A 67,975-nucleotide genomic window follows, 5' to 3' on the forward strand; every position below is an offset into this window, starting at 1 on the left:
GAGAAAGATAGGAAGAGAGAGAGAAAGAACCAGACATCACTCTGGTACATGTGCTACTAGGAATTGAACTTGGGACCTCATGCTGGAGAGTCCAATACCTTATCCACTGCGCTGCCTCTTGGACCACGAGCAGATGTTATTTATTTATTTATTTTTAGGCCAGAGCACTGCTCAGCTCTGGCTGATCATAGTCTCGGGATTGAACCTGGAAACTTGAAGCCTCAGGCATGAAAGACTTTTGCATAACCATTATGCTGTCTCCCCAACCTGCAGATGTCTTTTTCAAAAATTATCTTTATTTATTTACTGGACAGAGACAGCTAGACACTGAGAGGGAGGGGGTGGTAGAGAGGGAGAGAGGCAGAAAGACACACGCAGGCAGGCCTTCTTAACCACTCACAACGCTTTCTCCCTGCAGGTGGGGACCAGGGGCTTGAATCTGGGTCTGTGTGCTTAGCCAACGACAAATGCACCACCTCCCAGCCCCGAACAGCCGTCATTCTGGAGCCCCACTGTCTCGGCCTGGATGTGAGCACGTCCACTCTGCCTGGAGTCTCCCAGCACTGGGAGCGGTGAGGCCAGCACAGAGGAGGCGTCGGGGTGGAGTTGGGGACAGTGTCACTTGAACCCCCAGATCCAGCCAGGCCGGAAGAAAGACTTCATCTACCAGCGAGCTGGGTCAAGCCACTTCCTACTGGATTAGCCGTGTTCCGGTCTCCTTTATGGTACCTATAAGGATATGGGTGCCTGCCTCTCCCCGCACACACGCCCATGTGGCTCACCCTCTTGTGCCACCATGCAAGTCTTTGGGGAGCTAGCCTTCAGGGAATCAACAAACTTGCGTGGACAGACGACGGGCAGCCCAGCAGGTGGCGCTGCGAGACCCCGAGTTTGATCTGCTGGAGTGATGCTCTGGTTCTCTCATTACTAAGTAACCCTGCACAAAAAGCAAGGACAAGGTGCGTATTCTAGGCCCCGTGAGCCACAGAGGGTCTCTGCTCCTCTTCCTGTCTCTCTTTTCTGTATACCAGTCTTAAGAATCTCATACCTGCTGGGAAAGTAGCCCACAGTGGAACACAGACCTTGACACAAGAGACCTCACCACCAATAAGCAGAGCTGGACAAATGGATGGGTAAGTGAAGGAAAAGAAGAAAGTTTTGTTTTATTTGAAACCCTTTCTCGTTTGCTGCCCCGCACAGAGGGCAGCCGGCCAGCCTCAGCCCAGGGCAGAGCGTGTGCCCCCGGCTGTGACAGTCTTGCTCACTGGGATCTTTGGGTTCCTAATCCTGAAGCAATGCCCTTGAAGTGCGGGTGTGCCAGGGAAGGGGTTGTCTGGAGATGACTGCCTGCTGTGCTGAGCACAGAGCCTACCCTTACCATCATTACTATTTCTGGGCGCCAAAAATGGTTTCAAGGGGGCTGGGAGGCAGCTCCATGGGTCCATGTCTTTTTTAATTTTTTAAATATTTATTTTCCCTTTTGTTGCCCTTGTTGTTTTTTTATTGTTGCTGTTATTGATGTCATCCTTGTTGGCTAGGACAGAGAGAAATGGAGAGAGGAGGGGAAGACAGAGAGGGGGAGAGACAGACAGACACCTGCAGACCTGCTTCACCGCCTGGGAAGCGAATCCCCTGCAGCTGGGGAGCCGGGGGCTCGAACTGGGATCCTTGTGCCGGTCCTTGCGCTTCATGCCATGTGCACTTAACCCGCTGTGCTACCGCCCGACTCCCCGGGTTCATGTCTTATTCTGCTTGGAGGCCCTGGGTTGGCACCCTGGCATCTCATGGGTGCTCCAACAGCAAGAGTGCCTTCCTCTCCCTCTCAAAAGGAGACAGTGGGACACTGAGCTGTCCTGCCTGAGGGGCTTAGGACTCATCCTCTGCCGCCCCCCCCAATGCTTCACTTGTGACTTAGCCCACATGCCACAACTCCTCCTCAGTCACCTTGCACCCTTGGGGAAGCCTCACTCTGACCACCCTCTCTTTCTTACCAGCGGGCACACCCTGCACCCTGGGCTGTTAAACCTGGAGCTTGTCTCCCTGAGGGTCCCTGCCCAGGGAGCCTCCCCGGGGGTTCAAGGCAGCCCACCCCACTCCTGCCATCCGCCACAAAGGGCTCACACACACCGAGTTTTCTTGGATCCTGTCTGGGAGGCATGCCCACCTCTCGCCCTGTGCTGTGGGCTGTGCTCTCAGACCGCCTCCCCCCACCCCAGCCCAGCCTCAACCCACCCACCACTGTCCGCCCTCCAGGACAGGGCCCACGCAGAGTCACAGCAACAGGCAGGAAGCACCACCACGGATCAGTTTTATACGGCACTCACTGGACACAGGGACGGACAAGGACGGACACATGACACACGCACTGGGGCTCGGGCACGCTCCCCGCCCGGGAACACACGCTTGCATAGGACAGGGGTGATCAAGACAGCTTTTGGCAAAACACTGACTGCCCTCCCGGCTCCGGGGGGTGGGCGCTCTAACTGAGCTTCTACGGCTGAGGGGGACCCCCGTTTCAATGGCAGTATGTACAGGAGTGGCCCCCGGGTCTGTGGGCACAGTCCTGTGCGGGCACCCCACAACGCCGTCACGGCTGGGCAGACTTGGACGAGCGGATGGGGGACACAGGGGCGGGTTTGTGGGCAGGGGGACAGGGGTGTCTGGAGGGGCTGGATGGCTCCCTGGGAGCCTCAGGGCCCAGGGATAAGGCTGGCAGGGCAAAGATGGGCCTCCTGCTGGCCAGGGGCTTCCAGGGTGGCGACGGCTGGGGCAGCCTGCAGTCCTTCCTGGGCCTCGGGGTTCCTCTGAGCTTGTGGGGTCGCTGCTCCCGCACCCCTTCTCTCCCCACCCGCCTCTGGGCCTCAGCCCGAGTCTCTCAGTAACTGTGATGGCAGGGCCCAGGAGGGGACACGAGAGGCCTTTCTACAGCCTCCTGGGCCCGTCAGGCTTCAAGTTCAAGGTGTCACCCTGTTTCCTGGGGGATGTGAAGGCAGCTTGAGTCTGTTCTGTTTCTCTTGTGTGTTTTTCTTTCTTTTTTCTTTTTTTTTTGTCTTTTGTTTTGTTTTCATTTATATAGATATATAGATATATATTCTTTAAAAAAAAAAGAAGCGATAGTCCTTTGGTCCCTAAACGCTAAGGAATGATATGGTTTTGAAGGAAGGAAGCCGGGGCTTTTTCCCTGTGGACTCTCCCAGAACCCCAGGCCCTCTGCTGGTCCCCCCCGGGCCCACGGCCACTCCTCTGTGTCACGGCCACTCAGGCCCGCCGGCGGGAAACAATCCTTCAAGGGCCGAGCCCAGGAGTCAGGCTCGGGTCCGAGGCCTCATCCGCACGGCCGCTCTGTGAAGGCGCTTCGGCATGTCTGTGCTCCGTCCGCTCCTCCCCACCTGCAGCTCTGGGGTCGGGTGGCCGGGTGGTCGGGGGAGGCACAGGGCCAGGTCAGGAAGGTGGTCCCGGGGTCCACCCTGGCCCCACCCCCACTGGAGTGTGGGGGCAGCTCAGGGGAAGCAGGGGCGATGGGACCAGCGGATGCTTTTGTGGAACCTGGGCACGTATGCCCAGGATTTCACTGCTCTGTAAGGCCGGGCACACTACCTCTGGCAGCATGGCACCCTCTCTGTGGCATCAGGCAAGGCAGGAGACCTCCCCAGCGAGCCATCTTTTGGCTCCACTGGAACTGCTAATGCAGGAGACCTCTCCAGGTGGGGGGTGGGTTCTCAGGGGCACGTCCCCTGCTCCCAGACCCTCTCCCCCGGGGCCTGGCTCCTGCTCATCTGCGTCTCTTCTTGCACCCAGGTCACTGGCTACACCCCCTGCTCCTTCTTGGCCTCAGTCCTGCAGCTCCTGGCCAGAGCGCCGGCAGCAGCTCCGCTGTCTCTCCCTCTCTCTCCTTCTCTCTGTCTCTGTCTCCCCTTCTTAGTCTCTCCCTAAGGCCGGGCTGCCTCTACCACCCAAAGCCTGCTGGGAGCTGAACGGGCCTCCTCCCCCAACCCTGCCCCGGGCCTCACCCCTGCAGCTGGGCGGGCTCAGTAGGGCCGGCTGGCGTCCTTGGGCCGCTTCAGCTGCACCTTGAGCCTCTTCATGCCGATCTGGAAGCCGTTCATGGCCTGGATGGCAGTCTGGGCACTGGCTGGGTTGTCAAAGCTAACGAACCCTGGGGGGCGGGCAGGGGCAGCTGGGCGCTCTGAGGGGTCCCCGGACTCCCGTCCCACCCGGTCCCCCGCGGCACTTGGCCTGCATTCCTGGCGGGACAGGCAGGGTTCAAGCGCGTGGCCTTTCCCAGGCAGTGCGGGGTCTCCTGCAGCCACCCTTCCTCGCTGGGGCCTCAACTGCAGCTCGGGGCGGGGAGTTCAGACCCGCCGGCCACCAAGCTGGCTTCTGCTACGGCAGCACGGCTGTGTGTGTGTGTGTGTGTGTGTGTGTGTGTGTGTGTGTGGTGGGGGGGGTCTCTGGCTGGTGGGTACAGGGCCGGGGCTCACCGAAACACTTGCTCTGGTTGGTAGCTCGGTCCACAAAGACTTTGGCAGAGACCACGGCTCCAAAGGGCAGGAAGGTCTGGACGAGCTCGGCGTCGCCAAACTCCTGAGGCAGGTGATAGATGAAGAGGTTACAGCCTTCGGGGCCTGCGGGGACAGGGCGGGCAGGTCAGGGGGGCCGACTGCGGCCACGGCCCCTCCCGCCCAGCCTCACCTTCTCGCTGCTGCTGGGGCAGGCCGGAGGGCTGCTGGGCGAAGGCGGTGCTCACCGGCGAGGGCGCGAAGGCCGACGGGTAGGCTGCGGAGAGATTGCCGCTGGCTGCCAGGCCATCTCGGACAGACTCCCGGCACCCGGACAGAGCTCCCCAATGGTCTCTGCGCCCCCCCCAAACCTGTGTAGTGCTGAGTGGTTCCTGCAAAGGCCTGCGGCAGGGGGTCGGCCACGCTGGGGGTCTGGGCTGCGGACAGAGGGGGCCTCGGTGATGGCGGGCCCCGTGAGAGGGAGGGGGCCGGGGCAGGCGGGCCTGGACCCAGCGAGGAGGTGGGAGGAGGAGGATGGGGGGCACCTGGGTAAGGGGACAGCCCGTTGCTGTAGAGCGTGTCCGAGCCTGGCTGCCCGTTGCTCTGGGGGGTCAGGGGGCCGAATCCATTGACCCCGAGGGGCGTCTGCAGGCCGGGGAGCGCGCCCGGGCCTCCGGGGGAGCCGGCTGCTGGGGGGGGGGGGCGAAGAAACTGGGGTCAGACACCGCAGCCCTGCCGCCCAGTCCCCCGCCCCAGGCCCCACCATGTACCCCGCCCCCAGGACTCACCCTGAGCCCCGCCCCCAGGCCCCCCGTGCCCCGACCCCAGGCCCCACCCTGAGCCCCGCCCCCAGGCCCCACCCCGTGCCCCGCCCCTAGGCACACCTTGTGCCCCGCCCCCAGGCCCCACCCCGTACCCCGCCCCCAGGCCCCACCCCGTGCCCCGCCCCTAGGCACACCTTGTGCCCCGCCCCCAGGCCCCACCCCGTGCCCCGCCCCCAGGCCCCACCCCGTGCCCCGCCCCTAGGCACACCTTGTGCCCCGCCCCCAGGCCCCACCCCGTGCCCCGCCCCCAGGCCCCACCCCGTGCCCCGCCCCAGGCCCCATCCCGTGCCCCGCCCCCAGGCCCCACCCCTTCCCCGCCCCAGGCCCCACCCCGTGCCCCGCCCCAGGCCCCACCCCGTGCCCCGCCCCAGCCCCCACTCCGTGCCCCGCCCCCAGGCCCCACCCCGTGCCCCGCCCCAGGCCCCACCCCGTGCCCCGCCCCAGACTCCACCCCGTGCCCCGCCCCAGGCCCCACCCCGTGCCCCGCCCCAGGCTCCACCCCTGCCCCGCCCCAGGCCCCACCCCGTGCCCCGCCCCAGGCTCCACCCCGTGCCCCGCCCCAGGCCCCACCCCGTGCCCCGCCCCCACTCAGTGCCCCGCCTCCCCAACCCCACCCTGTGCCCCGCCCCCGTCCCACCCTGTGTCCCCAGGGTCCACCCCTGCCCCGCCCCCAGGCTCCACCCCTTGCCCCGCCCCAGGCCCCACCCTGTGTCCCCAGGCCCCACCCTGTGTCCCCAGGCCCCACCCTGTGTCCCCAGGCTCCACCCCTGCCCCGCCCCCACGCTCCCACCCCCCACCTGCGGGCAGCAGCGGCGCCGCCACCAAGCTGAAGGCCGCCACGTGCTGCATCTGTGCGGCCACCGCCGCGACCGGGCCGAGCCCCGGGCCCTGTGCCGCCGCCAGCAAGGCCGCCTGGTGCTGCAGAATCTGGGGAGGGCGGGGGGCAGGTCGGCGACCCGGGGCGGACCCCCAGGCCTCCGCCCCACTCCCTGTCCCGGACCTCCGCCCCAGGGACCCGGCCTGCACCCGCACCCGCACGCACCGCCGTGGTGTAGGCCCCGCAGGCCCCGAGCGGCAGCGTGGCGGTGGCGGGGAAGGCACCCAGCTGCCCGGCCATCTGCTGCATCCGACGCAGCGCCCGCTCGCGGTCGGTGTCGGCCAGCTTGACCACCAGGCTGGACGAGGCGCCCTGGGGAGACCGTGGAGGGTGGAGGGTGGAGGGTGGAGGGTGGAGGGTGGAGGTCGGTCCGCGGAGCCACGCAGCCCCCTACCCGCCCTCCGCCCTCCGCCCTGTCCTCACCGCCATGGTGCGGCTGCCGTGCAGAGCCTGGATGGCCGCCTGAGCCTCGCCCTGGCTCCCGAACTTCACGAAGGCACAACCTAAGGGGTGGTGGGGCAGGGGCGTGCGGAGGGGTCGTCAGGACCAGGGCGCCAGAGAGCCCGTCCCCAGGGTCACACAAGGCCCCAAGGAGTCGGTCCCCAGAGAGCTGGTCTGCAGGAAGGCTTGAGAGATCCGCGAGGGTCAGGTCCCCAGGGAGTGGGTCCCCACAGCCTCTCCCCCAGGGAGACACAAGGCCCAGGGGTCCTGACCCCAGAATCGGATCCCCAGTGGCCTTATCCACAGAGTCGGGTCCCCAGAGTCAGGTCCCCAGTGTGCTTATCCCCAAAGTCGGGTCCCCAGAGTCAGGTCCCCAGTGGGCTTATCCCCAGAGTCAGGTCCCCAGTGTGCTTATCCCCAGAGTTGGGGTCCCCAGAGTCGGGTCCCCAGGGGGTTGGCGTCACCTTTGCTGGCGCCGTCGGGGCTACGCAGCACGGTGCATTCCTCGATGTGGCCGAAGGGCTGGAACAGACGCCTCACATCCTCCTCCACCTGCTGCTTACCCAGCATGCCCACGAACAGCTTCCGGTCCTCTGCCGACAAGGCCGCCGTCAGGGGGTGTCCCCGAGGGTCGCACCCCAGGGTGGTGGAGGTGGGGGGGCTGGGGCGCCCCACAGGCCAGCCGCGGCTCAGCCTGGGTCCCACAGGCAGAACTGGGGTGCCGGAGAGCCGGGAGAGCTCAGCCAGCCGATGGGAGTGGGGTGCCGCACCATTGCTCTGCCCCCGGCCCCTGGCCCCCTGAGGCCCTGACCCCCGTTTGGGAGTGCTGTCCTAGTCAGGCTGGAGCTTGCCAGGAGGCCTTTAGTGACCAGCCTCACAGCAGCGGCTGCAGTCACCGGCCCTTGCTGCTCATTCCTGAGCGCCCTGGCTGCGGAGACAGCTCGGCGTCAGAGCACAGGCCTTGCATGGCAGGTCCCTGAGCTGGTGACCCACATGGCACATTCCCTCAGGCAGACTCTCCCGTTGGCAAGAAGAGGGTTCTGTTAGAGTAGGCTGTGCATGGCGTGAGCGAGGGTGGGCCCTGGGAAGCCGGGAGCGTGGGGGCGGGCGGTGGCTCTCAGGCTCCCCCAGGAGAAGGAAGGGGGAGTCCAGACACTTTGGGTGAGACACAGGGCCCTGGCACGGCACGCCACAGCGGACATGGCTGCAGCCCATCGGTTGCCTGGAACCCTCGGCCCACCAGGCCCAGCATCACGACAGCCAGAGCTGCCGGCTCCGCCCTGCTCAAAGAAGGTACCCCACTTGTTCAGGAGAGGAGCCCTGGAGGCAGAGGCCAGGCCTCTGATTAGACGGGCCCACCTGCCACCCCTCGTGCCTGCCCCATGGCTCTGGCAAGCAGAGCGGCTTTCCCCTAGTGGCCTGGCGACAGGGGCAGCGTCAGAAGCCAAGACAACTGAGCTGAGCGTGAGTGAAGAAGGGACCAGGGCTGGCGGCCGCCCAGACAGCTCCTGCAGCAGGAAGGCTTCCACGCGCAGGCACACAGGCACGCACGCACGCACGCACGCATCTTAGAAGAAGAAGCAAACCCAGCAGCGATGCAGAGTCAGAAAACCAGCCAAAGGAAATCGCGAGTGTTTCTCTGCACTCGCAGAGGCGGGCGGGAAGTGGGGGACGGGGAGTCCCACGCGTGGAAGCAGTGGAAAGGTCAGAGCACGAAGCAGCGAGTCCTGCTGAGGCCAGACGCCGGGCGTCAGCTGTGAGACTGTGCAAGAGGACACGAAGGCTGGAAACTGCAAATTGACAGACAACGGCACCAGGGCTGGGTGGTGGCGCACCTGACTGAGCGCACGCATCACAGCACACAAAGACCCGGGTTCAAGCCCCTGGTCCCCACCTACAGGGGGAAGCTTCGTGAGTGGTGGAGCAGGGCTGCAGGTGTCTCTCTGTCTCTCTCCCTCTCTATCTCCCTCTCCACTCTCGATTTCTCTCTGTCTCTATCCAGTAATAAATAAAAGATTTTTTTAAAAAATAAGTGGTCCGGGAGGTGGCACAGCGGGTAAAGCATTGGACTCTCAACCACGAGGTTGTGAGTTCAATCCCCAGCAGCACATGTACCAGAGTGATGTCTGGTTCTTTCTCTCTCTCTTTTCTCATGAATGAATAAACTCTTTAAAAAAATAAAGTAGGGAGTCAGGCGGTAGCGCAGCGGGTTAAGTGCAGGTGGCTCAGAGTGCAAGGACCATCATAAGAATCTGGGTTCGAGGGAGTCGGGCTGTAGCGCAGCGGGTTAAGCGCAGGTGGCGCAAAGCTCAAGGACTGGCATAAGGATCCCGGTTCGAACCCCGGCTCCCCACCTGCAGGGGAGTCGCTTCACGGGCGGTGAAGCAGGTCTGCAGGTGTCTATCTTTCTCTCTCCTCCTCTCTGTCTTCCCCTCCTCTCTCCATTTCTCTCTGTCCTATCCAACAACGACAACAACAATAATAACTACAACAATAAAACAACAAGGGCAACAAAAAGGAATAAATAAATAAAATAAATAAAGAATCTGGGTTCGAGGCCCTGCTCCCCACCTGCAGGGGGGTCACTTCACAGGCGGTGAAGCAGGTCTGCAAGTGTCTATCTTTCTCTCCCTCACTCTGTCTTCACCTCCTCTCTCCATTTCTCTCTGTCCTGTCCAACAATGACGACATCAGTAACAACAACAATAAAACAAATAGGGCAACAAAAGGGAATAAAATTTATTTAAAAAATAAAGTAAATAATAAATATATATTTTAATTTTTTCTTCTTTTTAAATATTAATTTATTCCCTTTCATTGCCCTTGTTTTATTGTTGTAGTTACTGTTGCTGTTATTGATGTTTTTGTTGTTGGATAGGACAGAGAGAAATCAAGAGAGAAAGGGAAGACAGAGAGGGGAGAGAAAGACAGACACCTGCAGACCTGCTATACCGCTTGTGTAGCGACTCCCCTGCAGGTGGGGAGCCGGGGGCTCAAACCAGGATCCTTACGCCGGTCCTTGTGCTTTGTGCCACGTGCGCTTAACCCACTGTGCTCCCGAAAAAATAAATCTTATAAAAGAAGACATTGAGCCCCCGGCTCCCCACCTGCAGGGGAGTCGCTTCACAAGCGGTGAAGCAGGTCTGCAGGTGTCTGTCTTTCTCCCCCTTTCTGTCTTCCCTTCCTCTCTGCATTTCTCTCTGTCCTATCCAACAACAATAAAACAAGGGCAACAAGAGGGAATAAATAAATATTTAAAAAAGTCAATGGCATTGAGCTGTAATCCAAATGTCACCAGTTTGAGTCTCAAGTCTCCTTGTGTATGTGTGTGTCCACCCCTCTGGCTACTTTTCCAGCCAGAGAGAGAGAGAAAGCTTAGCACCACAGTTCCTCCCACACTCTCAGCACCTTCCATGTGGGGCTAGGGATGGAATCTGGGTCCTGAATAGGGGCTGGGTAGTGGTGACACACTTGGTTAAGTGCTAACATTTTAGTGTGCAGAGAACCAGGTTCAAGCTCCTAGTCCCTGCCTGTGTGCGTGCGTGCGTGTGTGTGTGTGTGGGGGGGGGTTGCACGTGTGGTGAAGCAGGGCTGCAGGTGTCTCTCTGTCATTCTCTCTCTCCCCTCTCAATTCATCTGTCTCTATTCAATAAAAAATAAATAAAAGATTAAAAAAAGGAAGTCGAGGGCATTGAGACACCAACCTAAAGAGTGGCCACAGGAGTTAGGGCAGGCCCTGTCGAGAGCCCTGTGCTGAGATTCACATGCATTCTCAGGAGAACCCGACTGGCTCGGGAGTCTCGGGAAGAGCACAGCTGAGGCCTCGGCCTTCCCAGTCGGACTCTGTGCAGAGCAACACCAGCCAGGAGTGTGGCCTGGCAGGCGTGTAGAACGGAGAGTCTGGAGATACTAGCCAGGTATCTGCAACAGTCTGGATTTCCGCATGTAAAAGGATGAAGTTGGACCCCTACCCTACACCATGCCCGGTGTCTGATAATGTGGCCTGGCAGGTGGTGCGGTGGCAGAGGGCTTGGGCTGGCAACATGAGGTCCAGAGTTCAGTCCCCAGTACTGCATGTACCTGAGTGATACTCTGGTTCTCTCTCGTGAAATAAAGATAATCTAAAAGTCTTTACAAAATGAACTGAACTTGGTTCAAAGACCTCAATTTAAACTTAAACCTGTTAGAAGAAAACATGGCGGGGATGGGAGAGAGTTTCCTGGCCTTGTTTTTTGAAAATCATACACACACACACCCCGGGCAGCGAAAGCGTAGACAGGTTGTCAGACTACAGGGAAACTGAGGGCCTGGAGCTGAGTGCCGGACTCTACTCCTGGTGTCCTTCTCTCTTTCCCCTCTCTTTTTCTCTCTTCCTCTCTCCCTCTCTGTCTCTCTCTGAAATTCAATGAGAAGAGTCCACTGGAAGTGGTGGGATGATGCAGGCATGAAGTCTCAGTTTGAGAAAGGAAAAAGTGATTTCTGTGCATTGTGGCCCGAGAGGCTGTGCAGCAGCGGAATTCTGGATTTGGGTCGGGGAGGTAGCACAGTGGTTCTGCAAAGAACTTTCATGCCTGAGGCTCCAAAGTCCTAAATTCAATCTCCAGCACCAACATAAAGCAGAGCTGAACAGGGCTCTGGTCTTTCTATCTGTATATTTCTCTCCATATTTCTCTTGTTTTACACACACACACACACACACACACACACACACACACACACACACACACAAAATTCTGGACTGGCAAGCAGGAGGTCCCAAGTTTGATTCCTGGTCCCACATGTACCAGAGTGATGCTCTGGTTCTCTCTTTCTTTCCTCTCTCTGTGTCTCTTGTTAAATAAAATAGATCTTTTTAAAAAATTATGTCCAGTGAAGAACATGCTCAGAGTGAAAAGACTACTGAAATGAGAGAAAATAAGGAGTTAACTCCACAATACATCAAGAGTCCCTCTAACTTGGCAGCAAAATGATCTTGAATAGAGCAAGTCATCTGAACAAGTGGCCACCCCTCTGAAGAAGGCGTCTGGTGGCGGCAGGCAGGTCACAGGCTAAGGGCTGCACCAAGCCCAGCCAGAGGGTGTCAGCTCAGAACCACTACAATGCCGGCAGTGAGGACAGAAGACACACAGAAACCAATGTGCAGCCGTGTGAGTGAGGGCAGCCCCAAGGAGAGCAGCCCCCAGGAGAGCAGCCCTGAGGAGAGTGGCGGCCCTGAGGAGAGCAGCCCTGAGGAGAGTGGTGGCCCTGAGGAGAGCAGCCCCCGAGGAGAGTAGCCCCTGAGGAGAGCAGCCCCCGAGGAGAGTAGCCCCTGAGGAGAGCAGCCCCCGAGGAGAGCAGCCCTGAGGAGAGCAGCCCCCCAGGAGAGCAGACCCCGAGAAGAGCAGCCCCTGAGGAGAGCAGCCCCTGAGGAGAGAAGCCCCCCAGGAGAGCAGCCCTGAGGAGAGCAGCCCCCAGGAGAGCAGCCCCCGAGGAGAGCAGCCCCGAGGAGAGCAGCCCCGAGGAGAGCAGCCCCCAGGAGAGCAGCCCCCAGGAGAGCAGCCCTGACAAGAGCAGCACCCAGGAGAGCAGCCCTGAGAAGAGCAGCCCCCAGGAGAGCAGCCCTGAGGAGAGCAGCACCCAGGAAAGCAGCCCCGAGGAGAGCAGCCTCCAGGAGAGCAGCCCTGAGGAGAGCAGCCCCGAGGAGAGCAGCCCTGAGGAGAGCAGCCCCTGAGGAGAGCAGCCCCCAGGAGAGCAGCCCTGAGGAGAGCAGCCCCCAGGAGAGCAGCCCCGAGGAGAGCAGCACCCAGGAGAGCAGCCCCGAGGAGAGCAGCCTCCAGGAGAGCAGCCCCCAGGAGAGCAGCCCCCGAGGAGAGCAGCACCCAGGAGAGCAGCCCTGAGAAGAGCAGCCCCCAGGAGAGCAGCCCCGAGGAGAGCAGCACCCAGGAGAGCAGCCCCCGAGGAGAGCAGCCCCCGAGGAGAGTAGCCCCCAGGAGAGCAGCCCCCAGGAGAGCAGCCCCCGAGGAGAGTAGCCCCCAGGAGAGCAGCCCCCAGGAGAGCAGCCCTGAGGAGAGCAGCCCCCGAGGAGAGCAGCCCCCGAGGAGAGTAGCCCCCGAGGAGAGTAGCCCCCAGGAGAGCAGCCCCCAGGAGAGCAGCCCTGAGGAGAGCAGCCCCCGAGGAGAGCAGCCCCTGAGGAGAGCAGCCCCCAGGAGAGCAGCCCTGAGGAGAGCAGCCTCCAGGAGAGCAGCCCTGAGGAGAGCAGCCCCCAGGAGAGCAGCCCCCAGGAGAGCAGCCCCCAGGAGAGCAGCCCCCAGGAGAGCAGCCCCCAGGAGAGCAGCCCCCGAGGAGAGCAGCCCTGAGGAGAGCAGCCCCCAGGAGAGCAGGCTGGGCGCTGGCAGGAGACCCAGAGGGGATTAGCCTCTGGCCGCCAGGCCGCTTGGGTTCCTGTCCCGCAGAGGGTCAAGCAGGGCCTTGGAGACAGGCTCGCACATTCCTCAGCCACAAGAGGCAGAAGGGGGAGCCAGCCAGTGCGCCAGCTGGCACAAGACTCTGTGGCCACCAGCCAAAGGAGGAGGGGCCCAGCATGGGTGACCCAACGGTGCCGAGTGACCTGACCGGGCACACAAGGGCGGAGGCGCAGGGACCAGGCGGTGGCACGCCTGGTGTTCACATTACAGTGCACAAGGACCTGGGTTCAAGCTCCCGGTCCCCACCTGCAGGGGGGAGACTTCACAAGAGGTGAAGCAGGGCTGCAGGTGTCTGTCTCCTCTGTCTCCCCTCCCCTCTCAGTATCTCTGTCTCTACCCAATAATAAATAAATGATAAAAAAATTATGGGAGTCGGGCGGCAGCGCAGCGGGTTAAGCGCACGTGGCGCAAAGCACAAGGACCGGCGTAAGGATCCCGGTTGGAGTCCCCAGCTCCCCACCTGCAGGGGAGTCGCTTCCCAGGCGGTGAAACAGGTCTGCAGGTGTCTGTCTTTCTCTCCCCCTCTCTGTCTTCCCCTCCTCTCTCCATTTCTCTCTGTCCTACCCAACAGCAAGAACTGCAATAACAACCACAACAACGATAAAACAAGGACAACAAAAGGGAATAAACACATATTTTTTAAAATCTTTAAAAAATTTTCAAAAAGCAATTCTTAGTGCAGGGGAGACAGCATGATGGTTCTGCAAAAGACTTTCATGCCTGAGGCTTGGAGGTCCCAGGTCCAGTCCCTATCAGCCAGATGATCAGTGTTATGGAGAAAGAAGGAAAGAAGGAAAGGAAAGGAAAGGAAAGGAAAGGAAAGGAAAGGAAAGGAAAGGAAAGGAAAGGAAAGGAAAGGAAAGGAAAGGAAAGGAAAGGAAAGGAAAGGAAAGGAAAGGAAAGGAAAGGAAAGGAGAGGGGGCCAGGCAGTGGTGTGCCTGGCTAACACACACATGACCACGCACAAAGACCCAGGTTCAAGTCCCCACTCCCCACCTGCAGGGGGAAGCCTCACAAGTGGTAAATCAGGTCTGCAAGTGTCTTTGTGTTTCTCCCTCCCTCTCTCTCTCCCTCTTCCCTCGCAATCTCTCTCTGTCCTGTAAAAGGGAAAAAAAAGTTGGGGGATGGCCACCAGGAAGGGTAAATTTGTGATGCAAGCCCTGAGCCCCAGCAGCAACCCTGGTAATTAAACCCACACATCACAGTGCACAAGAACCCAGGTTCAAGCCCCTGGTCCCCACCTGCAGGGGAAAAGATTCACAAATGGTGAAGCAGGGCTGCAGCTGTCTCTCTGTTTCCCCCCCCCATCTCCCCATCATCTCTGAATTTCTCTGTCTCTATCCAACAATAAACAAACAAAAAGATTTAAAAACATTTTTTAAAGTAACCCTGGTGGCAAAAAACAAAAAAGGAAATTCACATCCAGACATCCACAACTGTTTCATTTGTTTCTGTTGTCACTGGGATGCACCCTTCTAGGCCGCTTTCTTGGGTGGGGTAGACACACATGTGTTGGGGAGGGGATCACAAGTGCTGAGGGAAAGCCTGTTGGACTCCAGGTCATTTTAATATAGAAAAGGCTGTTTTTACTATGTTCACACATGATGTCACTTTGTAGCATTAGATGACTTTTCCCTCCTCCATCTTCTTGACCTTCTTCTTCTCCTCCTTTTCTTCCTCCTCTCTCTCCTCTTCCTCCTCCTCCTTTTCCCTTCTCCTCTTCTTTCTCCTCCTATTCCTCCTCCTCCTTCTTCTCTATCTCCTCCTCCTTTTGATTCGATTATTGCTCAGATCTGGTTCACGGTGATGCCTGGGATGGAGCCTGTGTCTTCTGGCGCCTCAGGCATGAGAGTTTGTTGCTTAACCACTGTGCTATCTCCCTGGCCCTAGAGTAATCTGCTTGGGAAATCTGAGGGTAGTGTGGTGGAGAAAATATTGAACTATCAGTCATGAGGTCCCCAGTTCAACCCCAAAAAACATATGTGCCAGCAGGATGCTTCGTTTATCACCCTTTTCATAAATAAATAAAATCCTTTTTTTTTTTTTTTTTTTTTTAGCACAAGACAAAGAGGGAGTGTGAGGCGAACCAGAGCATTCACTCCGGCACATGGGACACCCAGGATCAAACTCAAGACCTCATGCTCACTATGCTGCCTTCTGGGTACCCTAATAAATAAATCGAAGGAAGGGAAAAGAAGAGGGGAGGGGATGAGGAGAGGAGAGAGCGCTGCTTGGAGCAGAGAGGTGGCCTGGAGCAGGGCGTGTGCCTTCCTCTGTGGCCCTGTTTGGCCCCAGCATGGCAGGTGACACCACTCAGAGTGGTGTGTGTGGCCAGCTGGAGCTCGGCAGTGTCCAGAGCTCCTGGGTGCTAAGTAGGAAGTCCCTGTGGACCTTTGGGTCTGAGAAGCAAGCCCAGGAGCTTTGGTTAAGCTCACACTGCTGGGTCTGCAGCTGGGGAGACAGCTCAGCCAGTGGAGCACAGGGCTGGCATGTCTGAGGCTCCCGGTTCAATTGCCAGAAACTCAAATGGTGACTTGGCTTCCTTCTGCCTAGTGTGAAACATTCGCTACCTGTTATGAAATAAATCTAAAACAAAGCAAACCTGAATCAGGAGGCCCAGGAGGTGGTGCAGTGGCTAGAACACTGGACTAAAAAGCATGGGGTCCTGAGGTTCATCTCCTCACTCATCAATCCTGAGCTAAAGAGCCTGAATCAGTTGCACACATATGCGAACCTTTTGTAAGACTGTAAACCGAACCCACGTGGGTCCCCTATAGTGTCTCCATGGGTGAAACTGCTTCATAGAAAACAAAACCTGAGGAGTCGGGCGGCGGCGCAGCGGGTGAAGCGCAGGCGGCGCAAAGCACAAGGACCGGCGTAAGGATCCCGGTTTGAGCCCCCGGCTCCCCACCTGCAGGGGAGTCGCTTCCCAGGTGGTGAAGCAGGTCTGCAGGTGTCTGTCTTTCTCTCCCCCTCTCTGTCTTCCCCTCCTCTCTCCATTTCTCTCTGTCCTAGCCAACAACGACATCAATAATAATAACTACAACAATAAAACAAGGGCAACAAAAGGTACATATATATATATATATATATATATATATATATAAACAAAACCTAAAACCTAAAAGCTCTGGGTGGATGCCCTGGCATGTCTGCAGCACGGCCTCGTGCCCTAGCGCCCTATGGGAGTACTGCAGCACTGAGGGCAGCTATGGGACTGTGACATCTCTGTCTTCGAAATCAAAAGAAAGAAAGCCAGCCTGAGTGTGACTGTGCCTGGCTGAGACTTTGGCATTGCGAATAATGAGGATAACGGTTCTGAAAGTGTCATTTTCTCCTCAGACTGTTCTGTGTTCATCTGCTTGGAGTCCAGAAATCTAATTCCAAGAGTGAGAAATGACAGCCCATCCTCACAGGCTGCCGGCTGCCGGTGTTGGCCAGCTAGGAAGGTACACGGACGGTGTGACCAGGACGGGTTGTCCAACATGGTGCCACTCGTCCCTCTCAGAAGCAAGAGTGGGCAGAGATGCTCGCTGGGCAGGATATGCGCCCTGCCATGCAGAGGGCCAGGCTCAAACCCTGGCCGGCATCCTGTGGGTCTCTCTCTCTCTCTCTTTCTCTCACTCTGACTTGTTCGTTTTTCTCAGCTCCCAGAGAGCCAGCACCTGCCAGCACCCCAATGAAAGAGATTGATTGGGGGCCGGGCTGTAGCGCAGCGGGTTAAGCGCACGTGGCACAAAGCGCAAGGACGGGCATAAGGATCTCGGTTCGAGCCCCCGGCTCCCCACCTTCAGGGGAGTAACTTCACAGGTGGTGGCATCTATGTGGTGCTGGGCCTGTCAAGCAGTGCCTGCGAAAGTCAGGGCCAATATGGGGGACACGCAGACGGAACGTCAGAGACGGGACTGGGAAGAGCGGGGACACTGAGCCTGCAGGGGGCTCTGGTCTGCACCCGCTCGAGGCTCCGGAGCCCCTGTGCCCTGTGCTTAGTGCTGGTGTGTCAGACTGCTCAGGCCACCCCCCCATGAGGGCATCAGTATGCTGGTGCTGTGCACGGTGCGCCTATGTGGTGCTGGGCCTTGAACTCCGGTCCATGTGCCTAGTGAAGCATGTGCTCTGCTAGGCAGGCTACCTCCTGGATCCTAATGAGACTTTAAAAAGAGATTTATTGGGTGCCGAGTGGTAGTGCAGCAGGTTAAGTGCAGGTGATTCGAAGTGCAAGGACAGGCAGAAAGATCCCGGTTCGAGCCCCCGGCTCCCCACCTGCAGGAGAGTCGCTTCCCAGGCGGTGAAGCAGGTCTGCAGGTGTCTGTCTTTCTCTCCCCCTCTCTGTCTTCCCCTCCTCTCTCCATTTCTTTCTGTCCTCTCCGGCAACAACAACAGCAATGACAACAATAAAAATGACAGCAACAACAAGCGCAACAAGGGCAACAAAATGGAAAAATGGCCTCCAGGAGCAGAGGATTCATGGTGCAGGCACTGAACCCCAGCAATAACCCTGGAGGCAAAAATAATAATAACAAATTAATTTTAAAAAAGGGATTTATTACCAATGAGAGAAAGAGAAGAGAGGATAAATAGAAGAGAGAAAGGAAGGGGGGGTTCCACTCAGCAAATGGAGTGCTGGGGATTGAATTCAGGACCTCAGTCTCCAAGCCCTGCCTTTCACTGCCCTGCCACCTCCCGGGCCTCAGTGGTGGTCTTGACCCCTAACAGTTTCTCCAAGAAGCAGAAATTCAAGGAGTGGGGGTGAGGCTTGATGTGCAGCCAGGGGCCTCCTGAAGACCGGTCTAGGAGCACCACACTGGGCGAGGCCGCGTGAGGAGGCCGCAGGGGATGGGGACAGTCTCCTGAGGACAAAGCGGGCTGATGACAGCTGGGCTCCAAACAGAAGCGGAGCCCTCGGTTCAGACTCAGAGAGGAAGTGGGGAGGGTGTCTGGGAGGAAGGAACCCACAGCAGAAACACAAGCCTGTTTGTTTTGTTTTGCCGTGTGTGTGTGTGTGTGTGTGTGTGTGTGTGTGCATCTCTGTGAGTGATGTGTCTGTGTTTCTCCGTGTGTGTCTGTGTATCTGTGTGTGTGTCTCTGTGTGTGTCCGTGTGTGTATCTCTGTGTGTGAGTCTATGTGAGTGTGTGTGTGAGTGTGTGTCTCTGTGTGAGTCTATGTGAGTGTGTGTGTGTGTGTATGCATCTCTGTGAGTGATGTGTCTGTGTTTCTCCATGTGTGTCTGTGTATCTCTGTGTGTGTGTCTCTCTGTATGTGTCCGTGTGTGAGTCTATGTGAGTGTGTGTCTCTGTGTGAGTCTATGTGAGTGTGTGTGTGTGCATCTCTGTGAGTGATGTGTCTGTGTTTCTCCATGTGTGTCTGTGTATCTCTGTGTGTGTGTCTCTCTGTATGTGTCCGTGTGTGAGTCTATGTGAGTGTGTGTCTCTGTGTGAGTCTATGTGAGTGTGTGTGTGTGCATCTCTGTGAGTGATGTGTCTGTGTTTCTCCGTGTGTGTCTGTGTATTTGTGTGTGTGTGTGTGTCTCTGTGTGTGTCCGTGTGTGTAACTCTGTGTGTGAGTCTATGTGAGTGTGTGTGTGAGTGTGTGTCTCTGTGTGAGTCTATGTGAGTGTGTGTGTGTATGCATCTCTGTGAGTGATGTGTCTGTGTTTCTCTGTGTGTGTGTGTCTGTTTATCCGTGTGTGTGCCTCTCTGTGTGTGTCTGTGTGTGAGTCTATGTGAGTGTGTGTGTGAGTGTGTGTCTCTGTGTGAGTCTATGTGAGTGTGTGTGTGTGTGAGTCTATGTGAGTGTGTGTGTGTGTGAGTCTATGTGAGTGATGTGTCTGTGTTTCTCCATGTGTGTCTGTGTATCTGTGTGTGTGTCTCTGTGTGTGTCCGTGTGTGTATCTCTGTGTGTGAGTCTATGTGAGTGTGTGTGTGAGTGTGTGTCTCTGTGTGAGTCTATGTGAGTGTGTGTGTGTGTGTGTGTGTGTGTGTGTGTGTGGTGGAGGTGTGAGCCTCAAGCTGTGTGTGTGTGAGAGAGTGTGTGTGTGGTGGAGGTGTGAGCCTCAAGCTGTGTGTGTGTGAGAGAGTGTGTGTGTGTGTGGTGGAGGTGTGAGCCTCAAGCTGGAGAGCAGAGCGAGATGAGAGGGAGCCTGCGGTCCGTCCCCCTCCACCCCTGCTTCTCCCCTGGCCATGACTGGTCTGGGATGAGGCACGGAGAGGGCCGGCAGACATGGGGAGGGATGCAGGCAGGTGACCCAGAGCAACCTAAGGCCACAGAAAGAGCTCAGCCTGGGGGTCTCTGCCAGAAGCCACCCCCCACCTGGCTCTGCCCTGCTGTCCTCGGGGCCCCCGTCACTTCCATGCCAGGAAACAGGATGGCGAAACGAGAACCTTGAGGGCCTTTCCACCCCACCCCACCCCACCCTGTCCTTCAGCCTGAAGAAACTGATACCCACAGTGACAGGGTGTACGCCCCCCTGCCCAGAAGAACAGCCCAGTGTCTCGGTCCTCAGAGGATGGAGAGGAGCACTCCAGCCTGGCGCCTTGAGCATGGTGGCATCAGCTGTAGCCACCTGACTGCCTTTTTCAGGGGCTGGGTGTGAGCAGGGGTGACAGAGAGTGTGGGGCAGAGCCCCTGAGCCCCCACCCCTCCATCCCCCACTGCAGGAGGATCTGGCTGGGAGGGGCTTGGGGTCTGGGCGAGTGGGGGGGGGGGTTACCTCCTCGGCCCTCACTGGCAGCCGGCTTCACCTGGATCGGACGATTCATCTGCAAGACACGGGGCCAGCACAGCGTCAGCTCAGGGACAGCACACCCGGGCCTGGGGCTGAGCCCCGGCTACCTCTTCTCACCCGGGGCCATTGGCCACAGGCTGTTCTTGTCCAGTCCTCTGCCCAGGAGTACAGGAGGGATTGCAGGACTGGCGGGAAGCCCAGTGGGCAGGGCTAGAGGGAGGTGAGGTTGGGCAGCTCTGTCAGCTGTGGCTGCTGGGTGTGGGCACAGTGTGGCCTGCCCTCAGGCCCTGAACTCGAACCCTGGGGTGGGGAGCAGGAGGCTGAGGCCTGAGGTCCAGGCCCCTGAGTTGGGCCCTGGAGCGGGGGACAGACAGGAGGCAAAGGCCTGGGGTCCAGGGCCATGAGCTGGGTCTGGTTCTGCCTCCCCTCCAGTCTCTAGCTGGTGGCCACTCAGTGACCATGGCGGGTGGGCAGGAACCCCTATCCCAGAGTCATCTTGTCACAGGGTGGACCTCCCCAAGCTTGCCTGTGGCCACAGGGCCACCCTCACCCTGCCCCCGCCCCGGCACTCAGGGACACCCCAGGGGCTGTCCTGGCCCCGTCAGCTCGCTCGCACAGCCGTCTGGAAGTTGTCACCCTTGCCGTGTGCCCAACTGCTTCCATGACTCAGGGCTCTGCGTCTCTGCTCACACCTCCCTCCCGAGCTGCAGACCCCAGCGCCCGGTGCTGGGGAGACACCCTACCCCACTCACACCACGACCACAACGCCACTGCCCAGCCTGACCCGCCTGATCCCTTGGGGTGCCAGCCTGCCAGGCAGCTGGGCCCTCCCCACCTCTCCCTCCTCACCAAGCACGTCACCTCCCAATTCTGGGGTTCCCTGGTGGGGGTGGGCAGATGGGATGGGAGGGGCTGAAGGTTTGGGGGTTCCCAGACACACCCCCACACCCCATTCCCCAGCCGCCTGAGTCTGGTCTCACCTTCCCCTCATGGGTGTGGTGGGGGCCACATGAGAGAGTGGGGTGCCCAGGGCGGGAGGAGGGGCTGTAGGGGGCGCAGGGCTGAGGGCTGGGCGGAGAAGAGCTCGGCTGGCCTGCCCGTGCATGGAGGAAGGGGCACCGGTGCCCATCTGGCCTGAGAGGCCGCGCTCTGACCCCCTCCCTGCAGGAAGCTCTGGGCACCCGCACCAATCGGGGCCCACTCCATCCTCTTCCAGCACTGGTTGCCAGGGCGACGGCAGCTTCCTGTTGCCATGGCCACGAGTGCTGCCTGGTAGCCATGGCAACACCCTGCAGTCACAGTGGAGCAGTTTCCTTTGGATCAAATGGGGGGGGGGTACCTCTTGAAAGTAAGAGGGACGTAACAGGCTGAGTGGACACTGGCTGGGACACACCTGCCTGCCACTGAGAGTGGGCAATGGACCAATCTTGGCAGAGCCAGATCATGGGGCCATCTTGGGCATGGTCACCTGTAGTCCCGGAGACTGAGAGATAAAGCCACAGAGATCAGAGACCCAGGGGACAAGGGAGGGAGAGTCAGAGATAAGAGGCAGCAGGATGGATGGACGGAAGAAGCAGGGTAAGCCGCTCCCCACAAGCAGGAGGAGCGAGCAGGCAGGATTTGATTAGTTCTGAAATAGATTCTGAGAATTTCTCTCCAGAGCCCACGGCGATGGACTGTGTGACAGCAGCGGTTGCCATGGCAGCTGCCTCTAGGCTGGGTTTCTGGGGTGAAGTGCTCCCCACTGCTGGGGACAGCCTGTCCTGAGCCCCACATGCCCTGCTCCCGGGGAACAGCCAGCATTGGGTGTGCGTGGGGCACCCACCTGCCCAGGGTATCCCAGGGACCCACCCTCAGAGGCTGTCCCCTGTGGGGAGCTGAAGGCCACCGGCCTCAGACCCCCCCGTCCCTCCCTACACTGGCTGAAACCCCTTCCCTTGACTCTGCTAGCAGGGGTGCCCAAGGAGGCGTCAGGGTGAGGAGGGGACCGCACCAAGCCCGCCACATCTGCCCTGGACACAGCTCGGAGGGGCTGGGTCCCAGCTGGCTGTGGTGACGAGGCTGGGTGTCAGGTCCGGGAGGGAAGCCACCAGCTCCCTGTGCTGGACACAGGCTTCCACACCGGCCTCATCCCATCCTGGTCCCCTCGCCCAGCCTGTGACCTCCACATCCACACTCCAGGGGGCTGGGGGGCTGGGGGAGCTGGCAGGGGCTTTTGGGCTGTCAAGATGGCAGTGGCTGAACAACCAGATGAAGTCAGATACATACACACAGTAAATGACAGGTGTGAACCCTGAGAACGACAGGTGTGAACCCCATGAGCAACGCCGCTTTGTGAGGTGTGGAGGCCTGCAGTGGGGCACAGGGGGAGAGTCTTGGAGCTATCACTCTGCGGAGAGAGTCAGAAAGTCAGGGAGAGTCAGAGGGCCTGGGTCACAGGGGCCAGGGCAGCGAGCAGACAGGGGGGTCTCAGCATTCTGCCACTGGGGGACCCAGCCTGAGCCAGGACAGGACGGCTGACATGTGGCGGGTGGGATGTGGGGGGCCTGAGCAAGGGCCCTGAGAGGGCGTCAAGACTCCGGACACCTCGCCCCCATCCCCACCCTGCTGGCTCCTGCCCCAGGGAGAGGGTTGAGGTGGCGCCTCACGGAGAGGAGAGGGTGCTATCTCCTTAGCCAGGCGCTTATCTCAGGACCCTGGCGACCTCTGTGGGTGGAGGACGGGGCTGCTGAGGTGGAACATGGTCTTGGAGGGGAGCCCAGAGCCAGGGGGTACAGTGGGCAGAGCACCAGACTTGCAAGCACAAGGTTTTGAATTTGAGCCTCAGAAGTGGAAAAGCCCAAGTGGTGCTCAACCCCTCAGCTGTCTTCTCTTCTCCTTCTCCTTCCTCTCTCCACCTCCCTTCCCCCTCTTCCTCCTCCCCCTTCTTTTTCTTCTCCTTCTCCTCCTTCTCTTTCTCCTTCTCCTTCTCCTCCTCCTCCTCCTCCTTCTTCTTCTCTCTCTCTTTCCAGAGCCCTGTTCAGCTCTGATTTATGGTAGTACAGGGGTTTACACCTGGAACTTTGAAGCCTCAGGCATGTGAGTCTCTTTGCATAACCATTTTTTAAAAAATATTTATTTTATTTATTTATTCCCTTTTGTTGCCCTTGTTGTTTTATTGTTGTAGTTATTATTGTTGTTGTCGTTGTTGGCTAGGACAGAGAGAAATGGAGAGAGGAGGGGAAGACAGAGAGGGGGAGAGAAAGACAGACACCTGCAGACCTGCTTCACCGCCTGTGAAGCGACTCCCCTGTAGGTGGGGAGCCGGGGTTCGAAACGGGATCCTTATGCCGGTCCTTGTGCTTTGCGCCACCTGCGCTTAACCCGCTGCGCTACTGCCCGACTCCCTGCATAACCATTATCTACCTACCCCTGCCTATTTTTTTTTAGATTTTAAAAAATATTTATTTATTTATTTCCTTTTTGTAGCCTTTGTCATTTTTACTATTGTTGTTATTGATGTCGTTGTTGTTGGATAGGACAGAGAGAAATGGAGAGAGGAGGGGAAGACAGAGAGGGGGAGAGAAAGACAGACGCCTGCAGACCTGCTTCACCGCCTGTAGGAGGGGAGCCGGGGGCTGGAACTGGGATCCTTTCACCAATCCTTGCGATTTGCGCCACGTGCGCTTAACCTGCTGTGCTACCGCCCAACCCCCCTTCTTTCCTCTTTCTTCCTCTCTCTCTCTCTCTCTTTTTCTTTCTTCCTTTTTCTTCTCCTTTTTTCTTTTCCTTTTTTCTTTTTTTTTTTTTTTGCCAGAGCACTGCTCATCTCTGGCATCTGGTGGGACGGGGGATTGAACCTGGGGCTATGGAGCCTCAGTCAAGAGACTCTGTTTCCATAACCATTGCGCTGTCTCCCCTGCCTAATACACATATTTAACGAGAGCAGAGACCTGAGGCTCTGTCTGATTTGCCTGTGCCCCTCCCCTCTCTACCTGTTGCCCTCTGTCCCCTGCTGCACTCACACCCTCAGCCCTGAACCCCCCATGCCACCAGCTGTCACTCTTGATGGAAGGGACCTGGGGGGGGGGCAGGTGTCGGCAGAGGGCAGACATGGCTGGGGCAACAGTTCCACCCTTTGTACCCCCCACCTCAGTCCCCGGGTTCTAGAATCCAGAGGACACTGCATCCAGCCTCCCTCTTCCCCCTCCATCCCAGAACCCAGACCCAGGCTCCCACTGGCAGTGTCCCAGAGCGTCCCAACCTCCACACTCTAGCCGGAGTCCCCAGGGCGAGCTCCCAGCTGGAAGCCCTGAGACCAGCAGTCACAGCTGGGGCTTCCCATGTCCCCACCATCCTATGGAGGGCAGATCACCTCCCCTGCCCAGGCCCCCATTGCCCCTGGGACCCCAGCTGAGGCCTGTGTCTTTGGGGTTTATCGCTCAATTCCTACTGCTTAGCGCTTTCACTGGAGCTTTGCGTAACGTGGCCACAATTTTCTAAGAAGGGTTTATTTCATACCAGAGCAATAGTTTCAAATGGAAAGAGCTAGAAATAGAGAGAGGGAGAGAGAGAGAATCAGGGCACCAGTCTGCTGTGGTGCCAGGGACTGAACCAGGAGCCCTACCTTCCACCAGTCGAGCCATTTCTTTGGTCACTGTCACTTAGACTTCCAGACCCTCAAATATGTCTTTTCTTGTAAAGTATGAGCCTTGACATGTACAAAGCCCCAGTCCAAGCCCTGGCACCACATGGGGGCAGCATGGATGAACAGGAGAAGTTCCCTGGAAGGAGTAGTGCTGTAGTCTCTCTCCCCCCCTCCATGTCTTATATAAAAAGAATGAAAAAGGGGGTCGCGCGGTAGCGTAGGGGGTTAAGCACACATGGCGCAAAGCACAAGGACTGGTGTAAGGATCCCAGTTTGAGCCCCCGGCTTCCTATCTGCTGGACAGGTCACTTCACGGGCGGTGAAGCAGGTCTGCAGGTGTCTTTCTCTCCTCCTCTCTGTCTTTTCCTCCTCTCTCCATTTCTCTCTGTCCTAGCCAACAACATCAGCAGCAATGACAACAACAACAATAATAATGACAACAAGGGCAACAACAAGGGCAACAAAATGGGAAAAATGGCCTCCAGGAGCAGTGGATTCGTGGTGCAGGCACCGAGCCCAGCAGTAACCCTGGAGGCAAAATAAATAAATAAATGAATGAATAGAAGGAGAAAGTTGTCCCAGGTGGGAGTGAGCACACGCCGTGAGCACACAGTGACATTGCTCAGCCCTACTGCCATCTGGGCACCTGTGTGTGTGGCCGTGCGCCCAGAGACCCAGAGCTCCTGTGTGTGTGGCCGTGCGCCCAGAGACCCAGAGCTCCTGTGTGTATGGCCGTGCGCCCCAGAGACCCAGAGCTCCTGCTGGGTGGAGGCCTGTGGGGGTTGCTGGCTCCTGTCAGGCCCATGGGGGGGCAGTTAGCAGGTTCCCCCTTCCTAGAGCTGTCTGGCCCTGGGAAATGGCTGCACTCAGCCCCCAAAGCCAGTGGACTCAGTGGGTGACCCAAGGGGTGGCCGGCACGTTGGGGGGGGCATTCGGCGAGGAAGGGGGCACCTTCTGAGGGTGGGGGTGCCCAGGTGGATTCTGGAGCCAAGTGAAGATGAGGGTGCGGGGGGGGGGGGGCTTGACTTGCAGTACACAGGCCAGAGCAAAGCTCATCTCACTCTCTTCAGCCAGCCAGTCAATCAATCAATCAATCAATAGCCTACCCAACCTACCAATCGATTCATTTTTTTAAAAAGGAGCTATCTCCATGTGTCTGAGAGCAGGCCTTGTCTGCCTGAGGCCCCAGAGGCTGCAGATTCAAGCCTACCAACATCATAAGTAAAACTCTTATTCCCTCTCCCCTGTCCATCAAAGAACAGGTAAATTTAAGAATCTACCCAGAGTAGGGAGCCTGGCGCTGGCCGGTGGCAGTCCTGGGCAGGCGCATGGGGACGAGGAGGACCGGGCCAGCAGGGAGCCGACAGGCTATACACCCAGGGGCGGCTAGCCTTGCCTCTCTGGGGGTGCCAGGAGCCCCCGGGAGTCCTGTTCCCGATTCTCCAGCAGGTGGCAGCGGTGCCCAGCACCCAGGGCGGCAGGGAGCCAACCTTTCTCGCCAGGTGGGCCCCAGGCCAGGAGACTCCCTCCCGGCCGCCTGCCCGGCAGCCCTGGAGGCTGGAGACGGACTCGGGCGGCCAGCACAGCCATCGATTCTCATTTAGCGGAAGGATGAACTATTCATTCTCACTTTGTTAAGCCGGGGGGGGGGGGGGCAGGGATGGGTGAGTGGGGCCAGGCCAGGCCAGGCCAGGCCACAGGGCTGGAGGTGAAAGGGTCACAGGGTGCACCCCGCTCCGCCTTTGACCAGCTCTGGCTTTGGCTAGCAGTGACCCTATGACTGTCTTCTGGAACCAGATGCAGCTGGGGACCAGGGCTCCCCACCGGCCACTCTGTGACCCACTGCATTTCTGACTCAGTTTCCCCTCTGTGGGATGGGATGCCAACACTGAGGCCTTCTTCGTTGAGGACTGGGGGACTCCTGTGCCCTAGGAGGTGACCCAGCCGTGGGGAGCAGGCATGAGGTCCTCCCAACACTCACCTCCAGTCTGGGAGGGGAGGGGTGTCCCTGTGCTTCCAGGATGGAGCCTCAACCCTGCAGCACAAGCTTCCTCTCTCACTACTGTTCTCTGGGGTTCCCCTCCCCAGCTTGTGCTCAGCACCCCCGAGCCCCCACACTCATACACTTCCAGCGCTGCTCCAGGCCCGTCCTGCCCCTCCTGCCTTACCCCTTGTCTGGGCCGGTGCCCACAAGCAGGACCACAGCCTGGCCAGGTCTCAGCTCTGGAAGCAGAGTTGCACGTGCCCAGGGGTGAGTGACCCCCCCATCCCTCCCAGGACTGCCCTGTCGTGTTGGCTGCTTCCAGCCAAGCCTGTCCTGTGAGGGACACCCTAGCTGAGCACAGAGACTTCTCCCTCTGGGTTTTCTGAAACCAGGCTGTCTGGGGGCCAGGCGGTGGTGCACCTGGTTAAGCGCACACATTACAATGTGCAAGGACCCAGGTTCAAGCCCCTGGTCCCCACCTACAGGGGAAAAGCTTCATAAGTGCTGAAGCAGGGCTGCAGGTGTCTCTCTGTCTCTCTCCCTCCCCCTCCCCTCTCAGTCTCTGTGTCTATTCAATAATAAATAAATAAAGTTTTAAAAAGTAATAAATGAAATCAAGCTGTCTGTCCTTTGACCCTGACTTCCGGTCGTGCCCTTTGAGGTGACACCCCATCCCTGCAGGTGCCCCAGCAGTCAAGGACAAGTGTGGTCCACTGCCCAGACAGGAGGGAACAGAGGCCCAGGAGCCCAGCACAGAGAGTCATGGGGCCGACGGGGAGGTGACAGCTGGCTTCACCCAGGCACTGCTGCTTCTGGCTGTGAGAAGCCCCCAGCCGCCGACCCCTAGCTCAGGCCTATTAGGTTCCGTGTCCCCATCTCTGTATCCTCAGCCCTTCAAACTATCCCCAGGACAGGGGACATTATATCCCTGCCCCTCAGGGCCTCCCTCGGGGAGGGTAGTGACCCTGATACCTGAAGGCTGGGAGGTGGCTTGGTGGCAGAGCACAGGACTTGCGAATGTGAGACCCTGTGTTTGTTACGTGCAACTATGTGTGTGGGATGCAGTGTGGCTCTGGCTCTCTCTCTCTCTTCCTCTTTCTCCTCTTCTCTATCTCTCTCTTTATCTTTTTATTTATTTATTACTGGACAGAGATAGAGAGAAATTGAGAAGGGAGGAGGGGTGAGAGAAGGGAAGAGACAGAGAGACCCCTGCAGTCCTGCTTCACCAGTTGTGAAGCTTTTCCCCCTGAAAATGGGGGCCAGGGGCTTGAACCTGGGTCCTTGTGCATTGTAATGTGAGCACTTAACCAGGTGTGCCACTGCATGGCCCCTCTGTCCCTCTCTCTCTCTCTCCTCTCTCTCTCTCTCTCTCTCTCTCCTTTCTTTTTCATTAAATAAATGAATCTCTAAAACAAACCTGAGGAGCCAGGCTGTGGCACACCTGGCTGAGTACTCATGGTACCAAGTACAAGGACCCGGGTTCAAGCCTCTTGTTCTCACCTACAGGGGGAATCTTCAAGAACAGTGGAGCCAGGCTGCAGGTGTCTCTCTCCGCCTCTCCCTCGCCCTCCCGCTCACTTTCTCTCTGTCTCTATACAGTAAGTGCGACAAGCCTGAGCTCTAGGAGTGGAGGGAGGTCTCTCACGCATCTTATTGAGTCCTCAGGTGCCCACGTCCCAGCCCTGCGTCACTGCGACACAGCATGGTGGAGTGGAGCTAGGATGCTTCTCCCATGCTGTCAGTCTCTCCCCCCTCAAAGAGAAACAAAAAAGGATGCAAAGTCGTCTAGGGAGTGGAGGAGTGGCCCACACCTGAGGCCAGGTGGCACACACAGGAATCTGAGATTTGGAGTTGGGCAGAGCTGGGCCTGGCCCTCCCACCTACCCAGCAGAGGCCATGTTCACGTCCTGCCACCCCTCAGCCGAGAGAAAGCAGGCTGCAGTGTGCTGGTCCAGGGTGAGCCCCCGCTCCTTCCCACCGGCTGCCTCATCCTGCTGGTGTCCTAACACCTAACCATTCAGGTGGGAGGATGGGGCTGGGGCCCACCTGGGTCCCCCAGAATGTCCTAACCTCCTCCTCTGCTGAGTTTGAAACAGAGGTAGTTGCTGGGAGCAGCGTTCAGGGTAAACCCCTCAGGCCCCCCGAGAAGGGGGATAGCCAAGGGGACTTACATGGGAACACCATGGCCCTGGCTGCACTCCGCCGCCCGCTCCCCTGATAGAGATTATGCTTGACTGTTTGGTGTGTGCTAGATGGCGTGCAGCCACGTAGATGGCGTGCAGCCACGTTCTTGCTTAGGCTCTGCTGAGTTTAGCAGAGCAGAGTGACCTCAGGCAAGTCCAGTAAGACAAAATAAAGTCTGTAACCTCTTCCCTGTATTATTGTTCCTGTAACTAACCACAATCACTGAGTGACCTTTCTCTGTATGGATAACGCTGATGTGCAGGACTCTGTAACTGCCTGCTTTTAGTATAAATATCAGAAGCTCAGAAATAAACTTGCCTGTGTCTCTGGCACAAGACCTCCCTACCCCACTCATCTCTCATCCCTTCTCTCAGGATCATCATTGAACATTACTCCGTACTGCACGCGGAGGCAACAGGTAGTAGGTTCAGTGGGAAGACGGGGCTGTCCAAGGCCTCCCACTGCGTTGCTGACTCTTACGGCCTGCAAGGGAGGCATCTGCTGGGGTCCCCTCCCCCAAGAGAACCAGCATCCCAGGACTGCGGAGAAGGACCCAGCCCCACAGAGCAGACACGTCACAGCAGTGTCCAGGGCTGCTGGGCCGCGGTGTCACCAAGGTGGACGGGCTGGCCGGGTGCAGCATAGAGGAGGGACTCCTAGCGGACCGGCCCTGCACCCGCCTGCCCGTTCCCTGTGCCCAGCCCCGCACTCACCCCCGGCAGCGTCTTCTGCTCGTGCAGCGCGCTCTGGGCCTTGAGGGCAGAGTCCCGGGCGCAGTAGGTGAGGAAGGCACAGCCTGGGGAAGGAAGAGGCTGCTCAGGGGGACCCTTCTGCAAACACCCTGCTGAACTGACCATGCTGCATGGGGAGTCCCTGTGAAGGAAGAGCTGCACCCCTGCACCCAGCTGTGTCCCCTCAGTGGCCTCCTGACCTCTAATCTACAGCAACCCCAGAATCACAAGCTCACGCCCCATCTCCCTCCTCCCCCGCAGCCAATATGTCGCTGCAGTGAGCCCCCTCCCCTCCTCTGGATGTATGTGCAGCCTTCCGGAACCAGGCCAGGCCTCCCCGGCTCTGCCTCAGCCCAGAGACACACAAGGAAGAGCCAGTCCCAGGCCCCACGACTCCTTCCCAGCACCCTCCACCTCTACAACAAGTTGGAAACTGGGAACAGTGTTGGTCTGACTCTGGGGCTGCGGGGGACTGGTCCTTCACTTGCTGCCACCTAGCCAGGTCTGCTGGTGTTGGAATCAGGCAGGACTGTCTGAGCTTTGCCCGAAGGGGCATGTGGGTGGTCAGGTGAGAAGGTGGGAAACGGAGAGAGGGGAGGAAGAGCGACCGCTGAGCCAGGAAAGACCCAGAAGAACCAGAGCTGAGTGGAGAGAGGGCTTCCTGCAGCCGGGGACTCCAAGGAACTGGACCTGCCAGCTCCCCCAGGGCTCTGCGATGGGGCACCTTCCAGGGCTGCTGTGCCCCAGAGCTGACTTCCGAGACCCCAGGACAGAGGAGTCTGGGGTGAGCCAAGGGCCGGGTCTGCTCTGATGCTTTGTAGCCTCCCAGGAACCCTGGGGCAGAGACATCTCTCTCTTTTCAGCCCTTGTGAAGAAGTCACTCACCCCCAAAACGTGCTGAGGGCTTCCTAGTTGTGGTAGGTCTTTAGGGTGGGTGGGGATAGTGGGCAGCGACAGACACAGGGCTGCCCCTGTGGGACTGTGTGAAGCTTATCCAGTTAGAGACAGAGAATCTTCCACAATAATTTGGGGCTGCCTGGGGGACCGGAGGGGCAGTGCTTTGGGGACAGAAAGAGGAGCCAGGAATTCCTTGTCTTGGGAAAGGACTGTTGAGGCTGGAGACTGGGGCGTCCTGCAGAGCACCCTCCAGAGGACAGCAGGGGACAGGGTGCCTTAGACTATCTAGATTTTGAATGTCCTCCCAAAGCAGTGGCAAGCCAGGGAAGGGTTTTCAGCGGGACTGGGGTGTGAATAAGACCCATGCTTTCAAAAGTTCCGTGGGGGACAGGATGCAAGGAGGGAACCTGGAGGAAGAGGAAGGTGGACAGGAGACGGGAAAGGCCCACTGGGACCTGGAGCCCGGCTCCCACTTCATCCCCAGCCAACCTAAAGTGACCGACGGGGAATCTTTTTCCTGGTCTCACCCCCTGGGCAGAGAGCTTCCATCATAAACACTTTCGAGAAGTCTTGGGGGAACTCTGTATCAAAGGGGAAACAGGCCCAGAGAACGTGCTGGTGGCTGGGGAGGGCTGGGAACCACCTTGGTTCCCACTGAGGGCGAGTTCAAGGCCCCATGGCTCCTGCCTCCATCACTGGCAAGCAGACGGCAAGTGGCTGAGGAAGGCTGGCGACATCCCTCTCCCCAAGTCATCTTGGAGTGTCACACAGGGGGCACACAGCACTCGCACTCAGCTCTCTCCTTCACTTTCTGCTACAGGTCTGCTGGTGTCAGCATCAGGCAGGGCCGGGACCATCCCAGTTAGGGGGGGGTGGGCTGCCCAAAGGAGCGTGTGGGCTTGTCAGGAGAGAGGGAAGGAGAAAGAAGCAGTGTGAAGAGAGGGTGAGGGAGCACGAGGAAAGTGGAGGAACCACAGGTCACCTCGCCCCACTGTCCTCCCCAGAGACACCTGTGGGCACGAGGTTCAGAAAACAAGCAAGGCTCTGGGTGGACAGACAGCCGGCATGTGAGCAGTCTGCATGGGAGTGGGGCTGAGGAGAACCTGGTCCCCTTGACATGACCCCACCCCAAAGGGCAGATGCGCCCAGCCCAGCCCGCCCCCCAGACTTCTAGAGCCATTTTCCTGAAGTGCTCACATCCATGAGCCTAGGGCCCCCAACCACCGTCCCCAAGGCCTCCCGATCCTGGCTCCCAGGCCGCAGAAAAGGGAGCCTGGGTCCCTTACTAGCAGGGCGGGCGGCGGCCCTCCCCTCTCTCCTGACCCGCAGCCCCTGGCAGGCGGTGCTGACGGTGTTCTCCCGCCCCGTGTGTGACATGTGACTGCCTCTCCATGCCGCGGGCCTGGACACTGCCTGTAAACAAGCCTCCTCCCTCTCCCTCCGGGAGGAAGGGGTGTGGTGGGGCAGGCGCTGGGGGTATGGGGGGGTCCTGTCTCCTCCACGGGCCCATCCCAGGCTCCATGAGGGACCAGTGTGTGAGGGAGAGCGAGGACGGGGTGCTGAAAGGGGGCAGTGGCACAGGACTGGGGGGACCAGAAGGTGGCAAAGTGTAGGTGCAGCTGCGGGGCCGTGATGAGGGGAGCAAGGCCATGGGCGTTCCCAGCTGTGCCCGTCCCAGAGGAGAGTGTTGGGGCTATGGGGTGGGAGAGAGGGAAGGGGAGGTGGGCTCAGACAGCCTCTGGGTGGGCGTGGGGTCTGGGGTCTGAAGTTGTCCGTCTCCGAGTCCCAGCAGGTCTTGGCTGTGAGGGGAGCAGTCAGCTGGACTTGGAGGCTGGAAGGAGGGGTGCCTGGCAGGGGGCTGCTCAGACCCCAGCTGGGGGGTGCCGGGCAGAGTGGGTGCAGGGAGGTGGGATGAGGGTCTGGGATGCAGGTGTGGGGGGCGGGGGGCGGCCCAGGGCAGGTGAGAGGCGGGAGCACACCTCCTGGGGCGGGCGTGCGGGTGCGCCCACGGGGGCCTTGCAGGCTGCAGATTCTGGGGGCGGGTGGGGCAGGGCGGAGGGCAGAGGGCAGAGGGCAGAGGGCGGGGCGGGGCAGAGGGCAGAGGGCAGAGGGCAGAGGGCGGGGCGGGGCAGGGCAGAGGGCAGAGGGCGGGGCGGGGCGGGGCGGGGCACCTTTGTGCAGGCCGGTGAGCCGGTCCTTGAGCACGGTCAGCTCGTAGATGCGGCCGAACTCCTCGAAGAGCGGCTTGAGGTCCTGCTCGTCCAGGCCCCGGGGGATCTGGCCCACGAACAGCTTGATGGCGTCGTGGTCCTTGATGGGCCCGGAGGCCAGCGCGCCGCTGTCCGCGGTGCTGAAGCCCAGGCGCGGCCCGGGCCCGGCGGGCGGCAAGGAGCCTGCGGGCGCGGCCATGTCCCCGGGCGCCGTCCCCTCCCTGCGCGGGCGGGGGGCTCGGGTGGGGCGGGGCGGGCGGGGCGGGGCCTGGGCGGCTCGGCGGGGGTCCCCGCGGCCCCGCCCCCTCTAGGCCCCGCCCCCGACGTCACTGATTTGCATGAGGGGAGAGGCGGCGGCCAATCAGCGGCGGAGCAGCTCCCGCGCGCCCGCTCGCCATGGCAACCGGAGCATCATCCTCGCATCAGTGGTACCCGGGATGGCGAAGGCGGGCGTGCGCGGGGCGGCGGGAGGGGGGCTCTGCCCGGCGGAAGGAGCCCCGGGCGCCCCGCCAAACCCTCAGGCCGCTGCTGGGGGTGAGGCGTGAGCTCCCTCTCTCTAGTCTCCCTTGTAAAGCAGGGCCAGCCCCCATCACGTGTCTCCTCCTCTCTGGCAGCAAACGCTTCTTGGCTCACCCTCATCTCAGGTGATTCCGCTTAGCCTTTAGGTTTAAAAAAAGAAAAGCAAAACAGAAACTCCGGCACGCTGCTTTACTGTTTTAAAGATTTATTTATTTATGAGACCGAGAGACCCGAGCATCAGTCCAATATCTGTTGTGCCTGGCACGCGAGGCCTGCCCAAATGCTGCGCTCTTATCGCGGAAGAAGAAAGAAGAATTAGAGGACAGGAGACAGCTCAACATGCAGGCAGTTGTCGGTTTGAGCTCAAAAGTTCCCCTGCATGCTGAGGGGAGCAGAACTCCAGGAGTGGGGGTCTTCCTCCTCATCTCTCTCCCTCTACTCTCTCTCTCTCTCAAACACACACTTACTCTGAAATAAGATGCACGGGGGAAACTTGACCCAGGTAAATTTGACTTGCACATGTTTAAGGCTTCAGCTCTGCAGAAATAAATAATACACTTGGTATATTCTGTATTTAGGTGTTTTTTCCTGCCCCGCCCCTGGTTGGTTGGTTTTTGATTAGTGGGGTTTTGCTGCTTTGGGTGAACGTTTTCAGATAGAAAGGCAGAGGGGAGGGAATCCCCAGGGAGACAGCATAGTGTTGATGCACAAAGACTTATCTGCCTGAGGCTCTGAGGTCTCAGGTTCAATTCTCCAGCACCACCATCAGTCAGAGCTGAGCACTACTCTGTGCCCCGGCCAGCAGGGCGGTGAGCAGGGGCTAGCAACCCAATGAGACCTGAAATGATAGGGACAAGAGACGCGAAGAACGAGAGCAAGTCAAGTTTCTGATCAAGCTCTAAATTTTATTGTGACCACAGGCATTATAAGGCTTTGGGGAAGGAGGGGGGAAGTGCTAGAGGAGGAGGAGGGGGAGCAATCTTCAAAGGGGGAATGTTCCTTGCAACATACAATGGATGAAATCATGTTTGCTACCACAACTATGTGTTGTGTCACTGTTTCTGATAAATGGTCTACCTGAGGGGAAAATGGCCTGCCCAGGGGGAAATGAAACTTGTCTCGAGGGCTTCCATTGTTTCAAAGCTAATCATCTATCAAAGCAGAGAAATGGCTCCTGGCATATCCTCCCTTTGTTATAATTTTAAAATTGAGGCAGGCAATGTGGGTAAGGAGCAGAGACCCTGACAGCAGGTTTGGTGGGCTTAACCAGAGGAGGGAAGTATTGACCTGAATCCTCCCGCGGGGTGGGTGCAAAACCAACCTTCCCGCATCTTATAAGGCTCTTGGTGTCTTTTTGGGGAGGGGAGGCAGAGCCACAGTTTCTAGGGAAACAATTTTTGTTGCTGACACCAACCTCCATGCAAATCAGGTTTGCTTCACGGGGGACTCAGAGGCGGACAATAGGGTCCTCCCCCTGCAGTGCTTTGCCTTACACCCCTTACTGGTGTCCTTGCCCTGCCAAGGTTGGATGTCTCGATGCATAATTCTGAGTTTTATGCCATCCGAAAAGGGGGTCTGTCATCCTCAGGTTCAGCCAGGCCTCTGTCAGCCAAATCAAGTCTGTGATAATGTATTTGCAAAGGTTTTAATGCCAAGGAGTCAATCTGCCGTTTTATAAAATCAGTAATCTTATTAAAAATAAAGGGTCCTAAGGTAACCATTAACAAAAGACTAATAAGGGTCTCATAAGGGGCTCTGTAGTGACTCAAGACTATTTGTGGTGGAGTCTATAACCTGTTGTAATTTGTCAGAAAATTCATGGGAGGAATATATAGAGTGTCCTAGCATGCCACCAGCAAGTCTAAGGGAAGCAGTCAGTGGATGTGATGTCCAGGGGAAGAAACACAGCACATCTGGTCTTCTGGTCAGCGCCAACTGATGAAATTTTCTTCTTCTGGTCAGCTGTGGAACAAGCAAAACTAGGAGGCAAGGACCAGGTAGAGAAGAATTGACATGAAAATATAGGATGGTGTTTATCAAAACACAGAGGAGGTGCATACACATTAGAAGTCAAGGTGAGGTTCCTTGAACATTGAGGAATATTTTGAGAAAAGTGAGCAGTCAATAAGCATGCAAAGATGAAGTCAGCAGTGGTAGGTCAGCAGAAAGAGAAGACTTGGATAAGCTGGTGAGGTTAGCTGGGCTATATACTGCCATGGCGTCCTTTGTGGTAAGGACTTGCCAACAGGGACTCTGTGGATTTTGCAAGAGCAGTGTCATCCACCATAATAAAAGGAAAACAAACATGGACATCCAGTGTTGAAAAAAGAGAAAAAGAATATGTCTCTATGACTGGAAAAGTGTGTGGCTTTGTCAATGAGATATAATAAATGGACAATTTGAATTTTTGTAAATATTAAAAAGATTTAGTATGTTACTTCATTGACACTTTAGCCAACTGAATACTGGAGGGTGCATTACCCTTCCTTTTTTTATTATTAATTAAGCTTAAGGGTTTTAGTTTTTCTTGTTTGAGCTGTAGCCCACATAAATTTAGAAAAAATATCAACTGAGAAAAAAAAGTTTTTTTTTTTGTTTACTAAACATGGGCAGGTGAATTACATCAATCTGTCAGAGAGCATTGGCTTTTATCAATGGAGATTAATCTTAAAAGTCTGAATAGCAAGATCTTAATTAAACAATGTAGGAGCCAGTAAAGTGCTCTTACTATGGCAGGTCAAGCGTTATAATTTTAAGAGGCTTGTAAAAAAAATGATAAAAAAATTTTAGGATATGAGTGACTTTAGGAGTCATCACACACCCATAAATAAAAAATTAAAAATGTTTAGTTTTAAATCTTACCATATGAGCAGTCAGTTCTTCATGTGCAGATGTACCTATAATTATTTACTTAGGGAGAGAACTTGTACCAAGTTAATTGATGATCTTATGGTTAGAATTGACTTGAGGTTTTTTCTGTGATTTTAGAAGGCTCTTTATTAGAATATACCAATATGTTATAGAAAGTCAATACCTAATGTGTTGACATGATAAAATATTTACCATTTTTTAGCATTATTTTAAACTGATTAGACAGTTTAAGTACACTGTTATACCTTTAGTTTACTAAGATCTTTACTCATCACAAGGCTATCATGAGTAAGCATAGATATAAAACTCTTAATAGATTTTGTTCCTTAGAACTCTAATATGGCAACTTAAAAGGCTAAAATAAAACCTCATAGTTTAAATATTCAAAATATTAATTTTGTTAAATCAGGATTTGCCAAAACAAATCTTCTATCAGACCAAAAACACAATGTATTACCTTAATTTATCAAGAATAAACCTCTGGCAGTGTCTTAAAACAAACCAGATAATTTTTAAAAGCAGAAAGATATAAAGAGGAAAACCAGCGCAAGAGCCTCTGGCATGTAAATAATTAACATAATTATTGTGTTACCTTTTACTAACCCAAGCCAGTTTTGCCTGTTTAGTTGAGAAAGTATTTTAAAAGCTTTTTTTTTTTTTTTTTTTGAAATCACTTAAACAATTTTAAGTAAAATGTTAAACTTTGTTTGTTAGGATCTTTGTTTATCACAAAGCTATCACACCCTTAGGGCAGCTATGAACAAGGGTGGGTACACAACTTAATTGATCTTTCACTTTGATTTAGATAGGTAACTTAAAAAGCTAAGATAAACCTTAAAGCTGAAATGTTAAAATAAATTTTTTACTGTTAACATTTATTTCAGATGACCATTTTACACTAAATAATTTTGTTGAATCACATCTGTTGAATAAAAATTTATCAGGCCAGGAATAGCACGTTTAACCCTTTATTTTTTGGCAAGGCCACTGCTCTACACTGACTGGGTTATTAGAAAGTCAGTTCAAGGATGGAATTAAATTAACAAACAGTGGCAGTTGATATTGAGGTGCTGGTAATATCTACAATTTTCACAAGAGTGAGAGAGACTACAGAGGCATTTTACCATGCATAGATATCTCAGAAAATCTTTTTAACTAATGAATTGATGGTGATATTAGCTATCAGAAGGACGAAACTGTCCTATATTTTACTCTGGTAAAGGTGTGCCAACTCTATGAGTCTGGATCTTTAAAACCACATTTAGCTTAACTAAATCTTATTTAAAACTTAAAACAAACTTTACTTAGGGGTTAACACACATTAATGAAAACAAGGTTAGCACAGACTTAAAACATACATTCTTGGTGAAAGGAAAATTTTCCCTTTGAAAAACCGCTTTTGGTTTTTGGATTCCTAACTCACAGACTCCCTACCCCCCCCCCCCCCAAGGAGGGGCCTTTGTGGCTTAGGGGAATGATTGACTGACTGAATTTGCCAATCTGTGGAGCAGGGGCTCTGTGCCATGATTGGCTGCGAGGGCGGAACAGGCGGGCTTAGTTTACAGCCGCTGCGCAGAGAAAAATTTTTGAAATTCTTTTTCTGGGCTAAGGTACATTTTACAGTTTTAAAGAAAGTGGTCTAATCAGTATTATTGGCCAAGTCAAGGACCGGAGCACAAAACGGAAGAGCGTAGGTGTTAGGGCTAGCCAGTTTGAGCCTGGCTCCGAGTAACAGGGAAAGCCAAAACCGGGTTTGATTTGGATGGTTTAGTTTTAGCTTTAGTTTTAGGGATTGGGTTTAGGTTTTTTGGTGAGGCTAAAAATGTAAGCTCTTCTGTGACTGCAGCTATTTCTTTCATTAATTGAAGCTGCTCTCTCCGGTCAGCAAGGACCTTGTGGAGGGTGGAAATTCCTGTAAGGGCTCCTGAGCATGCCCTCCTGACGGAGGGGTTGTCAAGGAGAGGGTCAGGCTGGAGAGTGGGAGCATGGATATAGGGAGGGGGATTAAAGGGAGGAGGATACCAATCAGGATTGTGATATTTGGCAGCCTCTTTTTCTAGCAAAGTCTCATCCTCCACGGGGAGTGCTTCAGGAGAGGGGTTCTGTGGGAGGTTTTGTAAAACTGGATAATGGCGGGGGAAAGAATGCTGGGTTTCTTCCTCATGTGAATTAGCAATAGGAGGGTCAATAAAGGGAACTTTAGTAAGTGAGGAGGGACCTGTAGGGAGGGAAACAGGGCTTTTACTTTCATCGGGTGCTGGGAGGCTTTTATTTTGACTGGGTACCGGGGGATCAAGATCAATAATCACAGAAGGGCATGGGGATGGGGACTTTGTCCTGGACGGAGGACTAGAAAGTTGCCGGAGGACCTTTTCACCCTCTGTAATAAGGTTTTTAATATCAGGGTGATTATTATAGATTTTTGAGATATCATTAATTAAATTCCAGTAACAAAAGGCAGAAACAGGTACACGTTCAGGACCAAAAGACTGATAGTGATCATTAAGACAGTCACCAATTCTCCTCCAACGTTTCTCATCTATAGTGCCTTCCTGGGGGAACCAGGGGCAAATATTTCCAATATAATCTAAAAACTTCTTTAATTCTTTCTTTTTAACCCTAGTTCCTCGTGTCTTGAGTGACTCCTTGAGTCCTTTAATGAATAAATCTTGTTTGCTAAATTCATGTCCCATGGTTTTGCTTACCTCAGCCGCTGTGACACTCTTCCCCAGATGCGACTCACGGGCGGGTATTTCCGTGGCGATCTCTGCGAGTCTGCGTTACCCCCCTCGGGCTGCGGTGACTCTGTGAATTCGGGTAGGCCTACCCCCTCGATCAGCGGAGTTTCTAGGTCCAGAAGGCTTCTTTGCCCCACGCTCGGGCGCCAGAATGCCCCGGCCAGCAGGGCGGTGAGCAGGGGCTAGCAACCCAATGAGACCTGAAATGATAGGGACAAGAGACGCGAAGAACGAGAGCAAGTCAAGTTTCTGATCAAGCTCTAAATTTTATTGTGACCACAGGCATTATAAGGCTTTGGGGAAGGAGGGGGGAAGTGCTAGAGGAGGAGGAGGGGGAGCAATCTTCAAAGGGGGAATGTTCCTTGCAACATACAATGGATGAAATCATGTTTGCTACCACAACTATGTGTTGTGTCACTGTTTCTGATAAATGGTCTACCTGAGGGGAAAATGGCCTGCCCAGGGGGAAATGAAACTTGTCTCGAGGGCTTCCATTGTTTCAAAGCTAATCATCTATCAAAGCAGAGAAATGGCTCCTGGCAACTCTGGTCTTTCTATACCTTTCTCTCATTAAAATAAAAAGAAGCACCTAAGCAAAGGACTCTGGGATTGGGGAGAGTTCAGGCCCTGGAACATGATGTCAGAGGACCTAGAGGGGGCTGAATTGTTATGTGGAAAACTGAGAAATGTTATACATGTCTAAACTACTGTAATTAATTTTTTGTTACTGTATTTGATTGTTGACTATAAACTGTTAATCCCCTGATGTAAATTAAAATAAATAAATACAATATTAAAAACAGATAAAAGAAGAGAAAGGGGTAGGTGTGGCATACTCAGAAAGGCCTCCACCAGGTCTCCACCTGTGGAGTGAAAGCTTCAGGAATGCTGGGACAGTTCTGTAGGTGTCTCTCTGTATCTCTACATTAAAAAACTGTCTTTAACTTTCAATAAGTTACTCAGTGTTGTTATTCGCTTATGAAATGCTTACCAGATTACTTCGCTGTCATTTTATTTGGTTTGTTTTAATTTTTTAATTATATTTTTATTTATTTTAATTTTAAAATTATTTATTTATTGGATAGAGACTGCCAGAAGTCAAGAGGGAAGAGGGTGACAGAGAGACAGCTGCAGCCCTGCTTCACCATTAGCAAAGCTTTTCCCTACAGGTGGGGACTGGGGGCTTGAACCTGGGTCCTTGCTCATTGTAACATGTGCGCTCAACCAGGTGTGCCACCACCTGGCCCCCTATTTGGTGAGTTTTTAATTTCCATGAGTTATTGGGAGTCAGGCGATAGCACAGCGGGTTAAGCACACGTGGCGCAAAGCACAAGGACCGGTGTAAGGATCCCGTTTGAGTCCCCTAGCTCCCCAACTGCAGGGGAGTCGCTTCACAGGCGGTGAAGCAGGTCTGCAGGTATCTGTCTTTCTCTCCCCACATCTGTCTTCCCCTCCTCTCTCCATTTCTCTCTGTCCTATCTAACAATGACGACATCAGTAACAACAATAATAATGAAAAACAACAAGGACAACAAAAGGGAAAATGTATATATGGGGCCTGGTCCTTGCACATGTGTGATTTCGCTATTCCTGGAACAACTTTCTCATTAAGTTAAGGGGGGGAGGCAGAGAATAAGAGACACCACAGCACCAGACCCCATCTCCCACCATTGCTATTGTGCTACCTGCCCTGTGCAGCTGCCAGGGCTCAATCCATGCCTCTGAGCCTGTGTCACGGTACTTGCCTTCAGTTCGGGGGAGTCTCCGTTGTGGGCCCTTCATGATCAGGACCCCCCTCCCCCCTTTGGTGAGGTCTCTGTAGCCAGAGATGCTGGAGGCGCTCTCGGACGACAACCCCTCAGAGCTCACTGCGGATGAGGCGCTGGACACTGAAACATGAGGTCACGACTTCAATCCCTGTCAGCAATTGTATCTGGTTCTTCCTCTCTTGCCTCCTATCTCTATCATTAATTAATAAATATAATCTTAAATAATAATCTTAAATTCATAATAAAAATCATTTTCCCACAATGTAGAAAAAGTTGTATTAAAGTCAGGGTGGAAGCTGCCTCTTAGCTGCATCTGGTGAATAAGCAGGACGTTCATTAAGGCCTTGAGGATCCATTTCCACAAGGGGAATGAGAGGAAGCAAGGATGGGTGGAGGGAGAAGACAGCTTGTGTCACACAGATCCCACAGGGCATCTGTTGGCCTCCAGACAGTTACTGCACGAGAGCCATCTCTCTGTCCTATCAGTAACAACGCCAATAATAACTACAACAATAAAACAAGGGCAACAAAAGGGAATAAATAAATATAAAAATAAGCTGTTATAATTTATTTTAATTTTTAATATTTATTTTCCCTTTTGTTGCCCTTGTTTTTTATTGTTGTCGCAGTTATTGTTGTTATTGATGTCGTCATTGTTAGATAGGACAGAGAGAAATGGAGAGAGGAGGGGAAGACAGAGAGGGGGAGAGAAAGACAGACACCTGCAGACCTGCTTCACCGCCTGTGAAGAGACTCCCCTGCAGGTGGGGAGCCGGGGTTCGAACAGGGATCCTTATGCCGGTCCTTGTGCTTTGCGCCACGCATAACAAAGTTTTCTAGGCTTTATGTTACTTGATAGGACAGAGAGAAATTGAGATCCATGGGGGGTAAAGAGGGAGGGAGTGAAAGAATGAGAGAGGGAGAGAGGGGGAGGGAGAGGAAGAGAGAGAAAGAGAAACACTTGCAGCCCTGCTTCACCATTTGTGAAGCTTTCCCCCTGCAGGTAGGGGTTGGGATTTGAACCTGGGTCCTTCCCATATTGATGCACTTGACCAGGTGTGCCACCTCCCAGCCCCTATCATAAACGTTAGGAGGGTTGGGGAGGTGGCTCAGTGGTAGAGCACTGGACTTGCATGCATGAGGTTTCAAGTTCAATCACAGCACTCATATGCCTGAGTTGAGTGGTGCTCTGAGCTCTCTCCCTCTCCCCCCACATATACATGCTTTTAAATCTTGTGAAAACTTGTTTCTCCAATACCAAAATATCCACACATTTTTATTGTCTTTATTTATTGGATAGAGACAGCCAGAAATTTGAGAGGGAAGGGGGTGATAGAGAGGGAGAGAGACAGACATCTTCAGCACTGCTTCACCACTTGCAAAGCTTTCCCCCTGCAGGCGGGGACCGGAGTCTCGAACCTGGGTCCTTGTGCACTGTAACATGTGCACTCAACCAGGTGCGTCACCACCAGGCCCCAATCTCCACACTCATGAACTAATTTTGGTGGTTACTCTGTGTCCCTGGAAACAAATGGTATTGCTGTGTTAAAATGTATCTGTTCAATATTTTACTTAATATTCTCCTGTTTCCATCTCCTCTACTGCTGTTGTAGTTTATTTTGTATCTTTTTTTTTTTTTCTTTTTCCTCCTCCAGGGTTATTGCTGGGCTCGGTGCCTGCACCATGAATCCACCGCTCCTGGAGGCCATTTTTCCCCCCTTTTGTTGCCCTTGTTGTAGCTTCGCTGTGGTTATTATTATTATTGCCCTGTTGATGCGATTCATTGTTGGATAGAACAGAGAGAAATGGAGAGAGCAGGGGAAGACAGAGAAGGGGAGAGAAAGACAGACACCTGCAGACCTGCTTCACCGCCTGTGAAGCGACTCCCCTGCAGGTGGGGAGCCGGGGGCTCGAACCGGGATCCTTACGCCGGTCCCTGCGCTTTGCGCCACATGCGCTTAACCCGCTGCACCACCGCCCGACCCCCTTATTTTATATCTTTAAAGTCATTTTCTTCCATGCTGTTGTCTTGCTCAGAGATGACTAACGCTTGCATTTGTCAGTCATCTTTCATGTTCCCCTACTTCTCTCTTTACGGCATTTCTTAGGACTCTGGGACTGCAGAGTTCTCTGAAGCAGAAGCCGGGCTTCCCGGTGCTGGTGCTGGTGCTGGTGTGTGCTGGTTCCACCCTGCACGGCGTCTCCTTATGCTCAGCCCCTCGGTCACTCAGTGACACTGAGTTCAGCCTTCAGCTTGAATCCCACCCAATTAAGAGTCCTGTGCTAGATAAACTGCTTATAATTTCAAAATGTATTTCACTAGCATGAGAGAGAAGAAAGAAGGGAGGTGGGTAGAGGGAGATCCAGGGCATCACTCTGGCAATATGCTATCAAGGATCCAGCGTGGACCTCGTATTTATTTATTTATTTATTTAGTGCCTCCAGGGTGATTGCTGGTGGCCATCTTTTCCATTTTTGTTGTTGTTGGATAGGACAGAGAGAAATGGAGAGAGGAGGGGAAGACAGGGGGGAGAGAAATATAGAAACCTTCAGACTTTCTTCACTGCTTGTGAAGCGCCCCCCCCCCCCCGCAGGCGGGGAGCTGGGGGCTCGAACCAGGATCCTTGGACTCCAAACTATGTCTGCTTAACCCGGTGCACTACCGCATGGCCCTCGAACCTCATGTTTTAAACCCAAAACCGTCACCATTACATCACTTCCTAGGCAGCAGCTTATATATAAATTAGTTTATTTATTCCCTTTTGTTGCCCTTGTTTTATGTTGTATTTATTGTTTTTATCGTTGTTGGATAGATAGGACAGAGAGAAATGGAGAGAGGAAGGGAAGTCAGAAATGGAGAGAGATGGGGAAGAAAGAGAGGGGGAGAGAAAGACAGACACCTGCAGACCTGCGTCACCACCTGTGAAGCGACTCTCCTGCAGGGGGGGAGCCGGGCTTAAACCCGGATCCTTACGCCGGTCCTTGCACTTTGCGCCATCTGCGTTTAACCCGCTGCACTACCGCCCGACTCCCATAAATTAGTTTTAATCAAGTTCTTTTTTCTTAATTTTTAAAATATTTTATTTATTTACAAGGAAGATAGGAGGAGAAAGAACCAGACATCACCCTGTTACATGTGCTGCCAGTGATTGAACTCGGTACCTTTCGCTTGAGAGTCCAATGCCTTATTCACTTTAGCTACCTCCCAGACCACTTAATCAAGTTCTTTTATCCATTTTAATTACACAGAATATATAACAATAGCTCTATAACCTAGGACAGGGGAGGGAACCTGCCACTTGCCTTGGGTTGGCCGATTGGATAAAACGTTGATTCTCTGCTCTGTGACATGTGCACTCTACCAGGTGCACCACCTCCTGGCTCCACACGCTCAGTATGTGTGACACACCCGGCTGCAGGCGTCTCTCTCTCTCCCTCACTCTTCATCAATAGAGAAAAAAAAAAAAAACATGAAAAAACAAAGGCCCAAGGAATGGAGGCAGCATGTAGGCACAGAGCCCCTGTAACCTTGGGGGAAAACAAACAAAAAGCCCAGCTTCACGGGAAATGCGCCAGAGTGGACATGAGACAATTTGCTTAGTTTGGGGCCAGTCGGTGGTGCACCTGGTTAAGTGCGTATAGTACTAAGCACAAGGACCCAAGAAAGGACCCGGGTGTGAACCTCTGCTCCCCACCTGCATGGGTTTGATTCACAAGCAGTAAAGCAGGTCTGCAGATGCCTCTCTCTCTCTCTCAATCTCTCTCTCTCTCTCGTGGTTGCCTTTGTTATTGTTGGACAGGACAGAGAGAAATGGAGAGAGGAGGGGAAGACAGAGGGGGAGAGATAGACAGACACCTGCAGACCTGCTTCACCGCCTGTGAAGTGACTCCCCTGCAGGGGGGGAGGCGGGGGCTCGAACCTGGATCCTTAGGCTGGTCTTTGCGCTTCGTGCCATGTGCGCTTAACCCGGTGCGCTACTGCCCAGCCTCCAATGTCTATATTTCTCTATCCCTTTCTTTCTCTCCCTCACCTCTCAATTCATCTCTGTCTTAGCAAATAAAAAATGGGAAGGGGGGAAGTTGAGAGGTGGTGCAGCGGGTTAAGCGCACACAGTGCAAAGCGCTAGGATCGGTGCAGGGATCCCGGTTCAAGCCCCCCGGCTCCCCACCTGCAGGGGGGTCGCTTCACAGGCGGTGAAGCAGGTCTGCAGGTGTCTTTCTCTCCCCCTCTCTGTCTTCCCCTCCTCTCTCCATTTCTCTCTGTCCTATCCAACAACGACATCAACAACAATAATAACTACAACAACAAGGGCAACAAAAGGGGAAAATAAATAATAAGAAAAAATATATATAAAAAAGAAGTTCTGGGATAATATATTCCATAGGATACAACTCTGCCACCAGAAGGGACGATATTGTGTCCTTTGGGATGAAATAGATGGAACTGGAGGTGATGATGCTGAATGACACAAGCAACGCCATGAAAGACAAAGACTAGCTGATGGCTTTACTCATCCATGGAATCTAGACATTTGATACACATGGACTTGAAAGAGAAGGAGGAGGAGGAGGAGGAGGAAGAGGAGGAGGAGGAGGAGGAGGAGGAGAAAAAACAGCAGCAGCAGCAGTAGCAACCAAACTAAGACTTGTGAGAAGTCTGGTGGTTCTCTGGAGGCGGGAGGGTGGAGACACAGAGCTCTGCTGCTGGGTGTGGTGTGTAACTAGACCCTGTAACCTCACAGCCCCGTAATCACTATTCATCACAAATAAAAAAAAATTAAAGTTTTCAATCATTGAGAAATGCAAGTCCTTCCATGGCAGGGGATACCAGCTGCTGCTGTGAGAATCAGCAAGGTGTGTGGACATTCACATTTTAAGAATCTTGTTACTGTTGAATGTAAAACATTAATTCCCCAATAAAGAAATAAAAAAAAATCTTGTTGGAAAATTTGCACACAAAATGGCTGCTTCTAAAGAGGCTTTATGGGGCCGGGTGTGGCGCACCTGGCTGAGCTCACACGTCACAGTGCACAAGGACCCAGGTTCTTGCCCCCAGTCCCCACCTGCAAGGGCAAAGCTTTGTAAGTGGTGAAGCAGCTCTGAAGGTGTCTCTGTCTCTCTCCCTATCACCCCCTTCCCTCTCAATTTCTGGCTGTCTTTATCAAATGAATAAAAAAGATAAAAACTTAATTTAAAAATTTCTTTTTTTTTTTTTCCCCTCCAGGGTTATTGCTGGGCTCGGTGCCTGCACCATGAATCCTCCGCTCCTGGAGGCCATTTTTTCCCCCTTTTTGTTGCCGCCTCGTTGTGGTTATTATTGCCATTGTTGACGTTGCTTTGTTGTTGGATAGGACAGAGAGAAATGGAGAGAGAAGACAGAGGGGGAGAGAAAGACAGACACCTGCAGACCTGCTTCACCGCCTGTGAAGCGACTCCCCTGCAGGTGGGAAGCTGGGGGCTCGAACCGGGATCCTTACGCTGGTCCTTATGCTTTGCGCCACCTGCGCCTAACCTGCTGCTCTATCGCCTGACTCCCTCAAAAAAGATTTTCAAGACACCAGCGAGGACAGGGAGACCTGTCATTGCCCTGACCTGCTCAGCTCCAGCGGACGGTGGCAGCAGGGACCGAACCAGGGGCCCAGGCATGCAAGTCCTGAGCCTGGTGTTGAGCAGGTGGCCCCACCTTCAGTCTTCCTGCAAGGGGAACCTGCTTGGCACCCTAGGGCAAGAGAGCAGAGTCCAAGCCTTAGGCTCCCAGGACCCAGTTCAGGCCTGCCCCCTGCCGGTCCCTGTGAGCACTGCAGGTCCGGGGCTCCGAGCCTGGCTGGGCCCCGCCATGCCTGCGCTTAGCTGGGGGTGGGCTGGAGGCCTTGCCCTGCCAGAAGTCTGCCCCGGTCTGGTGGTGCCCTTCGGGGAAGCCCTCCTGCTCAGGGGTCGAGGGGTCAGAGCACTGGCCGGGAGAGGGCAGCATGGCTCTGCTACACGGTGCCCGGGCATAGGCCACCCACCAGTCGGGGCTGCTCTCCATTCCCTGCCGGCCTCCCAAGCTGCTGCTTGAAGGCAGGTGGGGGGCGGCAGGGCTGGGTTTTGGTGGGTGGTGAGCAGTGCCGGGGGCCGACTACTTCAAGTGGAGAGTCAGCCACAGGGTTGGACACATGCTCTGTGCCACTTGTGTGAGGGTCACATGCACTGTCGTGACAGGAACCAACCCAAAGTGGGAGGAGTCTGAGGGAGGAGGGGTGGCCTGGGGCCTTGCCTACACCTCCTTCTGGCACTGTAGTGACGGAGAGACCAGAGTACTGCTGTGCCACTCGCATTTTGGACAGACAGGGAGATACTGAGAGGCGTGAAGGAGACAGAGACTCCTGAAGCCCTGCTTCACTGCTTGTGAAGCTTCTTCCCTGCAGGTGGACTTGAACCTGGGGCCTTATGCACTGTGATGTGTGCATTCAACCAGGTGAGCCACCACCCAGCCCCTAACTTTTCTTTCTTTGGATAGAGGCAGAGACAGACACCACAGCATCAAAGCTATCCATGTAAACTATCTCACCATCTCATCTTTAAAGATTTACTACATAAGGGAGTCGGGCGGTAGCGCAGCGGGTTAAGGACATGTGGTGCAAAGTGCAAGGACCGGTGTAAGGATCCTGGTTCGAGCCCCCGGCTCCCCACCTGCAGGGGGGTCGCTTCAAAGGTGGTGAAGCAGGTCTGCGGGTGTCTGTCTTTCTCTCTCCCCTCTGTCTTCTCCTCCCTTCACTTCTCTCTGTCCTATCCAACGACAACATCAATAACAACAATAACTACAACAAGAATAAAAACGAGGGCAACAAAAGGGAAAATAAATATAAAAATTTTTAATCTATAAAAATATTTATTCCTAAGAAACAGAGGGTGAGGGGGAAGAAACAGCCTCACATAGGGTGCCAGGGATCAAACTCAGAATCTCATGCTTTTAAGACCAGAGCTCTCGCCTCTGTGTCAACTCCCAGGCTCCTGCTCCATCACTTGGGATGCTTGCCTGCAGGGCCAGAGAAAACTTGGGCTCAGCGCGCACTCCACAACAGGCTGTCTCCCTGGTCAGTTTTTTAACTCTGCGTATGAGGGTGTGGGGGTGGGACAGGGCCTCGAGCATGTGATCCCACTGCTTCTAGGCCAGTGTTTTCAATCTTACTTAATTCCTTTTGTTGCCCTTGTTGTCTTAACTGTTGTAGTTATTATTGTTATTGATGTCGTCATTGTTGGATAGGACAGAGAGAAATGCAGAGAGGGGAAGACGGGAAGACAGAGAAAGACACCTGCAGACCTGCTTCACCGCCTGTGAAGTGACTCCCCTGCAGGTGGGGAGCCGGGGGCTCAAATTGGGATCCTTGAGTCGGCCCTTGCGCTTTGTGCCACCTGCGCTTAACCCGCTGCGCCACTGTCTGATTTCTGTTTTCAATCTTCTTACTGAGAAGAAAGCTGCTCTGCCCCCATGGAGAAGCCCTGGTGTTGTGATGGTCTCCTGGGATGTGGTGACTCAAGCCGGGCTCCGCACACAGTGAGGTGTGTTCCCTGACAGTGAGCTATCTCCTAGGCGCACCCAGCCCGTTAACTTTACCATTGTTTTATATTTATTTATTTTCCCTTTTGTTGCCCTTGTTGTTTAACATTGTTGTGGTTATTGATGTCGTCGTTGCTGGATAGGATAGAGAGAAATGGAGAGAGGAGGGGAAGACAGAGAGGAGGAGAGAAAGACAGACACCTGCAGACCTGCTTCACCGCCTGTGAAGCGACTCCCCTGCAGGTGGGGAGCCGGGGGCTCGAACTGGGATCCTTACACTGGTCCTTGCACTTTGTGCCAACTGCGCTTAACCTGCTGCGCCACAGCCTGACTCCCTAATTTTATCATTTTAAGAGAGTGGAAAAAGGACACAAACTACTGACTGCTCCACCATTCAGAGTTCTTCTATTAAAGTTTAAACTTTATTTATGTGATAGAACACAGAGACATCCAGAGGGAGGGATATAGAAAGGGAGAGAGACAACTGCAGCATGGCCCCACCACTCGCGAAGCTTTCCCCCTGCAGGTGGGGGCCAGGGGCTTGAACCTGGGTCCTTATGCATGGTGATACATGCACTCAACCAGGTGTGCCACCGCCCAGCCCCCAGTCACAGAGCTCTACTTGGCTTGTCTTTGTGGCTCCCACCTGGTGCTGGGGTTTGAACCCAGGGCCTCAGGCAGACTCGACACAGCTGGGCAGGCCCCCGGCCTGGTTCTGAGGTTGGTTATGCCAATTGTTTACTGTGTTTGAGCCAGGAGCAGGAGCATACAGTTTCACTGCTCGGGGCCATTTTCATTCAGAGAGGGGGAGACACCACGGAGGGGAGCTTGCCCTAGTGCCGTGGCACTCCCGTGTGGTGCCCGGGCTCCAGGCCTGCTGTGTATGCCCTGCCCAGTGAGCTCTCTTCAGCTCCCAGTCAGAGGAGACACAGCGCGTGGCTCTTCCATCCACAGCACCTCTGGGAGCCTGCCATGCGGCCTGTCACATGTGTGTGTCTCACCTGTCGAGCCCCCACCTCACTGCAAGGGCTCTAAGTCATCCCCCACTTGCTGGAAGTGACTGGGCGGGGGGCCTTGGGCTGAGCTGAGAGCCGAGAGGCAGGAGCTGTTTGGGGACACACCAGCGCTGTCTCCGTCCCCACCCTCACCCCCCCTCCCCCGGGACGATGAGGTGCTCACAGCAGAGTCCAGTCACCGGAGGAAACGCCACGTCACTCTTTATTGGGCGCCGGCTCCCACCGGCCTTTTCCCCTGGCACAGGGGTTCTGTCCCCGACCGGCGGGGCTGGCTGCTACTTGGGGGCCAGGCCACCCCCAGGCTCCAGGCCACCTCCCTCTCCTGTGCCTGCGGCTCCTGTCACCAGTGGTCAAACTCCTCGTTGCAGTAGCCGACACCAATGGGCTCCGCCTGGACACCCCGCCTGGTGGTGGGGGGGGCAGCAGGTGACTGGTTGCCTCCAGGCCCCCTATGCCCTGTCCCTGCAGAGCAGCAGCGGTGCCCACACACTGCCCAGTGCCCCCGTGACCCTCAACGCTGTGAATGTGGTGGCAGAGGTGCCATGCAGTCTGGCACAAGGGACGTGTGTGTGTGAGAGAGTATGTGTGTGACTGTGTATGTGATTGTGTGTGTGTGTCTGTGTGTGTGTGATTGTGTGTGTGATTGTGTCTGTGTGTGAGACTGTGTGAGAGTGTGAGTGTGTGGGTTGTGTGTGATTGTGTGAGTGTGTGTGAGACTATGTGAGTGTGTGGGTGTGTGCCAGAGTGTGTGTGCGTGTGTGTGCGTGTGTGTGTGAGACTGTGTGTGTGTGGGTATGTGTCAAAGTGTGTGATTGTGAGTGTGTGTGTGATTGTGTGTGAGTGATTGTGTCTGTGTGTGTGTGATTGTGTGTGAGAATGTGTGTGTGAGAGTGTGAGTGTGTGGATGTGTGTGAGTGTGTGTGTGTGTGGGTGTGTGTCAGAGTATGTGAGTGTGTGAGTGTGTGTGTGTGTGTGTGTGTGTACACACACAGCGTCTGTCACTCTCCAGCCAGCTTCTTTGTACTTCTGTGTGGGGTGGTGGGGGTGGGGGTCTTCCCCTGGAGCTGGAGCACTGCCTTGACCCAGTCACACACAGCAAGGCAGGCGTCCTCCCTGCGAGTGCTGAGTGCCCCTCGCCCCCCTGGAAGTTCAGGGCTGAGCACTCAGGCTGCCAGGCAGGAAGAGGGAGAGGGAGCCCAGAGTCCCTAAGAGCCAGCCAGCAGGTATGGTGCAGACCTACTGGGCACGGGCTGCTCCAGGAAGAGACACTTTACATAGGGCTGGGGGCCATGGGGCCGGGGGTCAGGGGACTGTGGGGGCATGAAGCCAGGGGGTCAGGGGCCAGAGGGCTAAGGGGACAGGGAGCAGGGGGGCAGTAGGGTACAAACTCATGGCTCTGGCTGTGGCCAGCTTGAGGTCAGCCTGGCATCGTGTGGCCCAGGCACATGAAGGGCTGCTCTGTGCCTCGGTTTCCCGAGATAGGGAGGGCACCCTCCCCACCACTGAGCAGAGCTATAAGGCTGAGAGGATCACTCCACTGAAGGCACCCATGCTGACCAAGTTTCAGAGTCCAGCCTGCTGGCCTGGTCACCCCCTCCAGGAAGGCTCCTAGCCTGCTCACCTCAGCAGCTCACAGCGGAATCTAGCCAGACGAGAGGATGCGAAATCCAGGTCTGCCACCTGGCTGGCACTCCACAGCCGCTCGGCCACGGCACTGGCCCTGGGCCTGGGGGGGCACACACCTGCTCACCCACCTGCTCCCCCAGGCATGGACCCCTAGCCCATAGCCTCTGGTCTGCTCACCCCCCTCCCCGGAGGTGGAGGAACAGTTAGTTCTGTGGGAGGAGTTGGGAAGGGGTGCTGCGTCTGCAGGGAGCCCCGGCCTGTGCCCCGGAATGCTCACCACAGCCGGGGGACCAGGTTGGTGCTGTCCACGTACTCGCCCCACATGCAGGCCTCTCCACCGATCACCAGGGCCTTCTGCTCAGCGGTGCCTGAGGGCAGAGCCAGGGCTGCTGGGGCAGGTTCTAGGGCCAGGGGCCCAGGCTCTGCTGGGGGGGTGGACCCCAGGATCCCCTATGGGGGAGGTAGGTTCTTCTATGGGAAGGCAGCCAGGCTCCTCTGGGGTTGGGGGGCTGGGGCTCCTCTGCTGGGGGGTCAGGCTTTTCTAAAGGGAAGGGGACCCCGAATTTCTCTGCTGTGGGGGGCTAGGGTTCTGCTGGGGGTGGGGACCCTGGATCCTCTACTGGGGGGGGCTGCTTCCTCTAGGGGAGGGAGGGAGGCTGGGTTTGTCTGCTGGGGGCAGGCTGCTCCACAGGAATGGTGGAGGCCCAGGATCCTCTGATGTGGGGGCCCGGGGCCTTCTAAGGGAAGGCAAGAAACTGGGGCTCCTCTGCCGGGGGCGGGGTGGTCTGGGCCTCCTTCGCCACCCTGGCTCCCCAGTCCCGCCTGCCCGGTCACCTTCGAAGGCCAGCGGCTCCACCTTGTAGGCGGCCTGCCAATCGGGGCCGTAGCTGATGCGGTTGAGGTACCAGGGTGCGGAGAGCAGGGCTCGGAGGCCGGCAGCCGTGATCAGCTCCAGCTCCTTCAGGTAAGGCACCGGCACCTCCTCCCGCCACACCTGCACGATGGTGTCTGGCTGGATCTGGGGGCGGGGGTGTGAGGGGATGTCTGGCCGGGTCTGGGGGTGGGAGTGTGAGGGGGTGTCTGGGGGCGGGGGTCGTGGGGGTATCTGGCCGGGTCTGGGGGTGTGAGGGGATGTCTGGCTGTGTCTGGGGGTGTGAGGGGATATCTGGCCGGGTCTCGGGGTAGGGGTGTAAGGGGGTGTCTGACCGGGTCTGGGGGTGTGATGGGGTGTCTGGCCAGGTCTGGGGCGGGTGTGTGAGGGGATGTCTGGCCGGGTTGGGGGTTGAGGGGGTGTCTGGCCAGGTCTGGGGCGGGTGCGTGAGGGGATGTCTGGCCGGATTGGGGGTGTGAGGGGGATGTCTGACCTGGTCTGGGGTTGTGAGGGGGTGTCTGGCCAGGTCTGGGGTGGGGATGTGACGGGATGTCTGGCCGGGTTGGGGGTGTGAGGGGGATGTCTGACCGGGTCTGGGGGTGTGAGGGGGTGTCTGCCCGGGTCTGGGGGCAGGGGTGGGAGGGAGTGTCTAGCCGGGTCTGGGGGCGGGGCTGTGATGGGGTGTCTGGGGGTAGGGGTGTGAGGGCGTGTCTGGCCGGGTCTGGGGGCTGGGGTGTGAGGGGTGTCCAGGCAGCTGGCCCAGTGGAAGTGGCCTCGCAGAGCAGGCTGGGCTGACCAGAGGAACTCACCTTGACTTTGTTGTCAAACACCTCCTGCCAGACCACATAGCCCTTGTCGTAGGTGGACACAATGTCCAGCAGCCTGGGACGGAGGGGGCAGCTCACCCTGCGGGCCCTGGACCACTGCCCGCACCCCCTCCGGGGTGGACGCTGCCCCCCCCGCCCCCACCCCTGCTCACTCCTGGATGTAGAAGGACTCCAGCCGCCTGAAGTCATCTCCGAAGCCGGTCTTCTTCATGAAGGCCTGGATGTCGGGGTTCGACTTCCTGCAGCCCGAGGGAAGAGGGTGACATGGGCACGGGGACTATCACTGGCCTCCTCGGCTTCCTCTGTCCTCCTGGAAAGCCTGCCCCCCGAGGTGCATGGGGTCCCCCCAGGGTGTTGCCAAGGGTGAGGTGAGCCGGGCTCCTCTCCCCCAAACTGGGCCTCCCCTTGGGGTCAGTGCCCCATGCCACCGTCACGGGCACCCATGCTCACCCCCCCAGAAGCCCCGGCTCCTCTCTCCCTGGGTACGAACCTCACGCCCCTGCACCGGGAGGGGCTGCCTGTCCTGGGGTCCCTCGCGAGCTTCCCTCCAAAGCCTGGTCCTAACTAGGGAGCTCTGCCTGGACCCCCGAGAGCCCCAGGAAGCCGGGGGCGGTGAGGACGCTCACCAGCAGGTGAAGTCCACCTCGTCACCACCCAGGTGGAGGTAGAAGTCCGGGAAGGCTGCGCTGACCTCCAGGAAGAAAGTGTCCATGAACTCATAGGTGCTGTTGAGGATGGGATTCACTGGCCCAAAGGTCCCCGAGGGCTGTGACCCCGAGTAGCAGCTGGTCAGCAATCCGGGGACACCTGAGTGCAGACAGCCAGAGTGTTGCCGGCCCCAGACAGGCACACGCCCGGGGGGACTGCCACTCACAGGCATCGCACACCGGGAAGAACGCGCCAGCATGGGGACACTGGCCGTCACCGGCATTCGGTCACAGCCTGAGACACGTGGGCGGTGGCTGGCTCAGTGGGTGGAGTGTAGGCCTTGCATGCCTGAGGCTCCAGGCTCCACTCTTAGCGCCATGTGTGCCAGGGCAGTGTCCTGGCTTCTCGCTGTCCCCAACTTTCCTCTATCACAGGGTCTGAAGTCACAATCGGGAGGCGGGCGGCAGCGCAGCGGGTTAAGCCCACGTGGCGCCAAGCACAAGGACCGGCGTGAGGATTCCAGTTCGAGCCCCGGCTCCCCACCTGCAGGGGAGTTGCTTCTCAGGCGGTGAAGCAGGTCTGCAGGTGTCTGTCTTTCTCTCCCCCTCTCTGTCTCCCCTCCTCTCTCCATCTCTCTCTGTCCTGTCCAACAATGACATCAATAATAACTACAACAATAACAACAACAAAACACAAGGGCAACAAAGAGGAGAAAAGCAAATTAAAAAAAAGTCGCAATCTGGGTCCGTGTGGGGGAGCAGCTGGTTGGATGCACACACTGGCATTCAGAGTCTGTTGCGGCCCCTTCCCCACCCCCACCTGCAGGGGAGAAGCTCCCCAAGTGGTGAAGCAGGGCCGCAGGCGTCTGTCTCCCTATCACCCCTCCCCTCTAGCTGGCTGTCTCTATTCAATAAACAGATAGCGACAACAAAAATTTTAAAAAGATAAAATAAACAGGAGTTACCATCAGCCTTAAAGACACAGCAGCACAGCTTCCTCCAGCGCAGTAGGGGCTGGGCTTGGGCTGGGCCACGTGAGGGCAAAGCACCACTGTCCATGTGGTGGGCCGCTTACTCGCTTCCTTTTCATTTATTTCAGATACAGAGAAATTGAGAGGAAAGGGGAGAAAGAGGGAAAGAGAAAGAGACCTGCAGGATTGTCTCAACCCTCGTGAAGCTTTCCCCCTGCAGGTGGGGGCCGGGGGTTTGAACCCGGGTCCTTACGCACTGACACGTGTGACTCCGCAAGCTGCGCCCCCACCTGCTTATTCTATGAGCAGCAGACAGGGGACAGCACTGAGCTTTGGCACTTGAGCAGGGCCCCGAGCCGGGCCTCAGGCCTGCGGTGCTGCATGGGACAGGCCGGGCCGCTTCTCTCCTGGCCCCAGCGCCAGGCTGCCGGCTACGGCACTCCCACGGCGTGCACTCTACTGGGCTGGGCCTAGGTGCCCCCTCACCTGGCCCCCAGGACTGGGTATGGCCCGGGGTGTCGAACTCAGCCAGCACACGGATGCCACGGAGCCGTGCGTACTCGATCACGTCCTTCACGTCCTGCGTGGTGTAGACGTGCGTGATGGGGTTGTAGGCGCCCTGGGGGTGGAGTACGGGCCTTCAGGGCCAGGCGGGCGGCAGCGGGCAGCGCGGCACTGGCCCTCCCTGTGCCTGGCACCCACCTTCCTGGTGAGCTGCGGAAAGGTGAGGCTCTCGTAAGGGAAGGAGGGGTCGTCCACCACATGCCAGTGTAGCACGTTGAGCTTGTTGTAGGCCATGGTGTCCTGGGGGCCAGAGCCACGCTGAGCCGCCCGCGCTGGCTGGGTTCCCCCGGGGAGGGGTCCCGGCCCTGTCCCTAGCATCGCCAAGCCTATGGGCGGCAGCCTCCACCTCTCTCTGGGGCTTTCGGGGGCGGGGACATGGCCCAGAGGTGGCCCCCCAGGCTTGCTTTACAAGGAGGCTATCTCTCCCTGACCTCACAATCTCAGCGCCACTGGGCCGAGGACCCCTGGACCACCTCCTCTGTCCCAAGGGCCTGGACTCTCTGGGCCGTGGCCACGGACTAGATGGCAAATCCAGTCATGGGTCCCCGCTGCAGCTCCCAGCTCCCCGTCCTCGGGACCGTGGGTACCAGTGTGTCCAGGATGGTGGACACAGGCAGGAAGTGGCGAGAGGTGTCGAGCAGGAGGCCCCGGTGAGGGAAGCGGGGGAAGTCCTGGATCTCCGTCTTGTTGATGAAATACTGTGGGTTGCAGGGCACAGTGTCAGGGCAGAGAGCCCCCTCAGACCCCCAAGGCCACAGTGGCCAGCAGCTAGCGGTGGGGAGGCCCAGGCCCACACACCGCTCCCTGTGCATCTCGTGTCCGGCAGCGTGAGCTGGAGCTGACCACGCACAGCTGCTACCGTGGCCAGAGCTGTCCGCTGTCCAGACAGTCTGCTGAGTGGGGCCCTGTGGGGACCCTGAGATGCACCTGCTCTCGTGCACCACGGGCAGCCCTCAGCATCTAGTCTCCACTGTCTACCGGCAGCTGCTCCCTGAGCTGAGGGGACCTCGTTTCACCCCGTCCCCAAGTCCACGGCACGGTTTCAAGCCCAACTGCTCTCCCATCTCCAGGAGCCTACTCCTTTTCCAGGTTCTTATCTTTTGAAGAGCTGTTAACTGGTTTTGAGAGTGTGCGATGGGCAGAGGGGCCAGAGCACTGCTCAGCTTGGGCAGAAGGTGGTGCCGGGCGTTGAACCCACAACCTCAGGGCCTCATGCAGCCAAGCTGGTGGTGCTCTGAGAGGCCGAGCCACCTCCCAGGCCGCTTCATCTGTTTGCTCTCTGTAAACGGCACGCAGTTGGTGGTGGCAATACGACAGATCGCACTGGCTTATTTGATGGAGCGAGCTCCCATTCTCGGTGGGGGGTGACAGCGTCCCCCTGAGCTGCGGCCCCTCCAAATTGGGCTCAGTGCCTGGCAAGGCGTGCACCTTACCCAGGGAGCCAGCTCTCTGGTCCAACACTGTTGTTGGGAGACCAGGGCGGGGCACAGGGGGGTCCTGGGGAGCACGGACAGTTTTCACGGAGGTCACAGCACTAGGAGCAGGGCAGAGAACCCGGGAAAGGTGACAGAAGTCTCCGTCAGGTAACCTCACCTGTTGGCTTCAGTGGGCCAGCGGAAGGCTGGCCAGGTGTGACGTAAGAGGGGTATTAGAACAAGAGGGCCTTGCATGGAAAGGCTTTTCTGGACTTAGTCCAAATGTCCTCGGGAAGCCTGTCCCCCCAGCTTTGACTCTAACTTCGCTTCCGCACGAGTCCTGCGCCAGACCCGACACAGGACAGATTTACAAGCTGCACGTCCGTCCCGTGTCTTCTCTTGAACTTTTCCAGTGAAACCCACGCTGGACCCGCGAAAGGGGACTGTCTCTCCCCTCACCCCACCCACGGGGACACTGGAGTGCGCTGTCACTCTCCCAGCAGAGTCCAAGCTTCTTTCCCCAGGCGCTCAGGAGGATCTAGCACTCTCCCTCGAGTGCCGCTCACCCCTCCGGGAGCCCCACTCACCGAGCCCTCTGGAGTCCTCCACACCAGCTGGCTGAATGTCTCCAGGCCTGGACGGGTGGAGGAGAGGCAGACAGAGGCACCTTCAGTGCAGGGCGGGCCTGCAATGTATGTGGGGTGGGGGCAGCACCCTTCCTCCACCCCACAATTGTTCTGGGGAGGAGGTGCCCCTCCTAGGAGCTGCCAACCCTCGAACCCTCCCACTGTCCACAGAGCATGTGGAGCCCGGAGCCTGGAGGGCTGGCTGCGCCCGGCTGCCCTGCCCCACCCCGAGTGCCCCCGTTACCTCTCAGGGCTCCCCAGACCGTCTGAGAGATGAGGAGACATTGCTGGTCGTTGATAGTCAGGGTGTCTGCAAGGACAGAGTGGCCCCCCGGTTCTGGGATCCCATGCGAATCAGGATTAAAATGTGGGGGCTGGGGCTGGGGCTGGAAGGGGCAGGGGTCAGATGCCAGAGCTGAACCCCAGCGTTGCTTCTGTCCAGTGACATTCTGCTACTCTCTCTCCCCATCCCTCCCTCCCTAGCTAGCTAGCCAATTTTTTAAAATGTTTATTTTCCCTTTTGTTGCCCTTGTTGTTACTGATGTTGTTGTTGGATAGGACAGAGAGAAATGGAGAGAGGAGGGGAAGACAGAGAGGGGGAGAGAAAGACAGACACCTGCAGACCTGCTTCATCGCCTGTGAAGTGACCCCCCTGCAGGTGGGGAGCTGGGGACTCGAACCAGGATCCTTATGCCAGTCCTCAGCTAGTCAATTTTTTTAAACTTGGAAATAAATAAAGTAGGGAGCCTGGCAGACGGCTCCTGGGGCAGGTGCATTCCTGGTGTGGGGTGGGATCTGGGTCCAGCATCACGGGACAGGAGGGGGCTTGCAGGAGGCACCGTGAGGCTGTGGCATCTTGCCGTCTCTGGCCTCTCCTGCTAAGTGCAGAGTGAATGAAACCTGTCAGGAGCCAGCACTAGGTCTCGAGTCTTTCACCTTGCCCCCTCTGTCTCCCCCTCCCTCCCTTCCTTCATTTTTTTTTTTTTGCCTCCAGGGTTATTGCTGGAGCTCGGTGCCTGCACTAGGAATCCACTGCTCCTGGAAGCTATCCCCCCTCCCTTTTTGTTGGCCTTGTTTTATCGTTGTTGTGATTACTGTTGTTGTTAATGATGTCGTCATTGTTGGATAGGACAGAGAGAAATGGAGAGAGGAGGGAAAGACAGAGAGGGAGAAAAAGACAGACACCCGCAGACCAGCTTCACCACTTATGAAGCCCCCCTCCCCGTTGGGGATCTGGGGGCTCGAACTGGGATCCTTACGCCGGTCCCTGTGCTTCGTGCCAAGTGCACTTAGCCCACTGCGCTACCACCTGACCCCTCCCTATTTTGCCACTAGGGTTCTGGCCTGGGGTTTGGTGCCAGCACTGCAAATCCATCACTCCTGGGATCCATTTTTTTCCTTTTTCTGTATTTTTATTTGATAGGAAAGAAATTTAGAGGGGAGGGGGGAGATGAGGGACAGAGAGAGACAAGAGACCCCTGCAGCCCTGCTTACACACTTGTGATGCTTCCCCTGCAGGTGAGCAGCAGGGGCTCAAAGCCAGGTCCCTGTGCTGCTAATGTGCGCTCTATCCGGTGCAGCCCAGCCCAGCCCAGCCCAGCCCCACAGCTTTCATCTTTCAGAGACATCCTGAGAGTTTAGGACACCCCCGGGGCAGGTCAGAGAGGGGGCTAGAGCCCCGGGCTGGGGTCCTGGCAGCCGTGTGCGCTCTGTGGACACCACCACCTATGGGCAGCTCCCCCCTGGAAACACGGACCCCTGTGGAATCCAAGCAGGAAGTGGGAGGCTGCCGAGGGCCAAGGTGTGGGGGGGTAGGACCCCGGTGCCACCTGCCCTGCCGGGAGCTCCGAGGTGCAGTCCACAGAGTGCTCCATGTGGTGCTGGGGAGGGGCCCGGCCGGGCATGAGGCAGGGCTGTGCTCTGCCCTTGGAGACCGTCAGCCCCTCCTTGCCTCCAGCTGCTGCGGCCTCTGGCAGGAATGTGAGTAAGAGCCTGGGGCTGGGGCCAGAGCGCACCCTGTCCTGCACGCATGGGGCCCAGCTTCACGCCTCTGGCCGTCACCCTGGGATGATTCCCAAGCGGCTGCGGGGTCTCTTCTTCTGTCTTCTTCCCCCGTCTCTCTCTGTCTCTCCATCTCTACCTTGAAAAACAAAACACTGAACCCTTCAGTAAGCCTTGAGTCCTGCAGCTGCAGAGCACGGCTGAGGCGTGGATGCCCTCATCCGGGAACCAGGAAGTCCGCGACCGTCCCCGCTGAGGGAGTGGACGCAAAGGGCCGGGAGCGCCCCTCTCCCCATCCATGGAGACTGGCCGAGAGTGAGCGGTGGGGACGGGCCACTTACAGTTCTCCTTCGACTTCAGGGTGGGAAAGTCTCCACAATCAGGCTCGGCCACGAAGACCAGCAGCTCCAACTTCTGCCGGGCCTTCTTTCCTGCGGGGCCAGAGGCACACGCTCAGGTGGCCACCTCCAGAGGAGCCCAGGCCAAGCCCAGCCCGTGCAGTGCTGACCCTTCGGCTGGCGGGCCCCAGGCCAAGGGGACGGAGGGTCTCCGGGGGCCCGGCACTGCCTATGGCCTGCCAGCCCACCCAACCTGGGGAAAGATGGTGGCTGACGGGGCCAGGCTCTGCATTCTGGGCGCCCCACGTGCACTGAGCTCCTGCTCCCACACCCAGCACCTGCGTGTAAGATGTGCTCAGGGGAGCTAGCAAGCAGGCTGCTGGTCTGCACACTGTGCTGGTTTTATTCATTCATTTTTTTAAAAATTTTTTTTAAATATTTATTTTATTTATTTATTCCCTTTTGTTGCCCTTGTTGTTTTATTGTTGTAGTTATTATTGTTGTTGTCGTTGTTGGATAGGACAGAGAGAAATGGAGAGAGGAGGGGAAGACAGAGAGGAGGAGAGAAACACAGACACCTGCAGACCTGCTTCACCTCCTGTGAAGCGACTCCCCTGCAGGTGGGGAGCCGGGGTTCGAACCGGGATCCTTCTGCCGGTCCTTGCGCTTTGCGCCACCTGAGCTTAACCCACTGCGCTACAGCCCGACTCCCAATTCATTCATTTTTAATGGTGAGAAATACAGAGAGGGAGAGAGGGAGAGAGGGAGAGAGAGAGAGAGAGAGAGAGAGAGAGGAGTGAGAGAGCCCCCCCCAGCCCTGCTCAGCTCTGGCTGCTGGTGGTGCTGGGATTGAACCTGGGGCTTCAGGAAGGACAGTCTGTTTGCAGAACCGTGATGGCCTGACCCTGAACTTTTAATAAAATATATTTTCTTATTTTAATTAGAGATACCACCGCCCTGCTCAGCTCTGGCTGCTGGTGGTGCTGGGATTGAACCTGGGGCCTCAGGCAGGAGAATCTTTTGCAGAACCATGATGCTGTCTCACCCGCCCATAAGTAAACTCTGCAATATTCTATTTATTTATTTTAAGAATGTATTTGTTTATTCATGAGAAAGATAGGAGGAGAGAAAGAACCAGCCATCACTCTGGTCCATGTGCTGCCGGGGATCGAACTAAGGTCCTCATGCTTGAGAGTTTAGTGCCTTAGCCACTGCGCCACCTCCCAGACCACTATTTATTTATCTTTAATGAAGCAGAGACAAAGGGATTAAAGCCCTGCTCAACTCTGGCCGACGGTGGCGCTGGGATTGAACCTGGGACCTCAGAGCTTCAAGCAGGAGAGTCTTTGCAGAACCATGATGCTGTCTCCCCTGGCCTGTCTGTTTTAATTTGTTTTTCATTCTTTTTATTTTTTGGCAGTCTGGGAGGGGATGCAGTGGCAGAGCAAAGGAATTCTGCTCACGGAGTCCTGAGCCTGGTCCCCGGCACGGCAGGCACCAGGCCCACTCCGGGTCAGCCGCCCCCACCGCCACACCGATGTCCCCAGCATCTCAGTTGGGGGAATCCCCTGCCATCTTGTGCCACTGTGCCCCAAGCCCCTCAACCCAGGCCTCCATCCTCGCCCATATCCCCTCTCCTCCAAGCCACCACGGGAGGGTAGGGCAGTTCCTTCTCTCATCCGGGGCTGAGTGCAGGCAGCAACCCCCTCCTCACGCCACCAGCCATCAGGTGATAAGGCTGCCAGCCACTCCTACCACAGCAGCCTCTGGGCCTTTCCCACTCGGCAGTGACCAGCTCTCTCCCCCTCCTCAAAGACCCTCCCTGCGGTGGTGACAGCGGTACCTTTGTGCCCTGAGTGCTGGGAGCAGACTCAGGCTCAGGGCCACACAGACAGCTGAGTGCTCGGTGCCCGCTACCGCATCTCAGGCCCAAAGCGCCCTTCCCGCCCCTTTCAGACAGCCCCTGCTTCTTTTAGAATGGGTCTTTCTTCCCTTCCTTTTCTTTGCGCCTCCAGGGTTATTGCTGGGGCTGTGTTGGCACTACGAATCCACTGATCCTGGTGGTCATATTTTCCCCATTTTGTTGTTGGATAGGACAGAGAGAAATGGAGAGAGGAGGGGAAGACAGAGAGAGGGAGAGAGAGTGGTCTGGGAGGTGGCGCAGTGGATAAAGCACTGGACTCTCAAGCATGAGGTCCTGAGTTCAATCCCCGGCAGCACATGTGCCAGAGTGATGTCTGGTTCTTTCTCTCTCCTCCTGTCTTTCTCATTAATAAATAAAGTCTTTAAAAAAAGGGGGGGGGGGAGACTTCCGGAGGCGGAGCTACGAGCAGCAGATCGCTTTCTCTCCTCTCCTCTCCTCTCCCGGATCAACTAGGAATACCAAAGGAGACCACCCGGACCGAAACAAGACAGGACTAGAATGACCACAGAAACCCAGTAAATCGCCCGTGAGTACAAACACGCGTGGCTGGTGACAGAGAGGAGAGGGGGGCCTAAGGAGAGATTAAGTGACTGCTAACAGTTCGACAGTTTGTCAGTGGAGACACCACCTCCAGTCTGCTCCACCAACAAGGGGACAGCTGAAGGGAGGAAAGGACTCCCCAGAGACTCACCAAGTACAACTCTGAGTCTCCATTGCTACTACCCTCAGAATCTGGAGCAGCAACAGGGAGGGACACCAGGGCACAGAGATCTAACCGGGAAACTCAGGAGAAGACCTATACCTCGGTGGCATAGCTGAAGGGCTGTGAAAGTCACTTTGCATAACCACTGGATTATCTCTGCCACACCCTGCTTTATCTCTTGGTCAGGAGTCATTGATTAAGCCAAGAAGCCTATTGATAGTTTAAAAGCCCTCAGGCTACCATAGCCTACAGGGAAAAAAAAAAAAAAAAGGCTTTTACACCACTGAACTCCAACTCAGGGATTAAAAAACCTCTTAACTTATATAAAATGGTTAAAACAACAAGAAAAAATAATGGAGACTCGAACCAGGACAAGAGTCCAGCTAAAAGTCCTCCAGAGGGCAAAGCACAAAACAACGAGTTCAACATCCAAACATTAGCTAAGGAAATAATAACAGGAGTGAGTAAAGAATTTGAAAAAATTGTAATCAGAACTGCAGGAACAACAAATGAGAATATGGAAGAAAATTCTAATTATCTCATGGTTATTAGAGAGCTGAAAGCTGAAATTGCTGAGCTAAGAAGGCAACTAGCTGAACAAGCTAAACAGTATCAGAGCAGGGCAACAAAATAGATGAACTCCAGAAAGCAGTAGAGGGCAGAGAGAATAGAATCAATGAGGCTGAAGACAGAATTAGCAAGATTGAGGATGAATTAGAGACAACTAAAGAAGAAGTAAGAGATCTCAAAAAGAGATTAAGAGATGCTGAAAACAACAACAGAGTCCTATGGGATGACTTCAAAAGAAACAATATACGCATTATTGGCTTACCAGAAGAAGAAAGAGAAGGGGAGGAAGAAAGCGTTCTCCAGGCCATAATAGCTGAAAATTTCTCTAGTCTAGACAACACCAAAGACATAAAGATTCAAGAAGCCCAGAGGGTCCCAAACAGAATTAACCCAGACCTAAAGACACCAAGACATGTCATACTTAGAATGGAAAGGAATAAGGATAAAGAAAGGATCCTCAAGGCTGCAAGAGAAAAACAAAGAGTCACCTACAAAGGAAAACCCATAAGATTAGCAGCAGACTTCTCCATACAAACACTACAGGCCAGAAGAGAATGGCAAGATATCTATCGAGTGCTCAATGAGAAAGGCTTTCAGCCAAGAATACTATATCCTGCTAGACTGTCATTCAGACTAGATGGAAGCATCAAAACCTTCTCAGACAAGCAACAGTTGAAGGAAGCAACCATCACCAAGCCTGCCTTGAAAGAAGTTCTGAAAGGTTTCCTATAAACAACCAGACCACCACAAATAGAACATATATCAAAACACTCTAAAACTCTACAAGAATGGCGTTAAAATATCTTCAATCTTTGATATCAATAAATGTCAATGGCCTGAATTCACCTATTAAAAGACACAGAGTAGGAAGATGGATCAGAAAACACAACCCAACAATATGTTGTCTACAGGAAACTCACCTAACGCAACAAGACAAACACAGACTTAAAGTGAAAAGATGGAAAACTATCATTCAAGCCAATGGCCCACAAAAAAGGGCAGGAACAGCTATTCTCATATCTGACATGATAGACTTTAAAATACATAAGATTAAAAAAGATAGGAATGGACACTACTTAATGCTCAGAGGATCAGTCAATCAAGAGGACTTAACAATTATTAATATCTATGCACCCAATGAGAAGCCATCTAAATACATCAAACTTCTACTGAAAGAGCTACAGCAATATATTAACAGTAACACAATCATAGTAGGGGACTTCAACACCCCACTATCTCAACTTGACAGATCATCCAGGAAGAAAATCAGTAAAGACATAAGGGAGCTAAATGAAGAGATAGATAACCTAGAACTATTGGACATTTTCAGAGTCATTCAGAGCAAGTTGTGGTATATATACACAATGGAATACTACTCAGCTGTAAAAAATGGTGACTTCACCGTTTTCAGCCCATCTTGGATGGACCTTGAAAAAATCATGTTGAGTGAAATAAGTCAGAAACAGAAGGATGAATATGGGATGATCTCACTCTCAGGCCGAAGTTGAAAAACAAGATTAGAAAAGAAAACACAAGTCGAACCTGAAATGGAATTGGAGTATTACACCAAAGTAAAAGACTGTGGGGTGGGTGGGTGGGTGGGGAGAATACAGGTCCATGAAAAATGATGAATGAAATAGTGGGGGTTTTATTGCTAAATGGGAATCTGGGGAATGTTATGCATGTAAAAAAAAAAGAAGTAGAAACGCAAAGCAGAAATTGACTGAGTTTGGAGTATGGCACCAAAGTAAGAAAGCAGAAGTATACTAGAGTTTGCAGTGAGTACCTCCCTAATACTTCCCCTCCACTTTTCCAAGCTTTGGGTCCATGATTGCTCAACAATTTGTTTGGCTTTGTATGTTAACTCTCTTTTCAGTCACCAGGTTCCAGGTATCATCAGTATGCCGGCCAGACTTCCCTGGATTGAAGACACCACCAATGTGTCCTGGAGCTCAGCTTCCCCAGAGACCCACCCTACTAGGGAAAGAGAGAGGCAGACTGGGAGTATGGACCGACCAGTCAACGCCCATGTTCAGCGGGGAAGCAATTACAGAAGCCAGACCTTCCACCTTCTGCAACCCTCAATGACCCTGGGTCCATGCTCCCAGAGGGCTAGAGAATGGGAAAGCTATCAGGGGAGGGGGTGGGATATGGAGATTGGGTGGTGGGAATTGTGTGGAGTTGTACCCCTCCTACCCTATGGTTTTGTTAATTAATCCTTTCTTAAAAAAAAAAAAAAATTAAAAAAAAAAATCATACTAAAAAAGAAAAAAAAAAAAAAAAGGGGGGGGGGAGAAAGACAGACACCTGCAGACCTGCTTCACCACTGTGAAGCGACCCCCTGCAGGTGGAGAGCCGGGGGCTCGAACCAGGTCCTTGTGTGAGTCCTTGCGCTTACTACCCTGTGTGCTTAACCGGGGGCACCGCCGCCCAGCCCAGCAGGTCTTCTTTTAAACAGCGCTCTGGCTCATGGCAGGACCCTGGAGGCTCACCTGGGAAAGTCTTTCGTAGAACCACTGTGCTGCTTTCCCTTTGTGCATTCTCAGGAGAGACAGAGACACACACAGAGGGGGACAGAGAGAGGGAGAGGGGAGGGGGAGGGAGAGAGCGAGGGAGGGAGAGGAAGAGGGAGAGGGAGGGAGAGATCTGGGCACTCCTCAGCCACAGCAAGAATGGTACAGGCAGTGACTCCTGCTCACACCCCTGGCTGTGACTTTGGCCTGCAGGCGGGTGGTGTTGGGGTGGCCTGAGCTGACGGAGGGGCAGAGGGACGGCGCTCAGGCCTGTCATCTGGGACACAGTGGACTGCGGAGCGCCTCACACCCGCCACACTCAAGTCTAGCCCAAAGCTTTGTAAAGGGGGGGCACTCGCTGACACCCCGAATCTGAACTTCTCCTCCTGGGGGAAAGGGCTCGCCACACCTGAGGTGCAGTGGGCAGAGCTGAGGGCTTGCAGGTCCCAAGTTCAATCTCTGGCAGCGCCCTCTCCCTCCGTCTCTAAACAAGCGGATTAAAAGACAGAAGGCACGTGGCGCAATGCAGAGGCTAGCAAGCAGGAAGTCCTGAGCACAGTCCCCAGCACCACGTGTGCCAGACTGGGCTTCTGGTTCTCTCTCCCTCTCACATCGATACAGAGAAATCGCCTCGGCTGGGGCTCTGGGCTCCGATTTACAACACAAGCGGGCCGGGAGACGGCACGCCAGGTGGACTGCAAACCTCTCGGTGAGTAGGCCAGTTCCAGCCCTGACACCACAAGGGAGCACCAGGGACAGCACCAGAGGAAGCTCCCTGCACGTGCAGTGGTGCTGTGCTGTCTGTCTCTCCGCCTGCTCCTTCAGCTCCTTCCTCTCTGGCCAGATAGACAGACAGTGCAAACAGAAGGAAAGACTGTCCCAGGAGCAGCGGAACCGTACACGCACCAGGCTCCGTCCCGGGCTCACGCCCAGAGAGAGGTCATCGAGGGGCCAAGCCCCGGCCCTGCCCACCCTCTACCGGGAAGGGCGAGTGGGGGGGAGAAGGGCACCCCAAGGCCCAGGTGTTTTGCTTTTGTCTTGAAAATGTTATTGGTCTGCCAAGATGTCATTTTCAGGGGAGGGCGGTCTCTATAGCTCCTGAAATACGACTGTTAGACTTTCTGTTTTTGCCTCCAGGGTTACCGCCGGGGCTCAGGGCCGGCACTACCAATTCACCGCTCCTGGTGGCCAATTCTTCCATTTTATTGGACAGGACAGACATCGAGAGGGGAGAGGAGGTAGAGAAGGAGAGAGGCAGAGACACCTGCAGCCCTGCTTCACCGCTTATGAAGCGAGTCCCTGCAGGCGGGGGCCGGGGCTCTAGTCTGGGATCCTTGTGCCCGGCTCTGCCCTTAGTGCTAAGTGCACTTACCCTGGTGCACTGCCCCCCGGCCCCCAGTTCTTAGACTCCTTTAAAAATAGATTCTGCCTACTGACGGACGAGAGCGTGGAGAGAGGCCGCGCCTCATGCCGCTGTGCACGATGCTGGGACCCTGCGAGTCTGACGCTCTAACTGCTGCAAGACCTCCGGGGCACTCCGTTTCTCTTGAAAAATTCTTAGTTTGGGTTGCCTTTGGGGATTCACCCTTCTGGGCTACTTCTTCATAAAAAAAGAGAGGCAGGGGGGCAGAGAGAGAGGAGGAGAGGAGAGGAGGAGAGAGAGGGGAGAGAGAGGAGGAGAGAGAGGAGGGAGAGAGAGGAGGAGAGAGGAGGAGAGAGAGGAGGAGAGAGAGGAGGAGAGAGAGGAGGAGAGAGAGGAGGAGAGAGGAGGAGAGAGAGGAGGAGAGAGAGGAGGAGAGGAGGGAGAGAGAGGAGGGAGAGGAGGGAGAGAGAGGAGGAGAGAGAGGAAGAGAGAGGAGGAGAGAGAGGAGGAGAGAGAGGGGGAGAGAGAGGAGGAGAGAGAGGAGGGAGAGAGAGGAGGAGAGAGGAGGAGAGAGAGGAGGAGAGAGAGGAGGAGAGAGAGGAGGAGAGAGAGGAGGAGAGAGAGGAGAGAGAGAGAGGAGAGAGAGGAGGAGAGAGAGGAGGAGAGGAGGGAGAGAGAGGAGGGAGAGGAGGGAGAGAGAGGAGGAGAGAGAGGAAGAGAGAGGAGGAGAGAGAGGAGGAGAGAGAGGGGGAGAGAGAGGGGGAGAGAGAGGGGGAGAGAGAGGGGGAGAGAGAGGGGGAGACAGAGGGGGAGAGAGAGGAGGGAGAGAGAGGAGGGAGAGAGAGGAGGAGAGAGAGGAGGAGAGAGGAGGGAGAGAGAGGAGGAGAGAGAGGAGGGAGAAAGAGGAGGAGAGAGAGGAGGAGAGAGAGGAGGAGAGAGGAGGGAGAGAGAGGAGGGAGAGAGAGGAGGAGAGAGAGGAGGAGAGAGGAGGGAGAGAGAGGAGGAGAGAGAGAGGAGAGAGGAGGGAGAGAGAGGAGGAGAGAGAGGAGGAGAGAGAGGAGGATGAGAGGAGGAGAGAGGAGGGAGAGAGAGGAGGAGAGAGAGGAGGAGAGAGAGGAGGGAGAGAGAGGAGGGAGAGAGAGGAGGGAGAGAGAGGAGGGAGAGAGAGGAGGGAGAGAGAGGAGAGAGGAGGAGAGAGAGGAGGAGAGAGAGGAGGAGAGAGGAGGGAGAGAGAGGAGGGAGAGAGAGGAGGGAGAGGAGGGAGAGAGAGGAGGGAGAGGAGGAGGAGAGAGAGGAGGGAGAGAGAGGAGGGAGAGGAGGGAGAGAGAGGAGGGAGAGGAGGGAGGAGAGGAGGAGAGAGAGGAGAGAGAGAGGAGGAGAGAGGAGGGAGAGAGAGGAGTGAGAGAGAGGAGGAGAGAGAGGAGAGGAGGAGAGAGAGGAGGAGAGAGAGGAGGGAGAGGAGGGAGAGAGAGGAGGAGAGAGAGGAGGAGAGAGAGGAGAGAGAGGAGGAGAAGAGAGGGAGGAGAGAGGAGGAGAGAGAGGAGGAGAGAGGAGGGAGAGAGAGGAGGAGAGAGAGAGGAGGAGAGAGAGGAGGAGAGAGGAGGAGAGAGAGGAGGGAGAGAGGAGGAGAGAGAGGAGAGAGAGAGAGGAGGGAGAGAGAGAGGAGAGAGAGGAGAGAGGAGGGAGAGAGAGGAGGAGAGAGGAGGAGAGAGAGGAGGAGAGAGAGAGGACAGGAGAGAGGAGGGAGAGGGGAGGAGAGAGAGGAGGGAGAGGAGGGAGAGAGAGGAGGAGAGAGAGGAGAGAGAGAGGAGGAGAGAGGAAGGGAGAGAGAGGAGGAGAGAGAGGAGATGAGAGAGGAGGAGAGAGAGGAGGGAGAGGAGGGAGAGGAGGGAGAGAGAGGAGGGAGAGGAGGGAGTGAGAGGAGGAGAGAGAGGAGGAGAGAGAGGAGGAGAGAGGTGGGAGAGAGAGGAGGAGAGAGGAGGAGAGAGAGGAGAGTGAGAGAGAGTGGGAGAGAGAGAGGAGGGAGAGAGAGGAGGAGAGAGAGGAGGGAGAGAGAGGAGGTGAGAGAGGAGGAGAGAGAGGAGGGAGAGAGAGGAGGGAGGAGTGTGGAGGAGAGTGAGG

The 67,975-nt window shown here is 55.7% G+C and overlaps 2 protein-coding genes across 9 annotated transcripts; both read right to left on the reverse strand.

The window, feature by feature from the left end:
* Positions 1 to 2,291: 2,291 nt before the first annotated feature.
* On the reverse strand, positions 2,292 to 32,642 carry CELF6 (CUGBP Elav-like family member 6). 6 transcript variants are annotated; one of them, XR_009548052.1, is made up of 13 exons: positions 32,404 to 32,642; positions 29,318 to 29,400; positions 19,795 to 19,843; positions 7,106 to 7,234; positions 6,624 to 6,703; positions 6,366 to 6,512; positions 6,121 to 6,250; positions 5,045 to 5,185; positions 4,871 to 4,936; positions 4,748 to 4,776; positions 4,482 to 4,625; positions 4,011 to 4,156; positions 2,292 to 3,397 (listed from the first exon to the last, which is right to left on the reverse strand). XR_009548052.1 is itself a non-coding variant. In XM_060184477.1 (13 exons), exons 1-12 carry the CDS (start codon positions 32,639 to 32,641, stop codon positions 4,029 to 4,031), a joined length of 1,419 nt encoding a protein of 472 aa, XP_060040460.1. In that variant the 5' UTR covers position 32,642; the 3' UTR covers positions 2,292 to 3,397; positions 4,011 to 4,028. The 6 variants fall into 6 exon arrangements, 4 of the variants coding, with proteins under 4 accessions (XP_060040460.1, XP_060040459.1, XP_060040462.1 ...); XM_060184477.1 differs by having other exon boundaries at positions 4,693 to 4,776; XR_009548051.1 differs by having other exon boundaries at positions 4,482 to 4,584; positions 4,693 to 4,936.
* A 16,428-nt stretch (positions 32,643 to 49,070) lies between these two features.
* HEXA (hexosaminidase subunit alpha) lies at positions 49,071 to 58,886 on the reverse strand. 3 transcript variants are annotated; one of them, XM_060184475.1, is made up of 13 exons: positions 58,785 to 58,886; positions 56,687 to 56,752; positions 56,404 to 56,450; positions 54,989 to 55,099; positions 54,540 to 54,641; positions 54,324 to 54,456; positions 52,846 to 53,026; positions 52,372 to 52,458; positions 52,202 to 52,274; positions 51,356 to 51,539; positions 50,799 to 50,889; positions 50,517 to 50,621; positions 49,071 to 49,299 (listed from the first exon to the last, which is right to left on the reverse strand). In XM_060184475.1, the coding sequence occupies exons 5-13, from the start codon at positions 54,633 to 54,635 to the stop codon at positions 49,236 to 49,238; spliced, it is 1,014 nt and encodes a 337-aa protein (XP_060040458.1). In that variant the 5' UTR covers positions 54,636 to 54,641; positions 54,989 to 55,099; positions 56,404 to 56,450; positions 56,687 to 56,752; positions 58,785 to 58,886; the 3' UTR covers positions 49,071 to 49,235. The 3 variants fall into 3 exon arrangements, with proteins under 3 accessions (XP_060040458.1, XP_016049970.1, XP_016049971.1); XM_016194484.2 differs by lacking the exons at positions 56,404 to 56,450; positions 56,687 to 56,752; positions 58,785 to 58,886 and having other exon boundaries at positions 54,989 to 56,387; XM_016194485.2 differs by lacking the exons at positions 52,372 to 52,458; positions 56,404 to 56,450; positions 56,687 to 56,752; positions 58,785 to 58,886 and having other exon boundaries at positions 54,989 to 56,389.
* Positions 58,887 to 67,975: the final 9,089 nt, after the last annotated feature.

Source organism: Erinaceus europaeus, unplaced genomic scaffold, assembly GCF_950295315.1.
Source record: "Erinaceus europaeus unplaced genomic scaffold, mEriEur2.1 scaffold_701, whole genome shotgun sequence".
Lineage (NCBI taxonomy): Eukaryota > Metazoa > Chordata > Mammalia > Eulipotyphla > Erinaceidae > Erinaceus > Erinaceus europaeus.

Coding starts and splice junctions, on each gene's coding strand:
- CELF6 (XM_060184476.1), bottom strand. CDS start 32,641: ATGGCCGCGCCCGCAGGCTCCTTGCCGCCCGCCGGGCCCGGGCCGCGC. Junction 7,235..19,794: donor TGCCAGTGAGGGCCGAGGAG/GTAACCCCCCCC, acceptor CCTTGTCGGCAG/AGGACCGGAAGCTGTTCGTG. Junction 6,704..7,105: donor CCCCGACGGCGCCAGCAAAG/GTGACGCCAACC, acceptor ACCACCCCTTAG/GTTGTGCCTTCGTGAAGTTC.
- HEXA (XM_016194484.2), bottom strand. CDS start 55,213: ATGCACAGGGAGCGGTGTGTGGGCCTGGGCCTCCCCACCGCTAGCTGC. Junction 52,275..52,371: donor GAGTCCTTCTACATCCAGGA/GTGAGCAGGGGT, acceptor CCTCCGTCCCAG/GCTGCTGGACATTGTGTCCA. Junction 50,890..51,355: donor GGAGCCGCTGGCCTTCGAAG/GTGACCGGGCAG, acceptor CTCTGCCCTCAG/GCACCGCTGAGCAGAAGGCC.